The 72,089-nt window shown below is 41.7% G+C and overlaps 2 protein-coding genes and 3 long non-coding RNA genes across 6 annotated transcripts in view; 2 read left to right on the top strand and 3 right to left on the bottom strand.

The window, feature by feature from the left end:
• LOC124073962 (serine/threonine-protein kinase pim-1-like) overlaps window positions 1–3,959 on the top strand; it is a 4,003-nt gene extending 44 nt beyond the window's left edge. Inside the window, exons 1-8 of the mRNA XM_046416545.1 lie at window positions 1–699; window positions 1,109–1,264; window positions 1,687–1,781; window positions 1,909–1,953; window positions 2,080–2,298; window positions 2,910–3,090; window positions 3,203–3,376; window positions 3,486–3,959. The exon at window positions 1–699 is cut by the window's left edge and continues 44 nt beyond it. Of these exons, the coding sequence (XP_046272501.1) occupies window positions 522–699; window positions 1,109–1,264; window positions 1,687–1,781; window positions 1,909–1,953; window positions 2,080–2,298; window positions 2,910–3,090; window positions 3,203–3,376; window positions 3,486–3,577 (1,140 nt within the window). The 5' untranslated portion in view covers window positions 1–521 and the 3' untranslated portion in view covers window positions 3,578–3,959. The remainder of the gene's footprint in view (window positions 700–1,108; window positions 1,265–1,686; window positions 1,782–1,908; window positions 1,954–2,079; window positions 2,299–2,909; window positions 3,091–3,202; window positions 3,377–3,485) is intronic.
• Window positions 3,960–32,400: 28,441 nt separating this feature from the next.
• Window positions 32,401–36,690, top strand: LOC124073996 (serine/threonine-protein kinase pim-1-like). The gene is made up of 8 exons (XM_046416592.1): window positions 32,401–32,758; window positions 33,168–33,323; window positions 33,746–33,840; window positions 33,968–34,012; window positions 34,139–34,357; window positions 34,969–35,149; window positions 35,262–35,435; window positions 35,545–36,690. The coding sequence occupies exons 1-8, from the start codon at window positions 32,581–32,583 to the stop codon at window positions 35,634–35,636; spliced, it is 1,140 nt and encodes a 379-aa protein (XP_046272548.1). The 5' UTR covers window positions 32,401–32,580; the 3' UTR covers window positions 35,637–36,690.
• A 1,480-nt stretch (window positions 36,691–38,170) lies between these two features.
• Window positions 38,171–40,837, bottom strand: LOC124072573. Its single transcript, XR_006845543.1, has 3 exons — window positions 40,619–40,837; window positions 39,293–40,509; window positions 38,171–38,515 (listed from the first exon to the last, which is right to left on the bottom strand). It is a non-coding gene; the product is annotated as an uncharacterized LOC124072573 (long non-coding RNA).
• A 74-nt stretch (window positions 40,838–40,911) lies between these two features.
• On the bottom strand, window positions 40,912–53,758 carry LOC124073632. 2 transcript variants are annotated; one of them, XR_006845702.1, is made up of 4 exons: window positions 53,036–53,758; window positions 52,259–52,405; window positions 41,646–41,730; window positions 40,912–41,042 (listed from the first exon to the last, which is right to left on the bottom strand). It is a non-coding gene; the product is annotated as an uncharacterized LOC124073632 (long non-coding RNA). The 2 variants fall into 2 exon arrangements; XR_006845703.1 differs by lacking the exons at window positions 52,259–52,405; window positions 53,036–53,758 and adding an exon at window positions 42,594–42,654.
• Window positions 53,759–55,940: 2,182 nt separating this feature from the next.
• On the bottom strand, window positions 55,941–58,943 carry LOC124073934. The gene is made up of 3 exons (XR_006845745.1): window positions 58,768–58,943; window positions 56,374–56,444; window positions 55,941–56,014 (listed from the first exon to the last, which is right to left on the bottom strand). It is a non-coding gene; the product is annotated as an uncharacterized LOC124073934 (long non-coding RNA).
• Between the last annotated feature and the right edge of the window lie 13,146 nt (window positions 58,944–72,089).

Here is a 72,089-nt window from a genome sequence, read left to right as displayed (position 1 = left end):
ATCACAGAAGGCACCACAGGATATCATTGACCTTACAGATCAGTCGTTTTCACTATCATAACCCAAAAATTGCACAAAGAATGTGTGGTTTATTGGGCGTTAGCTAACTGGCCAGTTAAGAACGACTCAGCCCTCCACTCTACTCAGATGGCCCTTCTGTGCAGTTCAGATGATGTATGACACTTTGGATATGGAAAACCTTGGAGTTTTTGCACCTCTCGTGAGTGACCTAAAACTCATGGAAACTCATTGGCTACGTTTTTTGGGGGGGTAAAACTAAAGAAATATGAAAACAATAATAATGATAATTTACCTTGACATCTCTCATACAAGTTACTGTACACTCTAATTTGCATATTCTGGAACACCAGCCAGTTCATATCATCAAAGCACATTCCGGGTTCTGTTTGCTAGAACACGTTCCTTTGATCCCTGAGAGAGCTCACACACGCACACACGTGTTGGATCCACATTCACTTGTTACTGGAAGTTATCAGATTTGAAATTTCTGTAATATCATCATGTCAAATAACAACTCTGAACCCCTGAGCGACACTAAGAAGGAATCGCTCAAGAAGAACTTGAAGAGAAAAGTCAGAGAAGGTGAAGATGGACTCTCAAAGACAAAGAGGAGAAGACTGAACTACAACCAGGCTGAGAAGGAATCAGGATCGGCCTCGTCTGCGGACACTGGCAATGGTAAGCGAATCATGTGAAGTTAGCGTTCAACATCATTAGTTAAATGTCAAACCTGAACAAACAAAACCAAACCTACATTCACAGAGAAAGACCATGAGACCATAATGAAAAATGATTTTTAATGTCTCAGCTTTAGAGGGTTTTGATGCGGCTATTTTCAGTTTGGAAGGGAGCAGGCGAACTGTTTTCCCTTTGCCTCAGGAGTCTTTATGCTAACCTAATAACAGCTCGAGCATGCGTTGGGATGCGTATTTCCCGAAATGACGAAATATTTCTTTAACTAAGAGATGTTGGAAAAGAAAATTAGTTTGTTATTTTGGAAGTCACTGAATGACAAAGATGGACTTATTTTCTCCATTAGTGACTGGTCATTAACCTGGTGGTCCTCTTTTTCTCTTGTCCTTTGAAGGGAGCAGCAGCACACAGTCCAGTAGGTGCGGTACAACAGTGGAGGATGTGAGCAAGAGGACTGGAAAGAGGAAGGCTGCCGCTGATGAAGAAGAACCCTGCGCAAAGAGAAGGAAGGGCCGGCCAACCATGAAGGATTTGATAGATTCCCGAAGAGGTAAGTAGTAATTAACATAAGCTTTGACTTCATGTTAATGTGCAACACAAAACAGTCACATTAATGGTCACACTGATGCCCTGATTTGGAAACACAGTGTAATGTTATGTACAGGTGGTTTTGAGTTTTTGCCCCAGCCTTTTGTAGCCCCTATAGCAGCATGTTTGAACTGTGCTCCTGGCATCAAATTCATTATAAACATGTATGCACAAAAGTCACTGCTCATAAATATCTAGTTTTCAAACTGTTTTCAGTGGAGTATATGCCAGAAAGGATGAGCAAGTTGTCACATTTTGTTTCCTTTGTTCCACACGGCGGCCCATCTTTTTCAGAATCACTCTAGAAAGGATTAATTTTAGAGCTTTTTTAATGTGTAACTGATGCTCCTGGCAACTAAACAAAACATGTGTTTGTCTGTTTAGCTGAATTTGAGGCCAAATACCAGCAGGAGAATCATCTCGGTGAAGGAGGCTGTGGATGTGTGTTTGCTGGCTACCGCAAAGAAGATCATTTACCTGTGAGTATGATACACACATTGTGAAACATACATTTACACACATTCACTCATACACACACTCACTCATATGTACACACACACAGTCTGATCAGGAAGTGCTAACCAAAGTGCCATTTGTGTCTTGTAGGTTGCCATCAAACACATAGCAAAAGACAAAGTGTTGTGCAAAGAGGTAAGTGAGCAACACCAAACAGGACGCTGCACTCAGCCCAGTGAATGTGTGTTTGATGAATCACGCTTTTCTCTAAACCTGTGGAGCTTCTCCTTCTCTTACACTGTTTTTGCTTCAACGTTTCAGAGACGAAATGGGAAAGAACTCTCAGCTGAGGTGGCTGTGATGTTAAAACTCCAAGCTGGAAGAACTGGATTAATGGAGGAATCAGCACCCGTGTCACTCCTGGACTGGTATGATCTGGACCAGGAGCTCATCCTGGTGCTGGAAAGACCAATGCCATGTATGGACCTTTTAAATTACATCAGGACAAACAGAGGCCACTTACAGGAGGACAAGGCAAAGGTAAGCTGCTCGAGCGTGTATGTGTGTGTGTGTGTGTGTGTTTCAAACAAGAACTTAATGACTTGTGACTTACCTGTAACATACTGTAACATATAGCTATTGCCACAGGTTCTCCTTGTGTTTCTTATTAGCACCTCTTTGTGCCACAGCGGACTGTGCTGCCCATTTGTCTCGGTATCTAAAACCATGTCACCTTTTCCATCACGTCTGTGGAAAATATTCTGGTTTTCCACAGTGGAAACACAAGGAAGAACCTAAAACCAAAGTCCTACATGTTCTTACAGCTTTATGTTGTAGGAGGCTCCATGTCTCTGATGGAGTAAGAAGCAACCTGTGTAGGCTCTCAGACAGGTTGGGAGCAATCTGGTTTGGATGACAAAACAAACTGAAATTATGACCATCTCTGATGGACATTTTTTGGGTGTCTGTGGGTTTGAAATGTTGCTGATCAAAAGTTTTGTCCTGCTGTTGTTTGTTGTCAGCTTTGAATCACAGCAGTTAAGCCAAAGTTAACCCAAACCCCACAGCCATGACACAAACTGTTGAACCTCCTCACAGTCCGTCTCCCCACTCCGATCCCTCACTTTTCTATTTGTGTCCCTCTCTTCCAGATCATACTTAAACAGTTGGTTGATGCTGCAAATGAACTGGAGGATAAGCGCATCTTTCATCGGGATATCAAACCGGAAAACATCCTGATTGAGACCAGCTCAGATGTGCCGCGTGTTCGTGTCATTGACTTTGGACTGAGCTGTTTCTTCAAGAAAACATCAGTTTACCGTGTCTTCTGTGGTAAGCCATCTGGCTTTTTCTTCTGCCTCTCACTAATTTACCTGCCTGTGACTTTAATGTTTAAAGAAAGACGCTTTTCATCCTCAATTATTATCACTTGTGTGTATTGTAGGTACCCCCCAACACGTCCCTCCGGAGTGGTACAGTCATTATACCTACAGGCCCGGCCCCACCACAGTGTGGCAGATGGGAGTGGTCTTATATGAGCTGCTCCACAGAACAGTCCGATTTGATACCACAAGTTTCCTCAAACATGAGCTGCCAATCAGCGATGAGCTGTCCAGAGGTAAGAAAAACGTACTCATATGCAAACACAGAGCTGTTCATTTCCATTCACCTCCTGAGGAATCACTGTGGCTGTCAGCTCCAACTTTCTCATCTTTCTTTCCCTCCAGATTGCCAGGATTTCTTACAGAAGTGTTTAAACACATCCTACATGCTGCGACCTACCCTGAAGGAGCTCCAGCTTCACCCATGGCTCAGATAAACCAACACTACACTCACACACGAGTTCATGCCAATACAATACATTCACAATACAAGAACTAATTCTGTTCTAGTTTTTCTTCACCAGGACCGTCAGGTTTTCTCCGGGTGCTCCGGTTAGACCAACTACAGTTCCTTTAGGCCCCCCGGCCGTCCGCGGAGAGGAGGATCTCTCTTTGAATTGCCTTTCCCGAGGTTTCTTCCCATTTTTCATCTGGCCTCAAGGTTTTGGGGAGTTTTTCCTCGTCTTCTTAGAGAGCTTGGGCCGGGTCAGGAGCTGCTTATGATTTGTGCTTATGGCGAAAGCCATATCACATCATAAGGAAAAAAAAATGGATACTAATCTATCAACTGGTCATTTTGTGATAATATAAAATAATATAATATATATAATATAAGAATAAAAAAGAAACAACTTAGACTGTTGCAGTTTCTGAGACTGATTGCAGAACAATAATCCTATCAGATAAAACAGGCTTGTCTAAATGAATGGACAAGACCTAAAATGATGAAGTGTGCTCTCTGCTTATGACTTTACATTGCTTTATGCTTCACTCATGTTGGCATAATGAATAAAAGTTTTTAAAATGTTTTTTTAAAACCCATGGCATCATATATATATTACTTTCTTCCTATTTACACAAACAGCTCTTTTTTCCAAATTGCTATCACAGACCCTGCATACCAATGGTACCACCCTGAAACTGTTGAAAGTGAGCAGTCTGATGAAGTACAGTATATTTCGGTCTTCTATAAAATGTCCATATATATCAGAGAAATCCATGGGCCAACCACACTGCACCATTACATGCAAAATGCTGAAGGTAATACATGCAGACACTGCCGAGAACAGAACAGAACCGAGAACCTTCAATCCTGAGGTGTCTTTCTCTCATGACTTGGATGAGTTTCTGCCAATCCCTGTCTTGCACAAGTCGCAATATCCAACCAAAAGAAAATGACTTGTTGCAAAGGAAAGCAACTCTCATTTAATGATGCCTCCACAGCAAGGTCCCAGTCACTCATTCTTGAAAAGCAAAAGTGATTAGAGGCTTTTCGGGGCAGTAAAAAGGCTGTGTAGGGATTTTAAGTAATCATTAAGTAATTACAAATTTTAATAGTTATTTGTGACTATTTTTCTGCTGGTGCTCACTTTTTAACAAATATGGTCTCTGAATGAAAAGAAAGTTTTAGCATTTTTATATGCGTTCTCTTCCAAGACGGAAGTAATTTACTCCTTTTCCTGACCTGTTTCACTATAAAACCTAACAGTATATCTTGATAAAAGAAGTAACATAACTTCAGCTTGGAAAAACAGTTGGACTCATGAAAAAAACCTCACTCAGAAATGAATTGCTGTTGTAATAGCTCAGTTGTTTTGAGTGCCTTAATATTTTGGAGCAAGTATAAGTAATGATGGAATAATTCCAGCTCATTCCAGTGACCCATTTTCTTGGAGCTGACTTTATATCATTGCAAAAAAAAATGTTTATTTCAGTTTATAAACCATCATGAGGTGAATAAGTAAGCTAAAGAAAGCATGTAAACATTTGTTTTATGATCTAGCAAAGTATAACGATTTGTTGTTGACGATTAAACGATTAAAATTTGTTAACCATGATTAATAAATCACGGAAGCAGGCCGGTGGTGCAGTGGTTAGCACTGTCACCTCATAGTAAGAGGGTTCCAGGTTCGAATCCCGGTCTGGGCCCTTCTATGTGGAGTTTGCATGTTCTCCCTGTGCCTGCGTGGGTTTTCTCTGGGTACTCTGGCTTCCTCCCACAATACCAAAAACATGCACATTGGGTTAATTGGCTACTCTACCTGGACGAGTGTCTGTTAACTGACTGTTTTAGCATTTTAGCTCAATTTATGCTTCTCCATGCTCTGTTGCTAAAAAAAAAAAAAAAAAAAACAGACCTACAGGCTCACAGAGCATCACAGTCGTGACTTCCAGCCAAATTTTGCCAAATTTAAGACAATTTAAGGTCTCAAGTTCCCAATTTTTTATCAAAGACTTTTTAAGGATTTTTTTTTTTTATTAATTTAGACAGTGATTGCACATGTACAAACCCTAGTGTGATCTACATTGGAAATCTAGCACAAACAGAAGGGGGCCTAGTTTAGAGCCCTCGGCTGACTCCAGTTAACTAGGTGAAGTTTAAATTGAAAATGGAATTGTATTGTGACCGTAAAAAATAAAATTGAATCTGTTTGAGAATCATGTCAAGTCAAGTCAAGTCAACTTTATTTGTACAGCCCATTTTTACAAGCAGTTTGTCTCAAAGGGCTTAACATAACATCAGCAACATCCTCTGCCCTTCGACCCTCACATCGACTAAGGAAAAACTCCCAGAAAAACCTTTAACAGGAAAAAATGGAAGAAACCTCAGGGTGAGCAACAGAGGAGGGATCCCTCACCCAGGACGGGCAGACGTGCAATGGATGTTGTACAGGCAGGAAAGCAATTAACAACATGAGAAATGACATTACTAAAAAGATAAGCAAAACAAAATCTCAACTGTTTAGTTTCACTATTTGCTACCACCTCAATATGATTTTAACATTTCACAAGTTATAAGAAAATTATAGTAATGAAAATTATAATGAACTGCTGTAACATTCATGTATTCTTTTTTTTATGTGATGTTGAGAATCACTATCCTATCAGTTCGATTTCGGCCCGTAGGGAGAACCACCCCGCCCATAGTCGGTACATAGAGGAATGACAGGCAGATGTCAACAATACACATTGGGTTGGTCATAGAGCCGGCTACAGTTCAACTTGAAGATCTGGATGGAGAGATACCTGCAGAAAGATACAGAGAGAGAGAGAGAGAGAGAGAGGGAGGGAGGGAGAGACACAAGACTACGAGGAGCACTGGACACACAGTTAGTGACATAAAATAATGAACTGCATGTTAATCTGACGAGGGGAGAGGATAGAAGAGGAGAAGGAGGAGGGGAAACTGCTTGGTGGATCATGTTTGTGTCCCCCGGCAGCATAGGCCTATAGCAGCTTAGCTATGATAGAGATTTAAAGATTAACAGTTAGTCAGACCTATTCTACCTGTGGCTATATATCATGAGGTGAGTGAAACTATGCCTACCAGCCCTACACACTTTATTTGGTGCTAACTATATGCTTTACTAAACAGAAAGGTTTTAAGTTTAGTCTTAAAAGTGGAGGTGGTGTCTGCCTGTCGAACCCAGATTGGCAACTGGTTCCACAGTAGGGGTGCCTGATAGCTAAAGGCTCGTCCTCCCGTTCTACTTTTATAAATTCTGGGAACTGTAAGTAAACCTGCACTCTGTGATCTGAGTGATCTATTGGGAATATATGGGACTATTAGATCCTGCAGGTATGATGGGGCTAGTCCATTTAGGGCCTTATATGTAAGTAGGAGAATTTTAAAGTCTATTCTGAATTTTACCGGAAGCCAGTGAAGAGAAGCTAAGATGGGGGAGATATGATCCCTTTTACTGATTCCTGTTAAAACTCTAGCTGCTGCATTTTGGATCAGCTGCAGGTTATTAATAGAATAATTTGGACATCCTGACAATAGTGAGTTGCAGTAGTCCAGCCTAGAAGTAACAAAAGCATGAACAAGTTTTTCAGCATCACTCTGAGAGAGGACGCTCCTAATCTTAGCGATATTACGGAGGTGAAAGAAGGCGGTCTTAGAGGTCTGTTTAATGTGATGAATAAATGACACGTCTTGATCAAAGATAACGCCGAGGTTCCTTGCAGTCGTACTGGAGGCCAAAGTAATGCCGTCCAGAGAGAGAATATTATCAGCTATTCTATTTCTAAGGTGTTTGGGGCTTAGAATAATGATCTCAGTTTTGTCTGAGTTTAATAATAAAAAATTGGAGGTCATCCAGTCCTTTATGTCCTTAAGACATGCCTGGAGTCTGGCTAACGGCTCTGTTTCTTCAGGCTTTAAGGATAAGTACAGCTGAGTGTCATCAGCATAACAATGAAAGTTTATGTCATGTTTCTGAATAATATTTCCTAGAGGGAGCATGTATAAGGTGAACAGGATCGGCCCAAGCACTGAACCTTGTGGAACACCGAGGCTAACCCTTATATATGAAGAGGAAACATTATTAACTTGAGCAAAGTGAAATCTATCTGTTAAATATGATTTGAACCAGCATAGCGCAGTCCCTGTGATCCTAGTCTCATGTTCTAATCTGTGTAATAAAATGCTGTGATCTACAGTGTCGAAAGCAGCACTGAGATCTAGCAAAACAAGTATGGAGACAAGCCCCCGGTCTGATGCCATGAGGAGGTCATTTGTGACTTTAACCAGTGCTGTTTCTGTGCTGTGATGGGCTCTAAAACCAGACTGAAACATCTCAAAGAGACTGTACCTGTGTAGGTGATCAATCAACTGATTTGCAACCACTCTTTCGAGTATTTTAGATAAGAACGGGAGGTTGGATATCGGCCTATAGTTTGCTAAGATGTCTGGGTCAAGTGAAGGTTTTTTAAGTAAAGGTCTAATAACAGCGGTTTTGAACGCCTGTGGTACATAACCTGTTGTTAAGGATAAGTTTATCTGATCTAAGAGGGAAACGCTAATCAAGGGAAAGACGTCCTTGAGGAGCTTAGTTGGGATGGGGTCTAAGAGACATGTAGTTGGGTTAGATTTGTTAATGCTGGAGGTCAGCTCGGGGAGGTCTATGGGCAGGAACCTGTCCAGGGACCTGTCCAGGGATGGAGTAGGATTAAAAGAGATTACTGGAGATGGCACTATATTGGCTATTCTGGGAAGATCTTTATTGATTTTTTCTCTAATGTTATTGATTTTATTGGTGAAGAAACTCATGAAGTCTTCACTGCTAAGAGCTGCAGGAATACAAGGTTCAACAGAGCTGTGACTCTTGGTCAGCCTGGCTACAGTGTTAAAGAGAAAACGTGGGTTGTTCTTGTTTTTCTCTATTAATGTTGAATAATAGGCAGTTCTGGCTTCACGAAGGGCCTTTTTGTATGTCAATAGACTATCTTTCCAGGCTCTCTGGGATTCAGCTGATTTGGTGGAGTACCACTTCCTCTCCATCCGTCTTGATGTTTGTTTAAGTTTTCGTAAATTTGAATTATACCAAGGAGCTAGCCTCCTATGATTTCTAACCTTCTTTCTCAGTGGGGCAACCATATCTAAAACTGTGTGCAACGTGGCTGCAGTGTTGTTGACAAAGGAATCAATTACTGCAGGAGTAACGTTTAAATCAGTACGGTCTGTTGTACTGGTACATGGAGCTGAGGGGAGCTGTGATGGGATTGCATCCCTAAATCTGTCTACACTATCTTCAGAGAGGCATCTGGTGTAATAGACCTTTTTGTTGTGTGCTGTAAAGTCTTCTAGAGTTAGTTCAAAAACTACAAGCGAATGGTCTGAAAGGAGAGGGTTTTGAGGGGACAACTGACAGGGTTCTTAGTTTCTAGGACCAGTAGGTGAGAACCAGATCGAGTGTGTGATTGTGGCAGTGTGTTGGTTCATTCACTATCTGAAGGAAACCTATTGAATCTAAGAGTGAACTAAAGGCTGTCTTAAGACTGTCAGAGTCAACATCCATATGAATGTTGAAGTCACCTGCTATAATGACTTTATCTGTGCTGAGCACTAAACTAGATAAGAAGTCAGAAAACTCAGAATCATGACACCCCCAAATAAATATCTCAATGACCTTTAACAAAAAACACTCACACTGCCACTGCTTGATGAGTCTTTCAAACTGGGAAATGACTGAACCAAACCCAATGCCAGGGCCTTTTTGGTCTCTGTCGTAGGACTGTAAAACAGAAAAAAACACATCACACAGGTAAAAAGTGAAAACTAGATTTACATGGATGGTTTGGATTGTAGGACATAAAGATGTATGAAATACTTACATTTAATATTAGCAATGCGAAGGGATTACTTTATAACCCAAAACTCTCGTGTTCAAAACTTTGAACCTGAGAGTTTTTGGTTATGATTCATATCAAGTAGTTCCTGTGAGTTGGCTGGAACAAATAAATTAAAAAAACATTACTCCACAAAACTAATTGTGGTTGTAATGTTGATTTATTTCTTTTATAAAACAGCTGTGTCCATCAACTGGGCACTATTTTCTGTATTTGCTGTGCAACTTTTATCAATGCGATGTACATGCAAAAGCTTGCATAAGGACAGGTTGTGCTGCGGTCACCCACAGGCAGGCAACAGTAGAGGCACATTGATAAGTTGCATAGCAAAAACATAAAAGTATGCCTATTGACAGCATTTTTAAGAAAAAATAAGTCAACAATACAAATCCAATGAGTTTTGTGGAGTAAATGTAAACCAGCCAAATCAAACCTTTGAACAAAGGACTCAGGTTATTAATTAATACCTTCGCATCAACTATATTGACAGTGAGAATTTCATACATCTTTCTTTATGTCCTGAAATTCAAACTACCCCTTTAAAATAATGCTGAAACATGTCATATCCCAAGAAAATAGCTGTAGCAGTTGGAAAAGTCGCCAAGGTGTTGGTTCTTCCTAGCAAATCTAGGTCAATGTCAGACCTCAAAAACTACATGTTATTATTTTATTTTGAGAATGTTGCCATATTTAACAGGAACCCTATTCAACATAAAACAATAAATTAAAAAAAATATATGTTTAAGTACTTCTCTCCAAACTTCTCAATGAGGTGCGACACCAGGATACGGACGAGGAGACATCTCTGGCTAGTTGTGATGACATCATCATCATCAAGGCTCTCAACAATTTGCTTGCCATCAGGTAAGCCTGTAAGAATCTGCCGAACATCCTGAGAAAATTGCAAGAAGAGACAACATTGAAGATTTTATTTATTTATTTATGGAAGGATGATATGAATTCAAATCAATATCACCAGTATTTCAAAATACTGCCTCCATTACAATTAATGAATGAATATTAGCTCATAGTGCACCACAATGTGTTGTGAGCTTGTAGAGAGTTTTCACTCATACATAGGGCTTAAGAAATTAGAAATTAGCTGATCTAAAAGCTCAAAGAATTGAAATGCAATGCATTGTGAATTAACATCAGCTATTTTCAGTGAAGATATGGACTCCTGCAAAACAAGCAGGGGACTTAAAAGGCTAATCAAATAAATTTATTTGATAAGAAAATTACTATTTCTTATCCAGGTGGACTTGCTGATTAAAGAAAAAAAAACTTGATCAATCAACATACACAAGATAAATTCAGTTTAGTTTCTAGATTTTGGTTTGATTAATTACCCAGCCTAGTGTTGATTAAATAAAGTGACACCCAAGTCTTAAATGTGGAACTTACAAACTGTGGAATGATGTGTATCGTCTGTATCAGCTGATTCACTGGTACCACAGCTGCTGCTTGTTCCTCCATGGGGGTTGGAGGCGTGGAAGTTGATGTGGCATCAGAGCTTGTAGCTGGGATAGCAGGTACAACAGTAGGTTCAACCTACACAGAAAATCCAGGTTAATATCATAAATAGTAGCGGCCACCTGGAATAGTTGGCTGTGCATCAGTATGTAAACTCCTGGATGGATAGTGAACAAGGTGACAGATGGGGTGGAGGTCAATATATGAATCTGTGCATGTTTTTGCCATACTAGACTAGTGGACTCAGAGGACTGCATACAGTATGCATGGTGTGACAGATGTGTACTGGCTGGTATTCTCACTGCCAAAGGATTTATAGTGTAGCTAACACGGGGCAGTATAAGAGGATAAATAACAACTCCGCCAAGCTGAGCTGCCCCTATTGGTGTTGCGGTTAGGAAGCCGGCTTGGGGACCCCGGTTCGAGACCAGTAGGGTGCACTCTCTGCCGTTCGTTACAATACATTTGTAAACCTATGTGGACAGTGGTGCAGCACACTTTTAGAGGGTGCACATGGTTTCAGACACAAAACCGCTCAGAAATTCTTAACCCAAGTGTCCTGTTTTTAGGTGTAAAAGGTGACAAGTTTGCTTTCTTGGACCATGCAGGTGTCTTTAAAAAATGTGACTTCTAAAACATAACAGTGGCAGTGACGAAGACTGTATATAGAGCATATAGACATTATGTGATTAAACCAAAAATACTTACAGTACAACTTCTCACATCCCAGTAGTCATTTAATTAACATCCCAGTAGTCCCATAACATCATCTCATCCCAGAAGTCCAGTAGTTCTTGCCATCCCGGTAGTCAAATACTGATCATCCTCAAGCAATGGCAACGCAGCATGTATGGCTAATAACTAAACTAATATGAGGGACAATGTTAAGCAAGGCCTTTTCAACATATAAAAACCTGTCAAAATACTATTTGCAAGTGTCATACATACATACATATACACACACAAACACACCTGGTGGCAGTCAGCTGATTATCTAAAAAAGTCTACAGCGCAGGGAAATGTATAAACAGTCATCATTCTCTCTGTATGACTTGGCTGCATGGAGGGGATGGTGATCAAGCAGCTCTCTCACATCTACAGCTGCCAAAACTTGAGTGGGAATCACACTGTATGCAAATAAATGCCTGTCAAACCACTGTGTTTCCCACTTCTTTACAACAAGTTTATTGTTGGTATATGTGACGTTTGCTCCAGTAGTAAAACTGATTGTATGAGACCAAACTGAGGCTCTCCATATGGATCATAGGACAGGAATACAGTCATGCCTGCTCTATATTCAGTTCCCTTAAATGTAACCCAGGCTGGCACATACAGCTCACTAAAAAGAGGAATACCTTCTAGACCACTTTGGATCTCTTTAAATCCCTCAATGTTGGCCAGAAATGTACTGTGCCCTGGACCAACTTCTGTATTGTGTTTTCCACACATGAAATGGTAGCACTGCATCATCTGATGGCGAAATGCCATGGTTTTACAAATGTTTCTGAAGTTGCAAGTTACATGGCTAACCTGTTTGAAAAATGCATGTCGAGCTTCAAATCTCATTGCCCAGAACTGCCTCAACGGTCCGAGTTTTTGAATGACTCCTGGGTAATGGAGCATGAAGTGATGCTTTGGCCGTAAATGTAGGTGAGGATAGAGTTCCAGGAAGAGAGAGTGATGCTCTTCAATGATTTTGCTTAAGTACAGTGTTGCTGCTACAGTAAGCGAAGGAGAAAAGATGAACTCCATGCACAAGAGTAGGAGGAGTAGGAGTTCCCAATGCTTGTTATCCATAGGTATAAGGTCACCAATCATTGTCGGCAGCAACCTCAGTAGGCACCACATTTGAGATGCTGACTGCCGCATGGAGCCCTCAGGGTTTCTGAGATCACTCTTGCTTATGACAGAAGGTTTGTTACTCTTATCACAAAATCCATAGTCAAAGCTTGTTATTCTGTAATTGAGCTTTTCTAATGTGAGATGCTTTTGCTCGATTAGCGAATTCAACACAAGTTGGACTTCATAGGGCCCCACCCCTTCCAGTACATCATGCATGATGTCAACTGCCACATTGTCTGATACATGATAAAAAGACAAGTTGTTGAAGACACTGCCTCTTTTCAGGCCTGTCTGGGAGGAGTCAGCTGTACGCAAATCTGCCTCATAACTATTGCGATCACGCAATAGTGCAGGATCTTCCAGTGTCAGAGACCGCACCACCCCTTTGTCTGCTTTGCAGAACCGACACACATAATTTCCACTGAAGCTTTCAATATAGCCAAGAACGCTATGCAAGCCCAAATTATCTCCAACTACCTGGACCACTGTGAACTTGACAACACCTTGATAGTTGGGGATATTAACAAGGATGCCATCGCTCTCTAGACACCTGATCTCTTCCACAATAGGGTGCAGGATTGCATCAAGGCCATAGGTCGCTGCGTCATCGGATTTGTACACTGCCAAAAGGAAATGTGACTGCAAACTTGACAGCAGGTCTGGTGGCAAGCTCATCAAGATGAAATAAATAAGTCCTAACTTGTGAATCCCAGTCTTAGAACCAAGCGGATTTACTATCTCACAATCATCTTGGTAAATCACAAGTGGGATTGAAACCTCGTTCTGGAACAATGGATGTGTTTTGCAAAACTCCCCATCAAAAACATCCTGAATTGCACCCTCTCAGCGCTGCCATTCCAGCATGGCCTGTAAAATCCCGGGAATTTCAAGAATCTTGGTCAAAAGGCTCTTCAACGGAATACGGTGATATGAATCAGGAATTCCAACTTGCCGGACAATGCCAGTGGCAGAGGCTCTTGGCTGAACATAAGAAACCCATGACAAAAGCTCCTCAACTGGCTGAATGAAGTGACCAGATTTGGCAAAATACTGCATCTGCTTATAATCTGTCTCCATTCCTTTGAAAGGCTCAGCTGCTTCTGAGAACTCCACCCCAAGCTCTTCTACCTCTTGGCTTTGATCACGACCAAACTGACGAAATAAAGACATAGTCTTTGACTGCAGTCTGCTGACAATATCGGTAATTAAACTGGAGGTATGCTGGACCACAAAGTTTAAGTTTGAGTAGGTCATAGAATATTTGGATCTAAGGTGGGCTAAAAAGAGGGCCACCCGATTGGTAATGCCCTCTGGCTCTAGTTCATCCCAATCCTCAACTTCCTCATCTCCCTGTGCTGGCTCCATTTCAGCATTCAACATTTCAACATTCAGTACATCAACAGGTGGGGCTGGACCTTCCAAGGGGTCATCAAGAGTATGAGTAAGAGAGTAAGAGTTCAACTTCATGCTCCTTTTCCAAGTGTCTTTTAAAAGACCACATGTAAGAAAATGTCCTACCGCAACCACTTTCACTACACTGGAAATGTGTTGATGCTGAGTTTATACAGTGTACTGCACGTAAATGCATAAAAAGACTCTTGACACCCCCTGAAATTTGCCTTTTACACTTAAAGCAAGTATACGCCATCTTGCAAAAGAAACAATTAAACAGTAAATAGAAATAATAATAGTGTGTGGAAAACTGAAGAATTGAGCCTCTCACGTCCCCATTGATCTTAACTACGTACAAGTCCTCTAAATTGTTTGAGGAACTTGAGCCTAGGGCCAGCTCTTGGGATCAACTGGTTGATGGTAGCCTCATCTAAAAGACGAAAACTCTCCTCATCAATCTCCTCCTCTGAAAGATAAAAATAGAAAACACAAAGACATCTTTGTTTTTACAACATAGGAGAAGAAAACAAAAATGTATGGCTAATTACACGGAAGCTATAGGAAGCTATAGTAATAAACATGCATATTCCATCATGTATTATTACAAAATAGAATGAAGCACTGAAAGCCTACAAAAGACATGTGCCCTATTCATTTATTAGAGTCACTTTGACACATTACATGGAAGCTATTGAAAAATAGAGGAAATTATATTAGTATACAAAAAAAAGAATGTAGTCAACTCCATGACTATCCAAATTATCACTATGAGTAGCAATGCAGAATTGATATGCTGTGGGTGGGGAAAAAATATATATTTCTTACCTTTAAATCTTTCTATAAAGTCTGTCAGCTGCCACTCTGTCAAAGTGTCAATGACAAAGCTGTCCATTAGTCTGAAACAAACACAAAAAGAGCTTAAGCAAAAATAAAATTGCTACTGTATTAACTATTCAGGTATCACCATACCAAAAGTGATGCAGACAAGCAGTACAATGTAATCCAATGTGAAGATAACAAGCTTGTTAGTGGGTGAACAGTGAACAGAGTCATTTTATTTAGCATCACAAACCAATTCCTCTCTCTCCCTATACAATTTAAGTGACAAATTGCATACATGTAAATTGGATTAACTTTATATTAGGAAACCATATGCCCAGGTTGAATTTGCCTGTTGGCACATGGCATCACGTCACTGCGTTGTGATTTTTTACACAGGAAAGCACTATCATAAACTCTAAAAATGCAGATGGTTTGCGTTGTTTATGGTTGCTCAAAATCAATCAAACTAAGAAACCACAAAGAGCTTTAATCAAGTACTGAAAGTTGTTGTTTGTAAGGGGGAAAAAAAGCAAGAAATTGATCGAAAAACACCGGCAAAATGGCTTGTGAACCTTCGTCTGCAGTCGGGAGGAGTGGAGTAAGATAATGCTTGTGTGTCCAGTGACCACTTTGTCAAAGGTAACCTAACTTATGTGGCTATGTTTATGTCATTTTGACGGACAGGGTCGTAAAAATTCCGTCATAATCTGTTATACCTGCTATTTTAATTCTATTTTTTTAATGATAAGACACATTTAATTTCCATTCATTCATTTTCATTTTTTAACAATTAATATACAGAATAAGCTTATAGATTCGCATAAGGCATGGAGAGAAAAGACTGTGCAGTCATTTTTCTTCTCAAATTTAGCATATCACATGACATGGTTAAGCTACTTTGAGTTAAAAAAAAAAAAAAAAAAAGGTTATATGGAGTGCAGGAACAATACTTTCCACTCATATCTTAGGATTTTGATCTCTTTCCCAGGCGAGAATAATGGAGGCTGCAGTGAAAATTATAAATGAAACTTTTGACAGCAGCCGCCCTACACTAAAGTGATGTAACAGCCTACATATTTTGCCTACAAGACGTGTTTTATTGCTGCTGTTCATCGTTTGTGATGTGAAAACGTCAGAGAAATAAAACGTTTGCGTCCTGGTAGTTCAGTTTTCTTCCATCTCCTCCCTTTCGCTTTTCACTTCTTTCCCTCCATCTGGCCCTAGCGCGTCATCAGAATCACGCCCGAAACACATTACGGTGCTAATACAAGGACGCGAATTCAGCACGCTAGCGACTCGCTTGCCCGCTTTGGGCAGGCGGGGAATAGGCGTGTCGAGAAACGTTACCATCGAAATCAAGTTTTGTTTGTCCAGTTTAATAGTTATCGAAAAGGGCTGAATGAATCCTCGTGTATTTCCTCCCGACGTTTACATGTTCTCATTCACGGTTTTATGCACACACATGGCTCTGCTGTCAAATGTTTACCTACCAGTACAATGTTGTAACTTGACACCACGAGGTAACCGTCATTTGAAAGCTCTCCCATTGGCTACCACTTCGCGAACAACGCGTCTGATTAGCCTGTTGAAAGTTCTTCTCTGGCCTGTTTTACATGCAAGCGAACTACGCGGGGGAGGCGAGGCGTTCCATTGCTTTCAGTTGGGAAGCGACCAGGAAGAGGTAGCCAATGACGTAGACAAGCGAGGCTAGCGCGCGGCGGGCGGGAAAGTAGAGCTCGGCTCAAAGATATGCTAATCAGACGCAGGCAAGCGAGTCGCTAGCGTGCTGAATTCGCGTCCTTGTATTAGCACCGTTACAGGCGTCTCAGAAGCGTGGCGTGAGTGTCGCTGAACTGCTGTGGCTCACAAGCGTGTGTCGGACACACAACCCGTTAACATGGACGCCGAAATGAAAAGCAAGACGTGACGCTCACGCCACGCTTCTTAGACGCCTGTAATGTGTTTCGGGCGTCAGTGACTGCAAACAACCTGATAGCTAGCAAACTAACTAGCTGGCATATTAGCCTGCTAGCTAACGTTAGCGAACCAGCTGGCTAGCTGGCGAACTCAAAATAAACATGACCATACGCCCATGGACATTATGAACTAGTTTCATTAATTCATTCGGTAAATGGCCGAAACCAAACAGAAAAGGTAACTTATATCCGTGTGTGCTTCCATGATAACGGCTAAATGGCTAGCTACGTAAAGTATCTTTGCTACGTTGTTAGCCAAACCAACCAACTAGCCTGGACAATATAAAGATAACGTACTACTTTAATTAGTAACGCAACACAGACAATGTGAATTAGATATGTAGTGTGCACAAACCTTTTATTATGAATTTGCCTCGCCAGTAGGATGATCAGTCAGGTTCTCTGGTGCTAATATGCGTGGCCGTGACCGCTCGGTGATGTAGCCCGGCGCGATGTGTGGATTCCGATTCGTGGTGGAGCGCGTTTGTCCACGTGATGACGTCGGAGGCGCAAACAACCCAGGTGCACAGTCAAACTGATGTACAACCCCTGGCAAAAAATATGGAATCACCAGTCTTTGATGAGCACTCAGTCAAACATTTTATTCTGTAGATCAAACTCACATCAAAAATATGAAGCAATAATGAGATCATTCAAAAGTGCAGCTCCTTGCCATTCAGAAACACTAAAAGAAATGAACAAAAATCACTGTGGTAGTCAGTAAATGTTACTTTTATAGAGCAAGTGCTTGGAAAGAAATATGGAATCACTCAATTCTGAGGAAATAAATTTGGAATCACTTAATGTTGAGGTTTTGAATGATCTCATTATTGCTTCATATTTTTGATGTGAGTTTGATCTACAGAATAAAATGTTTGACTGAGTGCTCATCAAAGACTGGTGATTCCATATTTTTTGCCAGGGGTTGTATGTTTGGTTGATGGATTTTGACCCAGCGCATGAGGTGAACAAAAATAACCCAAAGTAACCCAAATCTCATATAAATAACCCATAATGGGTTAAACATTTCATAACCCAGCGGTTGAGTAGATTAAAAGCGTGTGCATACGTCCATCAAGTGAGACGATGCAAGAAGGAGAGGCGCATGGTAAGGTCGCAGTGAATCACAGTGTTCATTCCTTTTCTGACCATTCATGTTGTATGATTCATGAAAGGACAAGTTAATACATTGTTTAGGGCTGTATTTTGCATTGGGTTGTGTAATGTAGAGCAACCTCATCGATTTAGTAATGTGGCAGCTTCGAATATTCTAGAAGATGAACCAGGCTCTACTACCATTTTATAGTAGCCCTGACTTAACCTTAAGTTAGTTGACTTAATTCATAAAGCAGGCGGAGTAGGCAAACCTTTTCTAAATCGCCATAACACGATAATCTGCACGCATGACAGTTGAATGAACCCGATTCCAAATTGTTCTGTTCCATTACGCACGCCCTTGTCTTTGTCACGAACATAGGATCACGTGAAACTGCGACACCAGCTTATCAACAGAGCTAGTTGGAACTTGGCTATGACAAGGCTAAAAAGTGGTTCTGAAAAATCACTAAGATACAATGCCCTGCTACTATACAGTCTATAGCTATCACCAGCTATTAGTAATACCCTGATTCATCTTGCACTGACAACAGGTTTAGCTCTTCTCATTCTTCTTCCAAGTGCATGGATATGAACATCCATAAAATATTCACCAGTAGCCCACATACAACTATTTTGCAAACAGTCAAAAAGCCCTATCCTGTCATCGTTATTTAAATAGCATAATACATATTACTAAATTTCTAAAAAAAAAAAAAAAAAAAAAAAAAAGTCTAGCCCAAGATGTCTAGCTAATAAAGGAGAATTTCAAGTTAGTTTATAGTGTGTCTAGGTTTCTTATACATTATATGTTGACCTATAAAACACATTGAATTCTGCAGTGGAAAGATGCCTCGTAAAGAGAGGAATAAAAAGCAGAGGGAGAAGGAGTTGCGGGAGGCAGCAAAAGGCAGTGGATCTTTGACCAGCTGGGTTACAAAGACAACCACAGGTTAGAAAACTCTTCACTTCAGAATGAACAAGAACCATCTGACATGTCTTGTTTCTAAAATCATATTATTGCATCAACAGATTATTGCAATATTATATTTATATTATTGCAACAGATGCAGTATAACATGTTAGCAGTACGCATTTATTAAAGTCAGATGCACCTTGTCAGTTCTGAACTAATAATGTACCAGTTTCTTAAGTAGCAGTGATTGATGAATGGGCTACTAAATAGTAAATAACAACATTCTTGTTTTCAGGGGTGGAAAGGGCAGATGGAAAGGTTGAGGCAGAAGCAGGAGTTACTGAAGGAGGCACAGGAAGTGTGCAGGATATGGAGGAGGTGGAGAGTGCAGAAAGTGAGGAAGAGAGTGCAGAAAGTGTGTATGTAGAAAATCCAAAAACAGAAAAGGAAGAGGGAAGTTGTGAAGCACAGCGAGGAGAAGCTGTATGCGAGGCGTCATTCCAAAATATACTCCACTTACAGCACCCAACTGACCCTGCCCATGTCCTAAAATTCAATCTAAAGTATGATGAAGCTTTTATCAATTGAACACAGTGTTGTCATAGACATTTACAAGAACATGGCAAGCCGAAAACTGCTGCTTTGAGGACCAATATTCAGCATCAAAAGAAGTTGTTATTGAAATTCAGTTTTAAATAAAGTTCAATTGCTTGAAATGTTTTGTGCCCTTTTTTATAAACTGAGCCCCTGCCCCACCAGAGGTCTCTGCACGTCCCTGGTGCAAGGTACTTACTAAGGTTATTAAGCTTACTCTGATGTTCCATGGGAGACCATTTAAAATTGATGGATATCCAAAGATATTAGAACTTAAGACGATATGAGAAATCCACATGACAAAAAAACTGAGAACGTTTGCTCAACTTTACATACATTTCTTTATACTGCATACTACATTTCTGTATATAATGAGAGTATTTGACTAATCTTTTTTGACACTACAACCATGATAAAGGCACTTTCTATAATATGATAATGGTTTGTGCTAAAGTACATCCCTTTTGGGAAAATGTTACAGAAATCCTGGGAAAAGTCATTGACTCTGCTGTTCATTGTGGTCCAGCAATGTGCCTTTTGAATTGCACTGTTGAAGGAACCTGGTCCAAAACAACAAACAAATAACTACTGGAAACATGACAGCTAAAAGACTTAGCAAAGAACTGGAAGGCTGCAGATCAATTGAAAGAGGGACTGCGGGAGAGACATTTCTACAGAGGGAGTTGCATCTGATCTAATCTTTAAATTTATAGTGAATGTTGGGATCTCATGCCATATGCTGAGATTCATGATAGAGAGATCCCCACAAGATTGAAGATAGGGTTTTACAACCCTTTGTTTGAATGAGTGCCAAAACCTCACTCTCCATACCTAGGTGTGAGGTTTAGTTTAAGTTGGGTGAGAGCCACTGGGGGTCCCCATTCCCTTTTAGTCATGTCATCCAGGTAATAAAAGCATCCTTGCTGCACACCTCCAGGCTTTTTCCCTGTGCACCGTCGCTACAGTGACAGCTACTCCAGGCTCTTGTTGGTGTCCTGGTCACCAAAGGGAGTATATAACAAAGCTTAATTATTTTACTCTCTTTTATCTCAAGATTTAGGCCACAAGTCTTTAACTTTAACCCCATCTACACTGACCATTCCCCATCTATCCCATATCTCATGTTGTTAACTGCTTGCCTGCACAACATCCATTGCACATCTGCCCGCCCTGGGTGAGGGATCCCTCCTCTATTGCTCATCCTGAGGTTTCTTCCATTTTTCCTTGTTAAAGGTTTATCTGGGAGTTTTTCCTTCGTTGATGTGAGGGTCAAAGGGCAGAGGATGTTGCTATGATGTTATGTAAAGCTCTTTGAGACAAACTGCTTGTAAAAATGGGCTATATGTAGCGGGTACCACCGAGACGGCACCATAAGAACAGATAAATATCCTGAAAATCAGGAGAATAAAGATGAGGAAGGGCAACAGCGTATTTGCGCTCTCTGCAGTTATTTTATTAAACATTTCCCTGAATAGGTACATTTTCCCTTTAAGAATCATCTTTACATGCAGTGTATACTTTATGTCTAATGTCATGTAACATCCATCCATCCATCTTCTTCCGCTTTATCCGGGACCGGGTCGCGGGGGCAGCAGCTTGAGCAGGGATACCCAGACTTCCCTCTCCCCAGACACTTCCTCCAGCTCTTCCGGGTGGACCCCAAGGCGTTCCCAGGCCCTCCAGCGTGAAGTATTCCTTCCACCTTCCGACAATATCCCCAGTCGAAGTCAGCAGCTCCCCACTTCCACTGTAAACAGTATTAGCAGGGCACTGCTTCCCCCTCCTGAGGCACCGGATGGTTTGCCAGAATTTCCTCGAGGCCGACCAATAGTCCTCCTCCATGGCCTCCCCAAACTCTTCCCAGACCCGAGTTTTTGCTTCCGCAACCGCTCGGGCTGCCGCACACTTGGCCCTCCGATACCCGTCAGCTGCCTCGGGAGTCCCACAAGCCAACCATGCTCGATAGGACTCCTTCTTCAGCCTGACGGCATCCCTTACTTCCGGTGTCCACCACCGGGTTCGGGGATTGCCGCCACGACAGGCACCAGAGACCTTACGGCCACAGCTCCGAACAGCAGCTTCCACAATGGAGGTGGAAAACATGGTCCACTCGGACTCAATGTCCCCAGCCTCCCTCGGAATCTGGTCAAAGTTCTCCCGGAGGTGTGAGTTGAAAACCCCTCTGACGGAGGGTTCCGCCAGACGTTCCCAGCAGACCCTCACAACACGTTTGGGTCTGCCAAGTCTGTCCGGCTTCCTCCTCCACCAGCGGATCCAGCTCACCACCAGGTGGTGATCGGTGGACAGCTCAGCCCCTCTCTTCACCCGAGTGTCCAAAACATATGGCCGAAGGCCAGATGACACAACCACAAAGTCAATCATTGACCTCCGGCCCAGGGTGTCCTGGTGCCATGTGCACCGATGGACATCATTATGCTTGAACATGGTGTTCGTTATGGACACACTGTGGCTAGCACAGAAGTCCAACAACAGAACACCACTCGGATTCAGATCAGGGAGGCCGTTCCTCCCAATCACGCCCCTCCAGGTATCACTGTCGTCGCCCACGTGGGCATTGAAAGAGCCCGAGCTTGTGCAGGAAATTGAGCGGCACCGGCTAGAGATAGTCGGGCTCACTTCCACGCACAGCCTGGGCTCTGGAACCCAACTCCTGGAGAGAGGCTGGACTCTCTTCTACTCTGGAGTTGCCCATGGTGTGAGGCGGCAAGCTGGTGTGGGCTTGCTCACACCCGCGAGAGGGTTCAGAAGGGGCCGGTGCAATGTGGTTTGGGCGGCAGCTGTGGACCGGGATCCCGGCGACCCAAACCCCGGACAAAAACTCTAGCTATGGGGTCATGTAACATATGTATTTCAATTTCCATGTCAAACAAATACCCATTAGAAACTAAATCTCCATATACAGAATACATGTTTACATCAATACTAAATACAAAATCCATGCTAAATAATTATCCATTTAAATTGATTTGAATGCATTTCCAAACTTTCATTACCGGCAACAGTTTAGCACTTACTGTGCATAGAGTCTGGAGGCTGCCACAAGACTGGACTGGTTGTAGTGGTTGTTACTGGAGCGTTACTGACCGCTGTTCTTGTCTTGGATCCCTCCAGTGGGTCTTTTTGAATCACCTTTGCCACAGTCTGAACACTACCTGGGGCTGTCTTTCTTGGTATAGTGACTGAATGTTTTGCGCTATTCTTTACTCTGATAGTAACATAGGGTCTCTTTGAACTCTGCACTTTCAGTAGGCCCTCTCCTACCATTAACTCTGACAAGTGCGCATCATCTTCATTAGGTTCAAATAAAAGAAGATCTGGTCGATCGATAGCAGATGGAACCTGGCATTTTATCCAAGCTACTTGTCCAGCTGGAATAATCGTATCATGAGTGCCAGTCCGCAGCCGTCCATGATGCGCAGATGTTTTGCCAGCTTGAATAAAGGTCTCTAGTGACTCAGCTTTCTCAGTAGGCATTGACATTGCATCAGCAAGGAGAGCGATAAAAGCTGAGACGAGTTCTGCTGGTCGACTTCGGACCACTTCCTCCAGCACATTGAATCCAAGTAGTGGCTGGCCAAGTGGAACACTGCAGACAAGGAAAGGTACTGTTATGGATTCACTGAAGCTGCCATTTCCACTCAAGCTGACTGTGATGAGGACCCAGCCATCAAAAGGAGGAATGTCTCCATTCACGGCATGGACCTCTAGCTCTTCCTTGTCAGGCAGGGAAAGAGGGGATTGGGCAAATGTTTGCTCATAGGTGTCTTTCTGCTTTTGTTTCATTACAGCTCACTGAGTCTTTTTGATGTTAGAGTCACACATGTCACACTCAGCAGTGTGGGGTGGGCTCAGTTGGGACTGTGAGGGAGGCCCAGTCACTGCCTGGCCCGTGGCAGGGACTGGTTCCACATCAACTTTGGTTCTCTTGTCTTGTGCTGCGGCGGCTTCAAGTTGTGTGCTATGTATATTTACATATTTCTGACGCACAACTGTCCCCAGACGTCTTTGTCTCTTGTTCTCAGTGTTTGTTATCTTCATCATTTGTTTTAGGATTGTCTCATCAGACGCGTTGCTGTCTGAGAGCAGGGGTTTCAGCTCTCGACGTATGTCATCATGCTTGTGGCCAAGACCCTGATATATTGTGTGGAGAAAAATGTCTTGAACTGTGCTTGTATTGTATTTCACATCTTTGTCAGTGTATTTGGAAGCGAACAAAATCTTTTGTTTGAGGCCGATAACTCGCTACAAGAACTGTTGTGGTGTCTCATTGTCATTCTGTTTTGTGCACATGAGCTCTTGGAGTTCTGTGTTACTGCACCCACCTAGATGAGACTGTAGAAATCCTTTGAGTTCATCTTTTCATGTTATGGTGAATAGGGTGGGTTGTCCAGATGATCAAAATAATTTGATTCAGAACCTTGCAGTTTCTTTTGCTGATTAGCAGGGAAAAAAAGGAGTGATTTTAGAGCAAGTTTCTTCCTCTTGGGTGCAGAGAATAGAAACCCTGAGAGTAGAGAGAAGGTAATGTATAGGAGCCATAGAGCCACATGGCTGGAGAGTTTCTTTTTGCTCAACTCAAAAAGAATATTTAATGAACGACCATTAATCTACTACCTAAATCTTTAAACACTAAATGAATATCTGTCTCCAAGGTTCAGGTATTGCTTGGGGTCAGTATGATTGTTGTCTGCACTCATTCCTGTTCCCAGTAGAACTGCACAAGTTCTTCCCTTTAGTTAAAGAGACTGAATATTTTGACATGCTCAGCTTGTTTTCCTTTTTGACATGTGTTGAATAAATCCTTGGCTAGACTCATTTACTTTGCATAAATTTGAAGTCCTTTGTGAAATGCCCATGTAGTTGGCCAGTGCTGATAATGTATTACACTAAACCAAATAATGGTTGGTGTATGAGGTTCTCTGCCTTTTCCTTCACAATCAGAGGCTGAACACAAAACACAGGAAAAGATTCAAATCCATACTTTGAGTATTTACACAAAATTCATTAAACAGGGGGCTTACATAATTGTCACTATAAATGACCAGACACCAATGTTTCTATGAATTGTGAACAGTTGAACCATGAGTCAGATAATGAAGGATAAGCACAGCACTCGTAACAATCTAAATATACAAATATACATACAAATATAAAAGTGCTTCGAGAGGCTTGTTATGAGTCACATCAAGACCCTGTTGCCGGCCTCACTGGACCGGCTGCAGTTTGCATATCGTCCCAACTGCTCTACAGACGACGGCTTTGCCACCACCCTCCATCTGCCCGTCACCCACCTGGACAATAAGGACATATGTGCTAATGCTGTTCATAGACTTCAGTTCAGAATTCATCACAGTGCGTTTATTGTCTTGTTGTCTATACTTTTATTGTACTGTTGTATTTCGGACTCATGCTGTTTTTTTTTTATCTCTGTTACGTGCCATTGTATATTTTGCTGTCCCTTGTATGTGTGTCTGTCTGTGTTCTAGGTGCAGTTTCCTGAGAGAAGATGCAGGGCACCTGCATCAAGCTGTGGGTGTGGCCTATATAAGTGGCTCTTTTCTCCGCCCTTTCTCTCTCTCATCTCCCTGGCACAGGATCCCAGCCTTTGTTTGTGTTAACCATCTTTTGTTGTAAATAAATATGCTTTTCTTGCATCAGATCTAGTATCATTTTACCTTAATGTGTTGTGACTTTGAGCCGGTCATAACATAATGGGGGCTCGTCTAAAGTTTAGTTTGAAGTAGGTGAGTTTGTTTTTGTTCCTCCAGACTCACGTTTTCCATTTTGTTGGTCAGTTAGGAGGTCCATGCTTGTGTTGCCACATGAGGTAGGTTTTTTTTTGGAGAGCTTGCCTGGTTAAGTCAGCCGGCGGGTGTTGGAGTGACCATCGCCACTTTATTGTTTTGGAGCGGTAACCCTGGGGTGGCCCCCGGCGTGCCCAGGAAAGCCGACGAAGACTAGTTGAGTCTTAGTAAGTCAGATTAACAGTCTTAGTTAGAGAGGGAACCAGGTAAGCTCTAGAGTAGGTTAGTTAGGAACACCAACTTCCAAATAGTGATAGCATGTGGTGGCATGTGCTGGCCTTTGTTTTCACACACACCGTGTGCTGGGTGTAGTGTGGGGAGTTAGAGCAATTTTTTTTGATTTGCGCAGTAGATTTTGTCAACTGCTAGGCTGTAGTTGTGGTCTTTTGGAGAATTTGTGACCCTGATACTCATACATGCATGTGTGGGCTTTGTTTAGTCACATGGTTTTTGCAGGGATGACTCCATTTTCTTCTCAGTGGAGAAGAACAGTAGACTTTAGTGCTTGAGTGGTGCTGGCTCATGTAAGGGTGGCAGTAATACTATTTCTATACTGTGTGGCAAGAAATAGTTGTTGAGTAACTGCTACAATTCAGCCTAGTGTGTTTTTTGTCAGTTTTTTTGCTTATTTGTGGCCTGGTGTAGTCCGACGGTGACATTAACTGTGCTTTCTGTTATTTAATACTTTGATTCTTTGTGGAAATGTAAAATTGTGTTATGCTGGGATGTTTGTAGTTGTTTAGTGTGCTTGGTGTTTGTAGCACTTGCTCTGTGTGGTAGTGTTAGTTGGGGTGCACTAAGTTGGGCCTCTCAGTGGTAATTTGTCTTTGCGTAAAGTTAGTGTGGCATTTCATTATGGAGTTCGATCTAGAGAAGTTTAAAGAAGCTCCTACACCAGAGCAGCTTTCTTACTGCAGTAAGGCACAGCTCATGTCCATTGCGGAGCATTACTGCATTGAAACTGCATCAGATTCTCTTAAGAAGGATGAGCTCAGAGCTAGAGTTGTCACTGCTCTTGCTAAACAGGGAGTGCTTTCGAGTGAGTCTGAAGATTCAGACTTAAGTCACCCTTTTGAGGTTTCTACTAGTAAGACAGAGGCTGTGCAGTTGCAAACGCAGTCTGTACGTTTACATGAGTTGGAGTTACAGTTCAAAATTAAACAACTAGAAATTGAGGCAAAAGATAGAGAAGAGGGGAGGAAAATGGAAATGGAGAGGTTGCGGCTGGTACATGAGGAGAAAATGAAGGAACTGGAGCTGAGGTCAAGTGAGACGCAGTCTCAGAGTGCCAGTTCTCATGCGTCTACTGCTTCTCCTCGGTTTGATGTTGGGAGGAACATTAGTTTAGTTCCTCATTTTTCTGAAAAAGAAGTGGAAAAATACTTTTCCCATTTTGAACGTGTAGCCACCACATTTGAATGGCCTAAAGATGTATGGACGCTGTTGCTGCAGTGTGTTTTATCAGGTAAAGCACAGGAGGTCTATTCTTCGTTAACACTCACCCAAAGCGCTGATTATGAAATTGTTAAAGCAGCCATTTTGCGGGCTTACGAGCTGGTCCCAGAGGCCTATAGGCAGCGATTTAGAGGTTTTCGTAAGATTGACAAGCAGACTTTTGTAGAATTTGCCAGAGAGAAGGAAATTCTGTTCGATAGGTGGTGCACATCTCAAAAAGCTGAAACTAGAGAGCGACTTCGCGAGTTGGTACTCCTGGAAGAATTTAAAAACTGTGTTCCTGAGGCAGTTGCAACCTATTTGAGTGAGCAGCGTGTGTCCAAAGTTGGGGACGCCGCTGTACTTGCTGACGAATATGTTCTGGCTCACAAAGGGGTCTTTAATGATAAACATCTTGAGGCTAAGAACCATGCTTTTACTCGTCCTCTTCGCTTTAAGGCTAGCAGCAATGGTCCTGGTTCTTCTGTTTTTGCTTCAAGGCCTGCTAGTTCTGGCTCTGGAAACTCTGAGAGGATTTGTTTTTTTTGTAAATGGGATGAAGGTATACCATTCCTGCTTTTTGCTGTTCGAGAGACGGTTCAGGAGTCACTGGGTTTCAGTCCTGCAGAATTGGTATTTGGCCACACAGTTCGTGGACCGTTGAAGTTGTTGCGTGAGCAGCTGACGGGGGTTACTTCTCCTGTCCAAAACGTGCTGGACTATGTCAGTTCTTTCAGAGAACGTCTTCATCATGCCTGTGAGGTAGCGAAAGAATCACTGTCTGGCTCCCAATCTAAAATGAAGGCTCACTTTGATAAGAGTGCTGTTAGACGCAGTTTTAAAACTGAAGATCCTGTGCTGGTTTTTCTTCCTATTCCTGGTTCAGTGCTTCAGGCCAAGTTTACTGGCCCTTATGTAATTGAAAAGAAACTGAGTGAAACAGATTATGTTATCCGTACTCCTGATAGGAGACGAAAAACTCGTGTATGTCATGTGAACATGCTCAAGCCCTACTGTGCCCGGCTCAATGAACCTACCCATTCCCCTCCAGCTAAGGTGTTGCCTGTAGCTTTAACAGCAGTACTGCCATGTTATTCTCCTCAGGATGATGATCTAGTGATGCAAGATGATCCTGTTCTGTGTGCTCGGCTGTCAAACTCCCAAGTGTTGAGTGATTTGGAGAATTACTTGTGTCATCTTTCTGGGACAGATAAGAGTGACATCCTCAAGTTAATTGAAAGTAATCACATGCTGTTCTCAGATGTACCGACCCAAACCACAGTGTTACAGCATGACATTGACGTTGGTGACTGCCCTCCTATTAAGCAGCATGCCTACCGTGTGAATCCCACCAAAAGAGCTCAAATGCAAAAAGAGGTTGAGTACTTGCAACAGCATGACCTGGCTGTTCCCAGCTCCAGTGCCTGGAGCTCTCCATGTTTATTAGTGCCAAAGTCTGATGGAACATCACGCTTTTGTACTGATTTCCGGAAACCTAATGCTGTAACTAAACCAGACTCTTTTCCTCTTCCTCGCATAGAAGATTGCATCGATAGAGTTGGAGCTGCTCGCTACGTCACCAAGCTGGACCTGTTAAAGGGCTACTGGCAGGTACCTTTAACGCCACGTGCATCTGAGATTTCTGCATTTGTGACACCAGATAGTTTCATGCAGTACACGGTCATGGCATTTGGTATGCGCAATGTCCCTGCCACCTTTCAGCGCCTTATGCAAATAGTGCTGTCTGGTGTGGCAAACTGTGAAGCCTATCTTGATGATGTGGTGGTCTATTCTGCTGACTGGCAATCCCACGTGGAAACCTTGTCTGTTGTGTTTCAGTGCCTGCAGGATGCATCCCTCACCCTGAATCTAGCAAAATGTGAGTTTGCCAAGGCCACCATCACTTATCTTGGCAACAAGGTTGGTCAGGGACAAGTGCGGCCAGTAGATGCCAAAATAACAGCTATTGCTGAGTTCCCTGTTCCCACCACTAAGCGGGAACTGCGTCGCTTCCTTGGGCTAGCTGGTTATTATAGAGGGTTCTGCCGTAATTTTGCTGCCATTGTGTCTCCTTTGACTGATCTCCTTAGCCCCACCAAGGATCTATTGTGGGACACCAATTGTGAGCTGGCTTTTCAGTCCGTGAAAGCTTTTCTCAGCTCTTCTCCAGTGTTGTCGGCTCCTAATTTTGCAGTTCCATTTAAGTTGGAGGTTGATGCAAGCGGAACTGGTGCTGGTGCTGTACTGCTGCAGGAGGATTCCTCGGGTATCGATCACCCTGTTTGTTATTTTTCTAAGAAGTTCTCTGCAGCCCAACGTAGGTATAGCACTATTGAAAAAGAGGCTTTAGCCATGCTTTGGGCCCTCCAACATTTTGAGGCTTACGTTGGCTCAACACCACAGCCGGTGTTGGTCTTTACTGATCACAACCCTCTAGTCTTTCTAAGCCGTATGTACAACCACAACCAACGGCTCATGCGGTGGGCTCTTATGGCCCAGAACTTTAATATAGAGATTCGGCACAAGAAGGGGTGCGATAGTGTTGTTGCTGATGCCCTCTCTCGTGTAACCTAGGAGGTTGATGCTGACAGCAGGGCTGTCATCTTAAGGGAGGGGGTGTTACGTGCCATTGTATATTTTGCTGTCCCTTGTATGTGTGTCTGTCTGTGTTCTAGGTGCAGTTTCCTGAGAGAAGATGCAGGGCACCTGCATCAAGCTGTGGGTGTGGCCTATATAAGTGGCTCTTTTCTCCGCCCTCTCTCTCTCTCATCTCCCTGGCACAGGATCCCAGCCTTTGTTTGTGTTAACCATCTTTTGTTGTAAATAAATATGCTTTTCTTGCATCAGATCTAGTATCATTTTACCTTAATGTGTTGTGACTTTGAGCCGGTCATAACAATCTCTATACTCAATATTTGTACTCCTTTTTTAAGCACCATGTAGTATCCTGGAGGAACGTTGTGTCATGGCTGTATGCACTACACACACGGTTGTAATGACAATAAAAAAAAATCTCCTTGACCTTGACCTTGAACAACTCTTGCTCAAAAAGTTTCTGGAGGCCATTCTTTGCTCCCCTCAGCCAGCAGAGTTCAAAATTACCTGCACAAATTCATCCACCCCACACAAATGAACTGAAATGAACAAATACGAAATCAAAGCTGCATATAAGATGTGATATGTAGCACAAGCCTATCTACTAGAAAGAGCCCACATAACCACAAAGTAGCCACACATACAGTACAGCCCAGTGCATCTCCTCCTGAGAACTGAAGAAAAAAAAGTGTCTTACAGTTTCTTTTTTTGTGTGATTTCCTATCTATTTGGACCTAAAAAAAAAACATCATACAATTTAGATTTTTTTGAATATATTTAGCATTTTAATTTCACATCATGTCCACTGTGGAGTACAACAGGACGATTTCCGTGTGAAAATAGAAGTGAATTCAGAATATAAAAAATGAACAGATTATGTCTTTAGAGTGATATTAACCAAAGAACACATTTACTTTGATCAAAAACAGTAAAATTCTGTATCACTTTTCTGTTGCTTGTTGCTTGTAGCTTGCAAGGACAAAAAACCAATTGTATTTAATTCAACAGTGAACTATAGAATAAGACATAAGAACATAAGCAGTTCTGCATTTCTTTTTCCTCTGCATATTTTAGCAGTCATGTTGAAAGGCAGGAAACCCAGGTAGCACAGGTGTGAATCTATTATGATGGATGAAGAAAAAAAAACACAAATAAATTCAAGTTAATAAAAGGAGTACCAGTTAATTTTTTACACATCAATTTGGATTAATGCAGTAATTTCATTGTCATGGATGTGATATTACTCCCTATTGACCAAAATCATGAGCATATAGAAAACTTACATATATTTAACAGCAGTTACACATAGTACAAATATTACAAAACTCTAAAAATGACAATAAGATTGAATACAATAGGCTGAAACCAATTAAAACATACAAGTTAGTCCTGGCCCACAGAGCACGATGACTTTCCTGGTCTCTCTCTGACTCTGACTCCTGCATTTTCTTCCTCTCCCTCTTCATCCCCATCTTCCCCTATCACAGGCTGATACTCATCCTCATCCTTTTCCTCATCTGGCAGCTCCAAATCTGAATCTCACTCTATTTTCCCGTATAGAATCCTCTCTGCTTCACTTTTTTCTCAACAATGTGCAGTCATTAAATACATTAAAATGATCCTGGTGTCCACTACAATTGACATTCATTAAATTACTGTTATTTCAAAACAGAAACAATAAAACTGTTTTCAGATGTAAAAATATTGTTACTGATATGTCAATAAACAAGAATATATATAATTATCATGGAAAAAATATCAACAGATAAAGAATATTTGACTTACCTCTCCTCTTTCCATAAAATGTGGTTGTTGGTATGGCGGCCATCTTGATAAAGAAAAAAAGTAAAGTTCCCTTCATGCAAACCCATCACATGACATATCACTGGAAAGCCCAGGATGTCCTCTACAGACAACCTTCTGTCACTTTTCCACTGTCCATTCTTTCTGTAAGCTGTGGGCCTTGGCAGATACGACACAACTTTTTTTTGGCCCTCCTCACCAGTTTGTCCACCCTTTTTTTGTCCCGGGCAGAGATGCTGCCTGCTCAGCAGACCACACCATAAAAAATGGCTGATGCCACCACAGAGTCGTTGAAGCTCGTGAGGAGTGGACCCTGTATTCCAAAGGCTCTCAGCCTCCTGAGAAGGAAGAGTCTGTTTTGGCTCTTTTGGTTGAGGTGAACACCCTTGTAGGAGGTGACTCTCCCGATGTCTGTTCCCTGGATGTTCACCAGTGCGGGTGGGGTGTGTTGGCGTCTGCTGAACTCCACCACCAGCTCCTTGGTTTTACCAACGTTGATGTGGAGGTCGTTACCCTGGTGGCAGGTTGGAGTGTTGTACCCAAAGTATAGAGAGTGAACAGAAAATGAGCCAAAACTGTTTCCTGTGGTGCACCTGTGCTACAGAGAAGCATGTCACTGCTCTGCGTCCTCACATACAGTGACCAAGTAGTGCAAAACGACTTAGACATGATGACTTCGAACTTGATTCAGTGCGGCTTTCAGAAAAAGTGAAACTGTCTCAGTAACGCTGAAGGATTAACAGAGCGGTTACGACACAATCTGGCTGCAGTCTATTTGAAAATGCAAACTATTCTCCGTGCATCACAGAAGGCACCACAGGATATCATTGACCTTACAGATCAGTCGTTTTCACTATCATAACCCAAAAATTGCACAAAGAATGTGTGGTTTATTGGGTGTTAGCTAACTGGCCAGTTAAGAACGACTCAGCCCTCCACTCTACTCAGATGGCCCTTCTGTGCAGTTCAGATGATGTATGACACTTTGGATATGGAAAACCTTGGAGTTTTTGCACCTCTCGTGAGTGACCTAAAACTCATGGAAACTCATTGGCTACGTTTTTTGGGGGGGTAAAACTAAAGAAATATGAAAACAATAATAAAGATAATTTACCTTGACATCTCTCATACAAGTTACTGTACACTCTAATTTGCATATTCTGGAACACCAGCCAGTTCATATCATCAAAGCACATTCCGGGTTCTGTTTGCTAGAACACGTTCCTTTGATCCCTGAGAGAGCTCACACACGCACACACGTGTTGGATCCACATTCACTTGTTACTGGAAGTTATCAGATTTGAAATTTCTGTAATATCATCATGTCAAATAACAACTCTGAACCCCTGAGCGACACTAAGAAGGAATCGCTCAAGAAGAACTTGAAGAGAAAAGTCAGAGAAGGTGAAGATGGACTCTCAAAGACAAAGAGGAGAAGACTGAACTACAACCAGGCTGAGAAGGAATCAGGATCGGCCTCGTCTGCGGACACTGGCAATGGTAAGCGAATCATGTGAAGTTAGCGTTCAACATCATTAGTTAAATGTCAAACCTGAACAAACAAAACCAAACCTACATTCACAGAGAAAGACCATGAGACCATAATGAAAAATGATTTTTAATGTCTCAGCTTTAGAGGGTTTTGATGCGGCTATTTTCAGTTTGGAAGGGAGCAGGCGAACTGTTTTCCCTTTGCCTCAGGAGTCTTTATGCTAACCTAATAACAGCTCAAGCATGTGTTGGGATGCGTATTTCCTGAAATGACAAAATATTTCTTTAACTAAGAGATGTTGGAAAAGAAAATTAGTTTGTTATTTTGGAAGTCACTGAATGACAAAGATGGACTTATTTTCTCCATTAGTGACTGGTCATTAACCTGGTGGTCCTCTTTTTCTCTTGTCCTTTGAAGGGAGCAGCAGCACACAGTCCAGTAGGTGCGGTACAACAGTGGAGGATGTGAGCAAGAGGACTGGAAAGAGGAAGGCTGCCGCTGATGAAGAAGAACCCTGCGCAAAGAGAAGGAAGGGCCGGCCAACCATGAAGGATTTGATAGATTCCCGAAGAGGTAAGTAGTAATTAACATAAGCTTTGACTTCATGTTAATGTGCAACACAAAACAGTCACATTAATGGTCACACTGATGCCCTGATTTGGAAACACAGTGTAATGTTATGTACAGGTGGTTTTGAGTTTTTGCCCCAGCCTTTTGTAGCCCCTATAGCAGCATGTTTGAACTGTGCTCCTGGCATCAAATTCATTATAAACATGTATGCACAAAAGTCACTGCTCATAAATATATAGTTTTCAAACTGTTTTCAGTGGAGTATATGCCAGAAAGGATGAGCAAGTTGTCACATTTTGTTTCCTTTGTTCCACACGGCGGCCCATCTTTTTCAGAATCACTCTAGAAAGGATTCATTTTAGAGCTTTTTTAATGTGTAACTGATGCTCCTGGCAACTAAACAAAACATGTGTTTGTCTGTTTAGCTGAATTTGAGGCCAAATACCAGCAGGAGAATCATCTCGGTGAAGGAGGCTGTGGATGTGTGTTTGCTGGCTACCGCAAAGAAGATCATTTACCTGTGAGTATGATACACACATTGTGAAACATACATTTACACACATTCACTCATACACACACTCACTCATATGTACACACACACAGTCTGATCAGGAAGTGCTAACCAAAGTGCCATTTGTGTCTTGTAGGTTGCCATCAAACACATAGCAAAAGACAAAGTGTTGTGCAAAGAGGTAAGTGAGCAACACCAAACAGGACGCTGCACTCAGCCCAGTGAATGTGTGTTTGATGAATCACGCTTTTCTCTAAACCTGTGGAGCTTCTCCTTCTCTTACACCATTTTTGCTTCAACGTTTCAGAGACGAAATGGGAAAGAACTCTCAGCTGAGGTGGCTGTGATGTTAAAACTCCAAGCTGGAAGAACTGGATTAATGGAGGAATCAGCACCCGTGTCACTCCTGGACTGGTATGATCTGGACCAGGAGCTCATCCTGGTGCTGGAAAGACCAATGCCATGTATGGACCTTTTAAATTACATCAGGACAAACAGAGGCCACTTACAGGAGGACAAGGCAAAGGTAAGCTGCTCGAGCGTGTGTGTGTGTGTGTGTGTGTGTGTTTCAAACAAGAACTTAATGACTTGTGACTTACCTGTAACATACTGTAACATATAGCTATTGCCACAGGTTCTCCTTGTGTTTCTTATTAGCACCTCTTTGTGCCACAGCGGACTGTGCTGCCCATTTGTCTCGGTATCTAAAACCATGTCACCTTTTCCATCATGTCTGTGGAAAATATTCTGGTTTTCCACAGTGGAAACACAAGGAAGAACCTAAAACCAAAGTCCTACATGTTCTTACAGCTTTATGTTGTAGGAGGCTCCATGTCTCTGATGGAGTAAGAAGCAACCTGTGTAGGCTCTCAGACAGGTTGGAAGCAATCTGGTTTGGATGACAAAACAAACTGAAATTATGACCATCTCTGATGGACATTTTTTGGGTGTCTGTGGGTTTGAAATGTTGCTGATCAAAAGTTTTGTCCTGCTGTTGTTTGTTGTCAGCTTTGAATCACAGCAGTTAAGCCAAAGTTAACCCAAACCCCACAGCCATGACACAAACTGTTGAACCTCCTCACAGTCCGTCTCCCCACTCCGATCCCTCACTTTTCTATTTGTGTCCCTCTCTTCCAGATCATACTTAAACAGTTGGTTGATGCTGCAAATGAACTGGAGGATAAGCGCATCTTTCATCGGGATATCAAACCGGAAAACATCCTGATTGAGACCAGCTCAGATGTGCCGCGTGTTCGTGTCATTGACTTTGGACTGAGCTGTTTCTTCAAGAAAACATCAGTTTACCGTGTCTTCTGTGGTAAGCCATCTGGCTTTTTCTTCTGCCTCTCACTAATTTACCTGCCTGTGACTTTAATGTTTAAAGAAAGACGCTTTTCATCCTCAATTATTATCACTTGTGTGTATTGTAGGTACCCCCCAACACGTCCCTCCGGAGTGGTACAGTCATTATACCTACAGGCCCGGCCCCACCACAGTGTGGCAGATGGGAGTGGTCTTATATGAGCTGCTCCACAGAACAGTCCGATTTGATACCACAGGTTTCCTCAGACATGAGCTGCCAATCAGCGATGAGCTGTCCAGAGGTAAGAAAAACGTACTCATATGCAAACACAGAGCTGTTCATTTCCATTCACCTCCTGAGGAATCACTGTGGCTGTCAGCTCCAACTTTCTCATCTTTCTTTCCCTCCAGATTGCCAGGATTTCTTACAGAAGTGTTTAAACACATCCTACATGCTGCGACCTACCCTGAAGGAGCTCCAGCTTCACCCATGGCTCAGATAAACCAACACTACACTCACACACGAGTTCATGCCAATACAATACATTCACAATACAAGAACTAATTCTGTTCTAGTTTTTCTTCACCAGGACCGTCAGGTTTTCTCCGGGTGCTCCGGTTAGACCAACTACAGTTCCTTTAGGCCCCCCGGCCGTCCGCGGAGAGGAGGATCTCTCTTTGAATTGCCTTTCCCGAGGTTTCTTCCCATTTTTCATCTGGCCTCAAGGTTTTGGGGAGTTTTTCCTCGTCTTCTTAGAGAGCTTGGGCCGGGTCAGGAGCTGCTTATGATTTGTGCTTATGGCGAAAGCCATATCACATCATAAGGAAAAAAAAATGGATACTAATCTATCAACCGGTCATTTTGTGATAATATAAAATAATATAATATATATAATATAATAATAAAAAAGAAACAACTTAGACTGTTGCAGTTTCTGAGACTGATTGCAGAACAATAATCCTATCAGATAAAACAGGCTTGTCTAAATGAATGGACAAGACCTAAAATGATGAAGTGTGCTCTCTGCTTATGACTTTACATTGCTTTATGCTTCACTCATGTTGGCATAATGAATAAAAGTTTTTAAAATGTTTTTTTAAAACCCATGGCATCATATTTACTTACTTTCTTCCTATTTACACAAACAGCTTTTTTTTCCAAATTGCTATCACAGACCCTGCATACCAATGGTACCACCCTGAAACTGTTGAAAGTGAGCAGTCTGATGAAGTACAGTATATTTCGGTCTTCTATAAAATGTCCATATATATCAGAGAAATCCATGGGCCAACCACACTGCACCATTACATGCAAAATGCTGAAGGTAATACATGCAGACACTGCCGAGAACAGAACAGAACCGAGAACCTTCAATCCTGAGGTGTCTTTCTCCCAAGACTTGGATGAGTTTCTGCCAATCCCTGTCTTGCACAAGTCGCAATATCCAACCAAAAGAAAATGACTTGTTGCAAAGGAAAGCAACTCTCATTTAATGATGCCTCCACAGCAAGGTCCCAGTCACTCATTCTTGAAAAGCAAAAGTGATTAGAGGCTTTTCGGGGCAGTAAAAAGGCTGTGTAGGGATTTTAAGTAATCATTAAGTAATTACAAATTTTAATAGTTATTTGTGACTATTTTTCTGCTGGTGCTCACTTTTTAACAAATATGGTCTCTGAATGAAAAGAAAGTTTTAGCATTTTTATATGCGTTCTCTTCCAAGACGGAAGTAATTTACTCCTTTTCCTGACCTGTTTCACTATAAAACCTAACAGTATATCTTGATAAAAGAAGTAACATAACTTCAGCTTGGAAAAACAGTTGGACTCATGAAAACAACCTCACTCAGAAATGAATTGCTGTTGTAATAGCTCAGTTGTTTTGAGTGCCTTAATATTTTGGAGCAAGTATAAGTAATGATGGAATAATTCCAGCTCATTCCAGTGACCCATTTTCTTGGAGCTGACTTCATTGCAAAAAAAAAATGGTTATTTCAGTTTATAAACCATCATGAGGTGAATAAGTAAGCTAAAAAAAGCATGTAAACATTTGTTTTATGATCTAGCAAAGTATAACGATTTGTTGTTGATTACATAAAATAAATATTAAAATTTGTTAACCATGATTAATAAATCACGGAAGCAGGCCTATATTTGCAAGCAAAAATGACCGTTTTTGTGTACAGGGCGGGACGGTGGTGCAGTGGTTAGCACTGTCACCTCATAGCAAGAGGGTTCCAGGTTCGAATCCCGGTCTGGGCCCTTCTAGGTGGAGTTTGCATGTTCTCCCTGTGCCTGCGTGGGTTTTCTGCGGGTTCTCCGGCTTCCTCCCACAATACCAAAAACATGCACATTAGGTTAACTGGCTACTCTACACACTAAAAACTGGTGGGTTAAAAATAACCCAATTTGGGCTGTTCTATAACTCAACTGCTGGGTCAATATAGCACCAGCCCAGCAGTAGTTAATTTGACCCAGCAAGATGGGTTGGTCCATTTTAACCCAACAGATGAGTTAAATATTCTACCCAAATGCTGGGTCAAATTAACTGCAAATCTGGGTAAATTCAACCACACATATTTGTTAAATATTCTACCCAAATGCTGGGTCAAATTAACTGTAAATCTGGGTAAATTCAACCACACATATTTGTTATATATTCTACCCAAATGCTGGGTCAAATTAACTGCAAATCTGGGTAAATTCAACCACACGTATTTGTTATATATTCTACCCAAATGCTGGGTCAAATTAATTACAATTCTGTGTTGTTTCAACTACATATATTTGTTCAGTAATCTATCCAAATAAATTGCAATACACTACCCATATCTATAAAAATGTTCAACTACAAACCTACAACAAAATACATGCTAGATTTGGTCATGCAAAGCATATATTATGCAATAAACACTTAAACAATCCTGGAATCTTCGTAAAAATGTATTACAAAATAACAATATAAAATGTTCAAGAACAGGAACAGTTCAAATCAGTGTCAGTAAAACAACTGACAACAGTTAACAGTGTCCATTTTTCAAACACCTGTTTGCTTGGCAGAAACAAGCTGCCCTTGAGGGCAAGCAAGTATTCTACTTTGGAGAAACCGTACTAGTTTGGACTCCCCTCCGGGAATTTCATAAATGACACTTTGTAGGAATTCCCACACATGTTCACACTCTTTTGGGTATTTAATGTCCAAGATGAAGAATGCCTTGAAGCAGACATCGATAGCCTGAAGCAGTGCGTCTTGCTCCAAAGCCTGTCCAGCGATGATGACAAAGGCTTGAGATGGATGGTGATTGTTATTTCCCAGTGTCAAGACATGAGGGTATGGCCTGGATGCCTTGGCCTCATGGAGGTACTCCACCATGTTAGTTCCAGGCTAAAAAAGAAACAAAGAAAGAATGCAAGAGAGCAAGTGAGAGAGTATAAGTGAGCAAGGACCAAATGTCTACCAACTATCGTAGAATTAAAAAATAGACATTGTGAGAACCATTTTTCTGGTCCTCACGAGAAAAATGATTGTTTTAAGATAAAGACTAGTTAGGTTTACAATTTGGAAAAGATTCAGTGCATCTCTAATTCAAAAAAGTTGAACTTAAATAGTCTACCTTTCATTGCACATAACAAAATATTCCAAACCTTTTTTTGTTTGTCTTGATAGTTATGGCATATAGCTCACATTACAGAAAAAAAGGATTCAAACCTTAAATGACCTAAGAAGCCACAAATCAATTGATGGTTTATCATTACAATAAACATGCTCTGAAAATGCGTGCGGCCCACCTATCTGACCATCCTATCTGGCTGATAGGCAGCCAGGTTAGGTGGTCAGATCGGTGCCCGTTTAGAACAAATAACTGCGTCAGTGTGGTGTGGTACAGGGGTGATCAGCCTGTGGCACTGCTGAGGTGTTCTAGAAGCCCAGGATGGTTAGATAGTGACCAACACGTTGTAAGCTTGTAGATAAGCTGTTTTCCAATTGTTGTCAAGCTATTTTTGATGCCTATCCCCACAAGTATAGTAAAACAAACCTGGATATGCGTGTGTGTGTCTGTGTGTGTGTGTGCATGCGCGCACACATTAATGAGCCCAGGAATAACAGGTATATGTTAATAAAATGAATAAAGTTCCCCTTTAGATGTGCTGGAGAACTTACAGGCTTATGGTCGATGAAGGCCAAGCTGCATTCATCCAAGGTGTGGCGAACCATTTTTGCACCACGGCCACGGCCAACTTTGTAAACAGTTGGTGGAAGCAATGCTGGCAGCTGCCTCAGGGCCAGTTCCCCAACTGCATCTGTAGGAAGACATTATAGGTACAATGTGGAATGGCAAAGCTGTGATTTTGTCGTGTCCAACTAAAATAAAACCTATGCTAATTGTTACGTGCAGCCAATTCCCGCCCTGCAGCTGGTTAGTTTGTAGTTTAGTTAATCCCACTATTACTGGGCCGGAAGCTGGCAGAGATCTCAAGGTGGGGCTCTCAGAGGAAGGGGTGTGCCCACTGGTTTTTTAAGGGGACTGAAAAGAAGAGAAAGAACCCGGAAGCACCTGGGAGTGTGTGGTGCGCTTGCCAAAGCCCCAGACAGACTGTGTGGGCTCTTGCCCCGAGTGGGACAATCAACTGACAGCCTTTGAGAAAGAACTATTTTAACCTCAAACCTGACCAGAGTAGGAGAAGAGACAGGGAACGGCGTGGAACAAGACCTGGCCAGACTGCGGGAGGCTGCTACAAACATCGGAAACCAGGTGAGGTAACCCCATCTGTCCTAAATCAAATCAAACCATTTATATAGCACTTTTCATACATAAAAAATGCAAACCAAAGCGATTCACAAAAAATAAAAACATACAACAAATAATTGAATAATTAAGGCTCTTTTATTAGTTTTTAAATGTCTTAGCAGTCTTGGGCCATCTTATTTATCTGACCTGCTTTTATCATATCAACCCTCGCGGACCCTGAGGTCCTCTGGCACCGGCCTTTTAATTGTCCCAAAAGAAAGAACAAAAACCCACGGGGAGGCTGCATTCAGCCATTATCGCCCTCAGTTGTGGAACAGCCTGTCAGAGAACTAGGTAGAACTAGTTAGGCTAGCGGTCTTGTTGTGAGCTTTCTACCCTTGTTGGTCAAACGTAGCCTAGTGAGCAACACCGGCCTCGCTGGGGAAACCTTACACTGACAAAAACCAACATTGACATTCGCAAGGTTTGCAAACAAGAATATATTACCTGGTGTTAATCCATCCAGGGGCGATGTCAGCTTCCCCTCCCGTCTTGCCAGGTGCAGGATCTTCTCAGCATAAATGGGTAGCCAAGTTTCAAACAACTTTGATGAAGCGTCCCCATGCAGGACAAGAAAGTCCTGTGCAATCTATAAAATGGAAAACACATTTTTAAAACAAATTCAATGTGGCACACCAATAAAACCTTATAAACAATGCATCCTCATCGTATGTGAGACCATATTTCCCTAAACTTACCATGCCTTTGGTCATTAGGCGAGGGAACTCTTCGAGGATCTGATTGATGGTCCAATTGTTGTCCCTAATGCACTTGGCCCTGTAGACTGCTGTGTCCTTCATGTAGGTCTCTACCTGGCTGAGGGGCTGTGAATTGTTTCTCAACCATTCCTTAAGCTGTGACGCACGTTCATCTGATAAGTTACATTCTGTAAAAAAGAACACAAGAATGTTGTCAGTCACTAAAATATAGATGTTTTGCTTCATCAAATAATTTTTAAGTTTAAGTTTTCGCAAGAGCGCTACCTCCTGGCATTTGGGGCGGTGTCTGTGCCGCGCTCCGCGATCTGCTGGGTAATCTCAGCCTTTTCCTGATGTTCCGCAGCCTTTCCTCCAGGAATCCTGTGGCTGGCCGGTGGTTCCGTCCTGGGGTGTACCATATTTCCTGCCAAGAAATCAAAATCTTTGTGGGCTTTGTGGGCAGTGTGGGCTACAATGAGAACAGGGTTTGTCTGTACATCTGTCTGGCCTCAGAGAGGTAGACAAATTATTCTTCCTGCTGCTTAGTGCATAAAACCAGGCATCAAACAGCACGGAAGCATTTCTGAGAGGAGTGTCTGTTAACTGACTGTTTTAGCATTTTAGCTCAATTTATGCTTCTCCATGCTCTGTTGCTAAAAAAAAACAAAAAAAAAACAGACCTACAGGCTCACAGAGCATCACAGTCGTGACTTCCAGCCAAATTTTGCCAAATTTAAGACAATTTAAGGTCTCAAGTTCCCAATTTTTTATCAAAGACTTTTTAAGGATTTTTTTTTTTTATTAATTTAGACAGTGATTGCACATGTACAAACCCTAGTGTGATCTACATTGGAAATCTAGCACAAACAGAAGGGGGCCTAGTTTAGAGCCCTCGGCTGACTCCAGTTAACTAGGTGAAGTTTAAATTGAAAATCGAATTGTATTGTGACCGTAAAAAATAAAATTGAATCTGTTTGAGAATCATGACACCCCCAAATAAATATCTCAATGACCTTTAACAAAAAACACTGCCACTGCTTGATGAGTCTTTCAAACTGGGAAATGACTGAACCAAACCCAATGCCAGGGCCTTTTTGGTCTCTGTCGTAGGACTGTAAAACAGAAAAAACACATCACACAGGTAAAAAGTGAAAACTAGATTTACATGGATGGTTTGGATTGTAGGACATAAAGATGTATGAAATACTTACATTTAATATTAGCAATGCGAAGGGATTACTTTATAACCCAAAACTCTCGTGTTCAAAACTTTGAACCTGAGAGTTTTTGGTTATGATTCATATCAAGTAGTTCCTGTGAGTTGGCTGGAACAAATAAATTAAAAAAACATTACTCCACAAAACTAATTGTGGTTGTAATGTTGATTTATTTCTTTTATAAAACAGCTGTGTCCATCAACTGGGCACTATTTTCTGTATTTGCTGTGCAACTTTTATCAATGCGATGTACATGCAAAAGCTTGCATAAGGACAGGTTGTGCTGCGGTCACCCACAGGCAGGCAACAGTAGAGGCACATTGATAAGTTGCATAGCAAAAACATAAAAGTATGCCTATTGACAGCATTTTTAAGAAAAAATAAATCAACAATACAAATCCAGTGAGTTTTGTGGAGTAAATGTAAACCAGCCAAATCAAACCTTTGAACAAAGGACTCAGGTTATTAATTAATACCTTCGCATCAACTATATTGACAGTGAGAATTTCATACATCTTTCTTTATGTCCTGAAATTCAAACTACCCCTTTAAAATAATGCTGAAACATGTCATATCCCAAGAAAATAGCTGTAGCAGTTGGAAAAGTCGCCAAGGTGTTGGTTCTTCCTAGCCAATCTAGGTCAATGTCAGACCTCAAAAACTACATGTTATTATTTTATTTTGAGAATGTTGCCATATTTAACAGGAACCCTATTCAACATAAAACAATAAATTAAAAAAAATATATGTTTAAGTACTTCTCTCCAAACTTCTCAATGAGGTGCGACACCAGGATACGGACGAGGAGACATCTCTGGCTAGTCAAGTCAAGTCAAGTCAAGTCAACTTTATTTGTATAGCCCATTTTTACAAGCAGTTTGTCTCAAAGGGCTTAACATAACATCAGCAACATCCTCTGCCCTTCAACCCTCACATCGACTAAGGAAAAACTCCCAGAAAAACCTTTAACAGGAAAAAATGGAAGAAACCTCAGGGTGAGCAACAGAGGAGGGATCCCTCACCCAGGACGGGCAGACGTGCAATGGATGTTGTACAGGCAGGAAATCAATTAACAACATGAGAAATGACATTACTAAAAAGATAAGCAAAACAAAATCTCAACTGTTTAGTTTCACTTTTGCTACCACCTCAATATGATTTTAACATTTCACAAGTTATAAGAAAATTATAGTAATGAAAATTATAATGAACTGCTGTAACATTCATGTATTCTTTTTTTATGTGATGTTGAGAATCACTATCATATCAGTTCGATTTCGGCCCGTAGGGAGAACCACCCCGCCCATAGTCGGTACATAGAGGAATGACAGGCAGATGTCAACAATACACATTGGGTTGGTCATAGAGCCGGCTACAGTTCAACTTGAAGATCTGGATGGAGAGATACCTGCAGAAAGATACAGAGAGAGAGAGAGAGAAAGGGAGAGAGAGACACAAGACTACGAGGAGCACTGGACACACAGTTAGTGACATAAAATAATGAACTGCATGTTAATCTGACGAGGGGAGAGGATAGAAGAGGAGAAGGAGGAGGGGAAACTGCTTGGTGGATCATGTTTGTGTCCCCCGGCAGCGTAGGCCTATAGCAGCTTAGCTATGATAGAGATTTAAAGATTAACAGTTAGTCAGACCTATTCTACCTGTGGCTATTTATCATGAGGTGAGTGAAACTATGCCTACCAGCCCTACACACTTTATTTGGTGCTAACTATATGCTTTACTAAACAGAAAGGTTTTAAGTTTAGTCTTAAAAGTGGAGGTGGTGTCTGCCTGTCGAACCCAGATTGGCAACTGGTTCCACAGCAGGGGTGCCTGATAGCTAAAGGCTCGTCCTCCCGTTCTACTTTTATGAATTCTGGGAACTGTAAGTAAACCTGCACTCTGTGATCTGAGTGATCTATTGGGAGTATATGGGACTATTAGATCCTGCAGGTATGATGGGGCGAGTCCATTTAGGGCCTTATATGTAAGTAGGAGAATTTTAAAGTCTATTCTGAATTTTACCGGAAGCCAGTGAAGAGAAGCTAAGATGGGGGAGATATGATCCCTTTTACTGATTCCTGTTAAAAACTAGTTGTGATGACATCATCATCATCAAGGCTCTCAACAATTTGCTTGCCATCAGGTAAGCCTGTAAGAATCTGCCGAACATCCTGAGAAAATTGCAAGAAGAGACAACATTGAAGATTTTATTTATTTATTTATGGAAGGATGATATGAATTCAAATCAATATCACCAGTATTTCAAAATACTGCCTCCATTACAATTAATGAATGAATATTAGCTCATAGTGCATGTAGCTGCTCCCAACTTTTCTTCACTGGTGTGGATTAAGTGCAACGCTCCGACTGATGGTTCAGACATTTATTACAGCAATTTTCTGTTCACAAACGCCCAAGACCACCGTGAACACTGCAATAGAAATAACACGGTGGCAAACATACATCAATGAAACTGTCACGTCTCTACGAATTTCTTTGTTTAAACTTATTACACAAATATTAAAGCAAAAACATATTTTACACACATACAAATATTTAAATCAAATGTCCATACCGTGTGCCCCTCCAACCAGAAGGTTAGGAGTTGCTAAAAGTCCAATTTTCCTTATTTCAGTCCTTTTCGTTTTTACATGCACCGCTTGCACATGCACACGCCGACAGTCCAAAAAACGAAACTTAACTCACCGAACGTACGAGACCAAGTGATAACGCGATGACTGATGACGTGGTCAAGTGATGTTAAATTAACTATTTTCCACTATATTCCAAGTAAGCAGAAAACAATCAAATATGTTCACATCAAAATATTTCCACAAAATATGAAATAAATATTAAAGATAAAATAAATACACACAAAAAATGTTTATGTTTCACAGTTCGCTACACTGCCACCAAAATTACAAACGGTTTACTTTCACCATATTCAAAGAAATAAACTTGTAATTTTCCAATAACTTGAAACTCAATTTTACCCATACATTCTAATGAATAGATTGCTAAATTAGAAGCCTGATTATTCTCATTCTTATTTTAATGCTAAGCTATTTTGACCTATTTTCAACTAACATAACCAATTTCTGGACTGGGCGCTCAAGAAATGAGGGTTGTGTTAAGCGCTCACCTTTGGGTCCTAACTTACTTTGACCTACTTGTACTTTCACCTTTCGCACGAGACCATCATCATCTTCCTGTGCCTCAACAACCTTAGCTAGTGGCCACTCATTTCTAGGAGTGTTTTCATCCCTAACAATGACTACATCTCCAACCTGCACATTTCGTCTGGTTGTATGCCACTGCTGTCTAAGGCTGATGTTGGTTAAGTATTCTCTGCGCCACCTGCTCCAGAATAGTTCTGAAAGATACTGCACTCTGCGCCATCTTTTTCTTGCATACAGATCTTCTTGAACAAACTTCCCTGGAGGTGGAAGAGGTACCGTAGGTTTCAAGGTAAGCAAGTGGTTGGGTGTCAAGGGTTCCACACTTTTGGGATCAGAGAGGGTGTTAGTTGTCAGTGGGCGACTGTTCACTATGGACATAGCCTCGTAGAAGAAAGTTCTTAATGCGGAGTCATCCAGTCGACCTTTTGCCTGAGCAAGGACAGAGCTCAACACACTCCTGGTTGTGCGTATCTGACGCTCCCATATGCCTCCCATATGACTGGCTTCGGGAACATTCATAAGGAAGTCACATTCCTTTCTTGCGAGATAAGTCGCGATCCTTTCCTTGTCAAGTTCTAACAAGCACTTTCTCATCTCATTTTTCGCTCCTAAGAAATTCGTACCTTGGTCCGATCTGATTTGTTTGACTGTTCCTCTTATTGCAAGGAAACATCTTAATGCATTTAGAAATGCATCGGTTGTTAGGTCCTCGAGCATCTCGATATGCATGGCTCGTGAGCTTAAGCATGTTAATAACAGCCCATACCTTTTGAACTCCTTTCTCCCTTGTTTTGTGTAAAAAGGGCCAAAACAGTCGATGCCTGTGTATGTGAAAGGCGGAGACGGTTCTAGTCGATCAACAGGCAAGTCAGCCATGCGCTGTTCTTCAGTTCGACCCCGCACCCGTCTACATGTCACACAACTCTTGATGTGCCTGGCCACAACCTTACTGGCACCCATTATCCAGTAGCCACTAGCTCTGAGTTTGTTCAGTGTTTGGCCTCGGCCTTGGTGTTGCGTTTCTTTATGGCAATGGTCAAGTATTAATTGTGTTACGATGCCTTCTTTTGGGAGTATTACGGGATGTTTGAACTCCAGCGAAGCTGATGACCTTCTTAACCTGCCACCAACTCTGAGTACTCCGTCCTCAAGAATTGGGTCAAGCTCATACATGTTATGAGTTTTCCTGACCTTTTGTGATTGGCTCAGCAATTTGAGCTCTTCTTCAAATGCTTCCTTTTGTGCTACTTTGATCAGCGCGAGAGCTGCTTTCTTTCGCTCTTCTACAGTAACAAGCCCAGATATGTCCCTATGAGCCAGCCTCTGGATGCGAGCAATGACATTAAGGCATGTGACCCAGTCTGAAAATCTAGCCAACCTTTCCAGGAGGTCATCTTCCTTCACAACATCCGTTTTCAAGACTTTGACCTCTGGGTCACCTACGAGAAGCTCTGGGGATATTGGGTTAGTCACAATTTCCTGTTCCCACATGAACTTGGGACCTTTCAACCAATTTGATTCCAATAGATCTGCCACCTTGAGTCCTCTAGATGCATGATCTGCCGGGTTTTGACTTGTGTCGATGTAAAACCATCGATTGGGGCCAGTAGCGTCTCTAATTTTTTGGATTCGATTCGCTACGAAAACATGAAAACGACGCGCTTCGTTCTTGATGTAACCCAATACGACTTGCGAATCCGTCCAAAAGTACTCTTCATCTATCCTCAGGTCAAGCTCTTCTCTGAGAAGCTTGCTTACGGCTGCAGAGATTGTGGCAGCTGTGAGCTCCAGACGTGGGATACTCACAATCTTCATGGGTGCTACCCTAGCCTTGGCCATAACTAAAGAGCAATGTACTTGTTGTTCAGCAACGATCCTGATATACGAGCACTGCCCATAGCCAACATTACTGGCATCAGAAAAGTGATGCAGCTCAATCTTCTGGATCACGCCAATGTAGCTGGGTACAAAGCACCTTGGTATTTGGATATTTTGAAGATTGCAGAGGTCGTCGAGCCATGTCTCCCACTTTGGTCTTAGCTCTGGCGGTACAGGCTCATCCCAGCCGACACCTCGCTTGCACATTTCTTGCAGGATTCTTTTTCCAGTCAGGATGTAAGGGGCCAGAAATCCTAGCGGATCATATAAGGTAGCGACTGTGGATAAGATGCCTCGGCGAGTGGCTGTTCTTTCTTGTTGGACCACATTGAATGAAAAGACATCCCTTTCTATGTTCCACTTCACTCCAAGCACTCTCTGAGCTGGTAGTTCTGTGTAGTTCAAATCCACATCCTTGACTTCCACAGCACGCTCACTTTCTGGAATGGTCTCCAGGACAGCTCTGTTATTGCAAACAAACTTGTGCAGTCGCAGATGTCCCTTCTGACAGACTTCTCTTGCTTCATGAACAAGTTGCTTGGCTCTTTCAACTGTATCCAGACTGGCAAGTCCATCATCCACATAAAAGTTCCTTCGGATGAAGCTTGCTGCCATGGGGTACTCATGCTCATACTTGGTGGCGAGATATTTCATGCCGTAATTCGCACATCCTGGGGATGATGCCGCTCCAAATATGTGCACCCTCATGCGGTATTCCTTCGGCTCATTCATTGTGTTCCCATCCTCCCACCACAGGAACCTCATGAAATCCCGATCTTCTGGAGTAACATGAAAGCGATGGAACATTTTCTCCACATCGCAGTTGATCGCAATTGGATATTGTCGGAACCGACACAGTACTCCAGTCAAGGCGTTCGTTAAATCGGGTCCCGTGAGGAGGTGGTCATTCAATGAAGTGCCTTCGTATTTGGCAGAACAGTCAAAGACTACTCTTATCTTCTCTGGTTTTCGCGGGTGGTACACACCATGGTGTGGGATGTACCAGGCGTTCCCGACTTTAGGTGTTACATGGATTTCCTCTGCATCACCATCTTTGAAAACATTCACCATGAACTGTACATAGTCCGACTTGTATTTGGGATTTTTATCCATCTTCCCTTTCAGATGTTTCAGCCTAACAGTGGTTAAATGTTTGTTGTTAGGTAGCTGAGGTCGCTCTCTAAAGGGTAGAGGCATCTCCAAATGACCAATGTCATTCTGATGAATTCCCTCATTCAGTATTTGCAGGAACTGAATATCTTCTTGAGAGATTGTTCCATCTGTAGGATTTGTATCCTGAAAATCTTTCTCAAGTGCCTTAATTGCACATGCAGGCGTAATAGGTGGAATTTCTTTCACAGAGATGCGATAGCAGAATCCAGCATTTGTTATTGCACCAGTAGTAGGCGTTTTGGCACCAACCACACTCCACCCGAGTTGCGTTTTCACTGCATATGGCTCATGCTCAGCTCCGGACACAACTTCTTTTGGCTTTAGAGCTTTGACACAGTCGTAGCCTATTAGCAGTCCAGCAGGACAGCCTAGTAAGTCTGGCATCTCGTCAGCTATGCTAAGCAAGTGTGTCCAAGCTTTGGCTGTTTCCCGAGTTGGAATGCTGGTATTCTCCAACGGGATATCTTCTCGAGTGTATGCTGGTGGTAATTCAATGCATTCTTCGGAGTTGTATCCTCTGACCTTTAATCCACTAACTCTGTGACAATTCACTATTGACTTGCCAGTCATGGTTGACAACTTGAGTTTAACTGGTTCAGTGTGTGCTTCAAGTTTTTCACACACGTCTTCCGAAACGAATGTATTGCTACTTTGTGTGTCTTGCAACGCATACACCAAGATTTCTGGGCTATTCCTGACATCACTAGACAGCCACACTGGGACTATCATTGACGTGCGGTCAGAATTGGTCATAGTCACACTACACAAAGCAGTAGAGCAACTGTCTTGCTGTTGACTTGCTTCAAGCTTTTCTTCTTGAGCCGGTTCATCATGCAGCGGCGTTGGATGGTTTCTTCTACATACATTGCAAGTAGCCTTTTTCCGACACTCTTTTGCAACATGGCCAACTCTCAAGCAAGCGAAGCACATATTGTTTGTTTTGATGAACGCTTTCTTCTCATCAAGAGTCAGAGCAGCAAACCTTTCACATTTGTAAATGAAGTGGTTCTGCTGACAACATATGCATTTTATTTGCTTCTTAGTTTGAGCTGCAGGTGGTGTAATTGTCGAGCCTGCTGATTCACCTGAATCCTTAGCTGGGTGACCTTTCCCTTGAGCAACCTTTGTTGTTGTTACTAGGGTTCTAGCCTTTATTCGTTTCACTTCTGTGCCTGCTTTTTCCTCTGTCCCTTTCAAAGCGTGAAGTGAGGACACCGGGTTGCAAGCAATGCGTGCCTCCTTGGCCAAGAAGTTTGAAAAATCTGCAAAGCTTGGATATGGCTTGCCATCATCCAATTCCTTGGTGACAATTCGATTCCATCGAGCTGTTGCCCAGTCGGGAAGTTTCTGGAGCAATCTTTGGTTCTCCTCACAATCGTCCAGAACTTTCAGACCTGATATGTGAGGCATTGCATTTTTGCATGACACAAGGAAATCACTAAACTCTCTTAATTTTAGTGGCTCTTTTGGTCCTATCTTGGGCCAGCTACTAAGTTTACCTCTGAAGGCTCTTTGCACTATGAATGGGTGGCCATAGCGCTTGTTCAGTGCATCCCATGCTTGCGTGTATGCTTCTTCATCACTTCTGTAAAAAGTTCCTTCTAGCACAGACAATGCATCTCCGCTTATGTATTTTCTGAGATAAAACAGTCTATGTGCTGAGTTTGTACAGGGGGTCTCAATCAATGCTTTAAAACTGGTCCGCCATTCAGTGAATTTGAGCGGATCGCCAGTAAACACGGACGGCTCAGGTGCCGGAAGTCTTGTCATTATCAGAGACTCTTTGAAGGCTTGCACTAGTGAAGTTTCACTTAAATTTTGCTCCGATTGTTTTTCAGACTGAGGAGTGTTTGATGTGCCCTGGGGAATCTGAGCATATGAAGCTGTATTATGCGAAGTTCGGAACTTATTTAGAGGCAGATTTACTTCTTTCTTTTCTCCTTGTGGCTGACTTGGAGGCAGAGTTACTTCTTTCTTTTCTCCTATTTCAGCCTTTATTTTTGTTTCCTCCTCTGCATAAACATCATATTCAGCTTGCATAGCTTCCAGATCCCTTTGATTTTCCAGCATTTTCAATTTTTCTTGCTGTTCAAACACTTCCTTTCTTTGTGCAGCTATTTCACTCTCTCTGATTATTTCGGCACGTTTTGACGCTAAGCGTGCTGCTGCTTCTGCTTTCTTTACTGAAACTTGACTTCCTGCTACGCTATTCGCACCAGCTCTTGAGACAGTGGATCCATATATTGATCTCGCTTCTTCTCTCTGAAGTAGTTTAGAGAGTGATTCCTTCACTGCAGGGGCATCAAACTCTTTGCCTACTTCTGAGTAGCGCATTTTCAGCAGATCAATTAATTCTTTGGTTACTGAAGTACAGCTATCCATTCGCCGTCTTATGTCTTGACTTGGTGTTGTCAATGAACGTAAGCTTTCATACACCTGCTTTAAGTGTGACTCATATTCTTCTAAAGTAGCGATCATACTTTCAAGCTTCTCTTTGTCACATTCTTCTTTAAGTTTGCTCCTAGTGTACTGAACCTGACCTTTGAAGGTAACATAGGTTAACATGAATTTTCTCTCCTTTTTATCACTCTCATCTTTAACATAGGCTTTTCAGTTGGTTTTCGTTCTCTGTCTGATCGCCTTGATTGCTCAGGTTGAGTACTTACTTCTTCAGGTTGCAAAGTTGATTCCTGACTCTCTACACTTTGAGCTTGCAGACTACTATCAATTTCAGTCAGGCGTTTTGTTATTTCCTCTATTACTTCTGCATCTGTTTCAGTTTCTAACCAGGTTTGTAATTCTATTTTTTCTTCTTCAAGAGCATGAATTACTCCCTCAAGTACAAGAGTGTTTTCTTTGCTTGCAGCCATTTTATGAATGTAAAATTACCCATTAACAAAGGCCTGAAATATTCACACAAATATGCTCACTACAGCCTTTCACAATTATTTAAATATGTACAAGTTATAATGTTCGTTTCTTATTCACTGTGAACCCTGAAAGCCAAGGGCTTGCTTAGTCCACTCACGACCACGGCACGCTGTTGCTCTCTTGTAGCGACTCGATGTTTTCATGCTGCCGACGAGCTGTCATCTTCAGGCTGCGACGGTCTTCCCTTCCTCTCTCTCTCGTCCATCTCGGAGATCCTCGAAGTTCACAGCTTGCATTCAGCGCGTGTTGTCCCTCGATGTTCTCAGGCCTCAGGCTGAGCTGCACACGCGTGGTGTACGTGTTCACTGTAGCTGCTCCCAACTTTTCTTCACTGGTGTGGATTAAGTGCAACGCTCCGACTGATGGTTCAGACATTTATTACAGCAATTTTCTGTTCACAAACGCCCAAGACCACCGTGAACACTGCAATAGAAATAACACGGTGGCAAACATACATCAATGAAACTGTCACGTCTCTACGAATTTCTTTGTTTAAACTTATTACACAAATATTAAAGCAAAAACATATTTTACACACATACAAATATTTAAATCAAATGTCCATACCGTGTGCCCCTCCAACCAGAAGGTTAGGAGTTGCTAAAAGTCCAATTTTCCTTATTTCAGTCCTTTTCGTTTTTACATGCACCGCTTGCACATGCACACGCCGACAGTCCAAAAAACGAAACTTAACTCACCGAACGTACGAGACCAAGTGATAACGCGATGACTGATGACGTGGTCAAGTGATGTTAAATTAACTATTTTCCACTATATTCCAAGTAAGCAGAAAACAATCAAATATGTTCACATCAAAATATGAAATAAATATTAAAGATAAAATAAATACACACAAAAAATGTTTATGTTTCACAGTTCGCTACAGTGCACCACAATGTGTTGTGAGCTTGTAGAGAGTTTTCACTCATACATAGGGCTTAAGAAATTAGAAATTAGCTGATCTAAAAGCTCAAAGAATTGAAATGCAATGCATTGTGAATTAACATCAGCTATTTTCAGTGAAGATATGGACTCCTGCAAAACAAGCAGGGGACTTAAAAGGCTAATCAAATAAATTTATTTGATAAGAAAATTACTATTTCTTATCCAGGTGGACTTGCTGATTAAAGAAAAAAAAACTTGATCAATCAACATACACAAGATAAATTCAGTTTAGTTTCTAGATTTTGGTTTGATTAATTACCCAGCCTAGTGTTGATTAAATAAAGTGACACCCAAGTCTTAAATGTGGAACTTACAAACTGTGGAATGATGTGTATCGTCTGTATCAGCTGATTCACTGGTACCACAGCTGCTGCTTGTTCCTCCATGGGGGTTGGAGGCGTGGAAGTTGATGTGGCATCAGAGCTTGTAGCTGGGATAGCAGGTACAACAGTAGGTTCAACCTACACAGAAAATCCAGGTTAATATCATAAATAGTAGCGGCCACCTGGAATAGTTGGCTGTGCATCAGTATGTAAACTCCTGGATGGATAGTGAACAAGGTGACAGATGGGGTGGAGGTCAATATATGAATCTGTGCATGTTTTTGCCATACTAGACTAGTGGACTCAGAGGACTGCATACAGTATGCATGGTGTGACAGATGTGTACTGGCTGGTATTCTCACTGCCAAAGGATTTATAGTGTAGCTAACACGGGGCAGTATAAGAGGATAAATAACAACTCCGCCAAGCTGAGCTGCCCCTATTGGTGTTGCGGTTAGGAAGCCGGCTTGGGGACCCCGGTTTGAGACCAGTAGGGTGCACTCTCTGCCGTTCGTTACAATACATTTGTAAACCTATGTGGACAGTGGTGCAGCACACTTTTAGAGGGTGCACATGGTTTCAGACACAAAACCGCTCAGAAATTCTTAACCCAAGTGTCCTGTTTTTAGGTGTAAAAGGTGACAAGTTTGCTTTCTTGGACCATGCAGGTGTCTTTAAAAAATGTGACTTCTAAAACATAACAGTGGCAGTGACGAAGACTGTATATAGAGCATATAGACATTATGTGATTAAACCAAAAATACTTACAGTACAACTTATCACATCCCAGTAGTCATTTAATTAACATCCCAGTAGTCCCATAACATCATCTCATCCCAGAAGTCCAGTAGTTCTTGCCATCCCGGTAGTCAAATACTGATCATCCTCAAGCAATGGCAACGCAGCATGTATGGCTAATAACTAAACTAATATGAGGGACAATGTTAAGCAAGGCCTTTTCAACATATAAAAACCTGTCAAAATACTATTTGCAAGTGTCATACATACATACATATACACACACAAACACACCTGGTGGCAGTCAGCTGATTATCTAAAAAAGTCTACAGCGCAGGGAAATGTATAAACAGTCATCATCCTCTCTGTATGACTTGGCTGCATGGAGGGGATGGTGATCAAGCAGCTCTCTCACATCTACAGCTGCCAAAACTTGAGTGGGAATCACACTGTATGCAAATAAATGCCTGTCAAACCACTGTGTTTCCCACTCCTTTACAACAAGTTTATTGTTGGTGTATGTGACGTTTGCTCCAGTAGTAAAACTGATTGTATGAGACCAAACTGAGGCTCTCCATATGGATCATAGGACAGGAATACAGTCATGCCTGCTCTATATTCAGTTCCCTTAAATGTAACCCAGGCTGGCACATACAGCTCACTAAAAAGAGGAATACCTTCTAGACCACTTTGGATCTCTTTAAATCCCTCAATGTTGGCCAGAAATGTACTGTGCCCTGGACCAACTTCTGTATTGTGTTTTCCACACATGAAATGGTAGCACTGCATCATCTGATGGCGAAATGCCATGGTTTTACAAATGTTTCTGAAGTTGCAAGTTACATGGCTAACCTGTTTGAAAAATGCATGTCGAGCTTCAAATCTCATTGCCCAGAACTGCCTCAACGGTCCGAGTTTTTGAATGACTCCTGGGTAATGGAGCATGAAGTGATGCTTTGGCCGTAAATGTAGGTGAGGATAGAGTTCCAGGAAGAGAGAGTGATGCTCTTCAATGATTTTGCTTAAGTACAGTGTTGCTGCTACAGTAAGCGAAGGAGAAAAGATGAACTCCATGCACAAGAGTAGGAGGAGTAGGAGTTCCCAATGCTTGTTATCCATAGGTATAAGGTCACCAATCATTGTCGGCAGCAACCTCAGTAGGCACCACATTTGAGATGCTGACTGCCGCATGGAGCCCTCAGGGTTTCTGAGAACACTCTTGCTTATGACAGAAGGTTTGTTACTCTTATCACAAAATCCATAGTCAAAGCTTGTTATTCTGTAATTGAGCTTTTCTAATGTGAGATGCTTTTGCTCGATTAGCGAATTCAACACAAGTTTGACTTCATAGGGCCCCACCCCTTCCAGTACATCATGCATGATGTCAACTGCCACATTGTCTGATACATGATAAAAAGACAAGTTGTTGAAGACACTGCCTCTTTTCAGGCCTGTCTGGGAGGAGTCAGCTGTACGCAAATCTGCCTCATAACTATTGCGATCACGCAATAGTGCAGGATCTTCCAGTGTCAGAGACCGCACCACCCCTTTGTCTGCTTTGCAGAACCGACACACATAATTTCCACTGAAGCTTTCAATATAGCCAAGAACGCTATGCAAGCCCAAATTATCTCCAACTACCTGGACCACTGTGAACTTGACAACACCTTGATAGTTGGGGATATTAACAAGGATGCCATCGCTCTCTAGACACCTGATCTCTTCCACAATAGGGTGCAGGATTGCATCAAGGACATAGGTCGCTGCGTCATCGGATTTGTACACTGCCAAAAGGAAATGTGACTGCAAACTTGACAGCAGGTCTGGTGGCAAGCTCATCAAGATGAAATAAATAAGTCCTAACTTGTGAATCCCAGTCTTAGAACCAAGCGGATTTACTATCTCACAATCATCTTGGTAAATCACAAGTGGGATTGAAACCTCGTTCTGGAACAATGGATGTGTTTTGCAAAACTCCCCATCAAAAACATCCTGAATTGCATCACCCTCTCCGCGCTGCCATTCCAGCATGGCCTGTAAAATCCCGGGAATTTCAAGAATCTTGGTCAAAAGGCTCTTCAACGGAATACGGTGATATGAATCAGGAATTCCAACTTGCCGGACAATGCCAGTGGCAGAGGCTCTTGGCTGAACATAAGAAACCCCTGACAAAAGCTCCTCAACTGGCTGAATGAAGTGACCAGATTTGGCAAAATACTGCATCTGCTTATAATCTGTCTCCATTCCTTTGAAAGGCTCAGCTGCTTCTGAGAACTCCACCCCAAGCTCTTCTACCTCTTGGCTTTGATCACGACCAAACTGACGAAATAAAGACATAGTCTTTGACTGCAGTCTGCTGACAATATCGGTAATTAAACTGGAGGTATGCTGGACCACAAAGTTTAAGTTTGAGTAGGTCATAGAATATTTGGATCTAAGGTGGGCTAAAAAGAGGGCCACCCGATTGGTAATGCCCTCTGGCTCTAGTTCATCCCAATCCTCAACTTCCTCATCTCCCTGTGCTGGCTCCATTTCAGCATTCAACATTTCAACATTCAGTACATCAACAGGTGGGGCTGGACCTTCCAAGGGGTCATCAAGAGTATTTTCAACTTCATGCTCCTTTTCCAAGTGTCTTTTAAAAGACCACATGTAAGAGAATGTCCTACCGCAACCACTTTCACTACACTGGAAATGTGTTGATGCTGAGTTTATACAGTGTACTGCACGTAAATGCATAAAAAGACTCTTGACACCCCCTGAAATTTGCCTTTTACACTTAAAGCAAGTATACGCCGTCTTGCAAAAGAAACAATTAAACAGTAAATAGAAATAATAATAGTGTGTGGAAAACTGAAGAATTGAGCCTCTCACGTCCCCATTGATCTTAACTACGTACAAGTCCTCTAAATTGTTTGAGGAACTTGAGCATAGGGCCAGCTCTTGGGATCAACTGGTTGATGGTAGCCTCATCTAAAAGACGAAAACTCTCCTCATCAATCTCCTCCTCTGAAAGATAAAAATAGAAAACACAAAGACATCTTTGTTTTTACAACATAGGAGAAGAAAACAAAAATGTATGGCTAATTACACGGAAGCTATAGGAAGCTATAGTAATAAACATGCATATTCCATCATGTATTATTACAAAATAGAATGAAGCACTGAAAGCCTACAAAAGACATGTGCCCTATTCATTTATTAGAGTCACTTTGACACATTACATGGAAGCTATTGAAAAATAGAGGAAATTATATTAGTATACAAAAAAAAGAATGTAGTCAACTCCATGACTATCCAAATTATCACTATGAGTAGCAATGCAGAATTGATATGCTGTGGGTGGGGAAAAAATATATATTTCTTACCTTTAAATCTTTCTATAAAGTCTGTCAGCTGCCACTCTGTCAAAGTGTCAATGACAAAGCTGTCCATTAGTCTGAAACAAACACAAAAAGAGCTTAAGCAAAAATAAAATTGCTACTGTATTAACTATTCAGGTATCACCATACCAAAAGTGATGCAGACAAGCAGTACAATGTAATCCAATGTGAAGATAACAAGCTTGTTAGTGGGTGAACAGTGAACAGAGTCATTTTATTTAGCATCACAAACCAATTCCTCTCTCTCCCTATACAATTTAAGTGACAAATTGCATACATGTAAATTGGATTAACTTTATATTAGGAAACCATATGCCCAGGTTGAATTTGCCTGTTGGCACATGGCATCACGTCACTGCGTTGTGATTTTTTACACAGGAAAGCACTATCATAAACTCTAAAAATGCAGATGGTTTGCGTTGTTTATGGTTGCTCAAAATCAATCAAACTAAGAAACCACAAAGAGCTTTAATCAAGTACTGAAAGTTGTTGTTTGTAAGGGGGAAAAAAGCAAGAAATTGATCGAAAAACACCGGCAAAATGGCTTGTGAACCTTCGTCTGCAGTCGGGAGGAGTGGAGTAAGATAATGCTTGTGTGTCCAGTGACCACTTTGTCAAAGGTAACCTAACTTATGTGGCTATGTTTATGTCATTTTGACGGACAGGGTCGTAAAAATTCCGTCATAATCTGTTATACCTGCTATTTTAATTCTATTTTTTTAATGATAAGACACATTTAATTTCCATTCATTCATTTTCATTTTTTAACAATTAATATACAGAATAAGCTTATAGATTCGCATAAGGCATGGAGAGAAAAGACTGTGCAGTCATTTTTCTTCTCAAATTTAGCATATCACATGACATGGTTAAGCTACTTTGAGTTAAAAAAAAAAAAAAAAAAAAAAGGTTATATGGAGTGCAGGAACAATACTTTCCACTCATATCTTAGGATTTTGATCTCTTTCCCAGGCGAGAATAATGGAGGCTGCAGTGAAAATTATAAATGAAACTTTTGACAGCAGCCGCCCTACACTAAAGTGATATAACAGCCTACATATTTTGCCTACAAGACGTGTTTTATTGCTGCTGTTCATCGTTTGTGATGTGAAAACGTCAGAGAAATAAAACGTTTGCGTCCTGGTAGTTCAGTTTTCTTCCATCTCCTCCCTTTCGCTTTTCACTTCTTTCCCTCCATCTGGCCCTAGCGCGTCATCAGAATCACGCCCGAAACACATTACGGTGCTAATACAAGGACGCGAATTCAGCACGCTAGCGACTCGCTTGCCCGCTTTGGGCAGGCGGGGAATAGGCGTGTCGAGAAACGTTACCATCGAAATCAAGTTTTGTTTGTCCAGTTTAATAGTTATCGAAAAGGGCTGAATGAATCCTCGTGTATTTCCTCCCGACGTTTACATGTTCTCATTCACGGTTTTATGCACACACATGGCTCTGCTGTCAAATGTTTACCTACCAGTACAATGTTGTAACTTGACACCACGAGGTAACCGTCATTTGAAAGCTCTCCCATTGGCTACCACTTCGCGAACAACGCGTCTGATTAGCCTGTTGAAAGTTCTTCTCTGGCCTGTTTTACATGCAAGCGAACTACGCGGGGGAGGCGAGGCGTTCCATTGCTTTCAGTTGGGAAGCGACCAGGAAGAGGTAGCCAATGACGTAGACAAGCGAGGCTAGCGCGCGGCGGGCGGGAAAGTAGAGCTCGGCTCAAAGATATGCTAATCAGACGCAGGCAAGCGAGTCGCTAGCGTGCTGAATTCGCGTCCTTATTATAGTATTATTATAGTAATAATAATAATCAGCTCCAAGCCGTATTATTATAGTATTATTTAGTATTAGCACCGTTACAGGCGTCTCAGAAGCGTGGCGTGAGTGTCGCTGAACTGCTGTGGCTCACAAGCGTGTGTCGGACACACAACCCGTTAACATGGACGCCGAAATGAAAAGCAAGACGTGACGCTCACGCCACGCTTCTTAGACGCCTGTAATGTGTTTCGGGCGTCAGTGACTGCAAACAACCTGATAGCTAGCAAACTAACTAGCTGGCATATTAGCCTGCTAGCTAACGTTAGCGAACCAGCTGGCTAGCTGGCGAACTCAAAATAAACATGACCATACGCCCATGGACATTATGAACTAGTTTCATTAATTCATTCGGTAAATGGCCGAAACCAAACAGAAAAGGTAACTTATATCCGTGTGTGCTTCCATGATAACGGCTAAATGGCTAGCTACGTAAAGTATCTTTGCTACGTTGTTAGCCAAACCAACCAACTAGCCTGGACAATATAAAGATAACGTACTACTTTAATTAGTAACGCAACACAGACAATGTGAATTAGATATGTAGTGTGCACAAACCTTTTATTATGGATTTGCCTCGCCAGTAGGATGATCAGTCAGGTTCTCTGGTGCTAATATGCGTGGCCGTGACCGCTCGGTGATGTAGCCCGGCGCGATGTGTGGATTCCGATTCGTGGTGGAGCGCGTTTGTCCACGTGATGACGTCGGAGGCGCAAACAACCCAGGTGCACAGTCAAACTGATGTACAACCCCTGGCAAAAAATATGGAATCACCAGTCTTTGATGAGCACTCAGTCAAACATTTTATTCTGTAGATCAAACTCACATCAAAAATATGAAGCAATAATGAGATCATTCAAAAGTGCAGCTCCTTGCCATTCAGAAACACTAAAAGAAATGAACAAAAATCACTGTGGTAGTCAGTAAATGTTACTTTTATAGAGCAAGTGCTTGGAAAGAAATATGGAATCACTCAATTCTGAGGAAAAAAATATGGAATCACTCAATAAAAATACAAAAAGAAAAAGCTTAACACCTAACTAGTATTTCGTTGCACCACCTCTGGCTTGTATTACAGCTTTAAGTCTCTGAGGCATGGATTTGATGAGTGACAAACAGTACTCTTCATCAATCTGGTTCCAACTCTCCTTGATTGCTGTTGCCAGTTCAGCTTTGCAGGTTGGAGCCTTGTTGTTGACAATTTTTTTCAATTTCCACCACAGATTTTCAATTGGGTTGAGATCAGGGCTATTAGAGGGCCATGTTATTGTCTGGATGTGTCTTTCTGCAAGGAATGCCTTCACAGTTTTCGCTCTATGGCACGATGCATTGTCATCTTGGAATATGATTTCACCATCCCCATACATCTTTTCAATGGAAGGGATAAGAAAGCTGTCCAAAATGTCAATGTATACCTGTGCATTTATTGAAGATTTAACTACAGCCATCTCTCCAGCACCTTTACCTGACATGCAGCCCCAGATCATCAAGGACTGTGGAAACTTGGAGGTCTTCTTTAGGCAGTCCTCTTTGTAAATCTCACTGGAACGGCACCAAACAAAAGTTCCAGCATCATCACCTTGTCCAATGCAGATTCTTGATTCATCACTGAAGATAACCTTCATCCAGTCATCTACAGTCCATGCTTGCCTCTCCTTAGCCCATTGCAGTCTTGTTCTTTTCTGTTTAGGCGTCAATGATGGTTTTCTTTTAGCTTTTCTGTATGAAAATCCCATTTCCTTAAGACGATTTCGCACGGTTCGCTCACATACATTGACATTGATACAGCTTCCTCCCACTTCTTCTTCATTTGTCTTGAGGTGCGTTTTCGGTCTTCAAGACATAAGGCCTTTAGGTTTTTGTCTTGACGCTTGGATGTCTTCCTTGGTCTACCAGAGCGCTTGGCTTTAAGAACCTTCCCATGCTGTTTGTACTTGGTCCATATCTTCGAAATAGCTGACTGTGAACAGCCCACATCTTTGGCTACCATGCGAGAAGAAACCCCTTCTTCAAGAAGCGTGATGATCCTCTCTCTGGTTTCAAGAGACATCTCTTTTGTTGGAGCCATGATCCTTGCCACTCCACTTGCTCCTGCAGCCCTCCAAATTGTGATAATTGCAGTGTTTTTAACTCTAGACTATCGAGCAGAACTAATCTGAGGCAGGTGCCCAATTAAAAGACTGTAATTGACTGATTGAGCCCTTACTCTCTACCTCAACATTAAGTGATTCCAAATTTATTTCCTCAGAATTGAGTGATTCCATATTTCTTTCCAAGCACTTGCTCTATAAAAGTAACATTTACTGACTACCACAGTGATTTTTGTTCATTTCTTTTAGTGTTTCTGAATGGCAAGGAGCTGCACTTTTGAATGATCTCATTATTGCTTCATATTTTTGATGTGAGTTTGATCTACAGAATAAAATGTTTGACTGAGTGCTCATCAAAGACTGGTGATTCCATATTTTTTGCCAGGGGTTGTATGTTTGGTTGATGGATTTTGACCCAGCGCATGAGGTGAACAAAAATAACCCAAAGTAACCCAAATCTCATATAAATAACCCATAATGGGTTAAACATTTCATAACCCAGCGGTTGAGTAGATTAAAAGCGTGTGCATACGTCCATCAAGTGAGACGATGCAAGAAGGAGAGGCGCATGGTAAGGTCGCAGTGAATCACAGTGTTCATTCCTTTTCTGACCATTCATGTTGTATGATTCATGAAAGGACAAGTTAATACATTGTTTAGGGCTGTATTTTGCATTGGGTTGTGTAATGTAGAGCAACCTCATCGATTTAGTAATGTGGCAGCTTCGAATATTCTAGAAGATGAACCAGGCTCTACTACCATTTTATAGTAGCCCTGACTTAACCTTAAGTTAGTTGACTTAATTCATAAAGCAGGCGGAGTAGGCAAACCTTTTCTAAATCGCCATAACACGATAATCTGCACGCATGACAGTTGAATGAACCCGATTCCAAATTGTTCTGTTCCATTACGCACGCCCTTGTCTTTGTCACGAACATAGGATCACGTGAAACTGCGACACCAGCTTATCAACAGAGCTAGTTGGAACTTGGCTATGACAAGGCTAAAAAGTGGTTCTGAAAAATCACTAAGATACAATGCCCTGCTACTATACAGTCTATAGCTATCACCAGCTATTAGTAATACCCTGATTCATCTTGCACTGACAACAGGTTTAGCTCTTCTCATTCTTCTTCCAAGTGCATGGATATGAACATCCATAAAATATTCACCAGTAGCCCACATACAACTATTTTGCAAACAGTCAAAAAGCCCTATCCTGTCATCGTTATTTAAATAGCATAATACATATTACTAAATTTCTAAAAAAAAAAAAAAAAAAAAAAAAAAAGTCTAGCCCAAGATGTCTAGCTAATAAAGGAGAATTTCAAGTTAGTTTATAGTGTGTCTAGGTTTCTTATGCATTATATGTTGACCTATAAAACACATTGAATTCTGCAGTGGAAAGATGCCTCGTAAAGAGAGGAATAAAAAGCAGAGGGAGAAGGAGTTGCGGGAGGCAGCAAAAGGCAGTGGATCTTTGACCAGCTGGGTTACAAAGACAACCACAGGTTAGAAAACTCTTCACTTCAGAATGAACAAGAACCATCTGACATGTCTTGTTTCTAAAATCATATTATTGCATCAACAGATTATTGCAATATTATATTTATATTATTGCAACAGATGCAGTATAACATGTTAGCAGTACGCATTTATTAAAGTCAGATGCACCTTGTCAGTTCTGAACTAATAATGTACCAGTTTCTTAAGTAGCAGTGATTGATGAATGGGCTACTAAATAGTAAATAACAACATTCTTGTTTTCAGGGGTGGAAAGGGCAGATGGAAAGGTTGAGGCAGAAGCAGGAGTTACTGAAGGAGGCACAGGAAGTGTGCAGGATATGGAGGAGGTGGAGAGTGCAGAAAGTGAGGAAGAGAGTGCAGAAAGTGTGTATGTAGAAAATCCAAAAACAGAAAAGGAAGAGGGAAGTTGTGAAGCACAGCGAGGAGAAGCTGTATGCGAGGCGTCATTCCAAAATATACTCCACTTACAGCACCCAACTGACCCTGCCCATGTCCTAAAATTCAATCTAAAGTATGATGAAGCTTTTATCAATTGAACACAGTGTTGTCATAGACATTTACAAGAACATGGCAAGCCGAAAACTGCTGCTTTGAGGACCAATATTCAGCATCAAAAGAAGTTGTTATTGAAATTCAGTTTTAAATAAAGTTCAATTGCTTGAAATGTTTTGTGCCCTTTTTTATAAACTGAGCCCCTGCCCCACCAGAGGTCTCTGCACGTCCCTGGTGCAAGGTACTTACTAAGGTTATTAAGCTTACTCTGATGTTCCATGGGAGACCATTTAAAATTGATGGATATCCAAAGATATTAGAACTTAAGACGATATGAGAAATCCACATGACAAAAAAACTGAGAACGTTTGCTCAACTTTACATACATTTCTTTATACTGCATACTACATTTCTGTATATAATGAGAGTATTTGACTAATCTTTTTTGACACTACAACCATGATAAAGGCACTTTCTATAATATGATAATGGTTTGTGCTAAAGTACATCCCTTTTGGGAAAATGTTACAAAAATCCTGGGAAAAGTCATTGGCTCTGCTGTTCATTGTGGTCCAGCAGTGTGCCTTTTGAATTGCACTGTTGAAGGAACCTGGTCCAAAACAACAAATAAATAACTACTGGAAACATGACAGCTAAAAGACTTAGCAAAGAACTGGAAGGCTGCGGATCAATTGAAAGAGGGACTGCGGGAGAGACATTTCTACAGAGGGAGTTGCATCTGATCTAATCTTTAAATTTATAGTGAATGTTGGGATCTCATGCCATGTGCTGAGATTCATGATAGAGAGACCCCCACAAGATTGAAGATAGGGTTTTACAACCCTTTGTTTGAATGAGTGCCAAAACCTCACTCTCCATACCTAGGTGTGAGGTTTAGTTTAAGTTGGGTGAGAGCCACTGGGGGTCCCCATTCCCTTTTAGTCATGTCATCCAGGTAATAAAAGCATCCTTGCTGCACACCTCCAGGCTTTTTCCCTGTGCGCCGTCGCTACAGTGACAGCTACTCCAGGCTCTTGTTGGTGTCCTGGTTACCAAAGGGAGCACATAACAAAGCTTAATTATTTTACTCTCTTTTATCTCAATATTTAGGCCACAAGTCTTTAACTTTAACCCCATCTACACTGACCATTCCCCATCTATCCCATGTCTCATGTTGTTAACTGCTTGCCTGCACAAAATCCATTGCACATCTGCCCGCCCTGGGTGAGGGATCCCTCCTCTATTGCTCATCCTGAGGTTTCTTCCATTTTTCCTTGTTAAAGGTTTATCTGGGAGTTTTTCCTTCGTTGATGTGAGGGTCGAAGGGCAGAGGATGTTGCCATGATGTTATGTAAAGCTCTTTGAGACAAACTGCTTGTAAAAATGGGCTATATGTAGCGGGTACCACCGAGACGGCACCATAAGAACAGATAAATATCCTGAAATAAAGATGAGGAAGGGCAACAGCGTATTTGCACTCTCTGCAGTTATTTTATTAAACATTTCCCTGAATAGGTACATTTTCCCTTTAAGAATCATCTTTACATGCAATGTATACTTTATGTCTAATGTCATGTAACATATGTATTTCAATTTCCATGTCAAACAAATACCCATTAGAAACTAAATCTCCATATACAGAATACATGTTTACATCAATACTAAATACAAAATCCATGCTAAATAATTATTCATTTAAATTGATTTGAATGCATTTCCAAACTTTCATTACCGGTAACAGTTTAGCACTTACTGTGCATAGAGTCTGGAGGCTGCCACAAGACTGGACTGGTTGTAGTGGTTGTTACTGGAGCGTTACTGACCGCTGTTCTTGTCTTGGATCCCTCCAGTGGGTCTTTTTGAATCACCTTTGCCACAGTCTGAACACTACCTGGGGCTGTCTTTCTTGGTATAGTGACTGAATGTTTTGCGCTATTCTTTACTGGGATAGTAACATAGGGTCTCTTTGAACTCTGCACTTTCAGTAGGCCCTCTCCTACCATTAACTCTGACAAGTGCGCATCATCTTCATTAGGTTCAAATAAAAGAAGATCTGGTTGATCGATAGCAGATGGAACCTGGCATTTTATCCAAGCTACTTGTCCAGCTGGAATAATCGTATCATGAGTGCCAGTCCGCAGCCGTCCATGATGCGCAGATGTTTTGCCAGCTTGAATAAAGGTCTCTAGTGACTCAGCTTTCTCAGTAGGCATTGACATTGCATCAGCAAGGAGAGCGATAAAAGCTGAGACGAGTTCTGCTGGTCGACTTCGGACCACTTCCTCCAGCACATTGAATCCAAGTAGTGGCTGGCCAAGTGGAACACTGCAGACAAGGAAAGGTACTGTTATGGGTTCACTGAAGCTGCCATTTCCACTCAAGCTGACTGTGATGAGGACCCAGCCATCAAAAGGAAGAATGTCTCCATTCACAGCCTGGACCTCTAGCTCTTCCTTGTCATCAAATATTTCACTGAGCGGTCTGACTGGTGTGTCTGGTAGTATTACTCTTTCCAGCTTCACTCAATCATGCTCACTTGAACTCCCGTGTCCAGCAATGCTTTGACTATCAAGCTGTTTAAGTTACACTGTACAAGGGCTTTGGCTCCTATGAACTTGGCCAGACGCCTACTCATTTGTGTGGGCAGGGAAAGAGGGGATTGGGCAAATGTTTGCTCATAGGTGTCTTTCTGCTTTTGTTTCATTACAGCTCACTGAGTCTTTTTGATGTTAGAGTCACACATGTCACACTCAGCAGTGTGGGGTGGGCTCAGTTGGGACTGTGAGGGAGGCCCAGTCAATTCAATTCAATTCAATTCAGTTTATTTATATAGCGCCAATTCACAACAAAAGTTATCTCATGACACTTTCCAATTAGAGCAGGTCTAGACCAAACTCTTTAATTAAATTGTAAAATAGAGAGAGCCCAACATTCCCCCTTGAGCAAGCACTTGGCGACAGTGGCGAGGAAAAACTGCCTTTTAGAAGGCAGAAACCTCGGAGCAGACCCCGGCTCAAGATGGGCGGCCATCTGCCTTGACCGGTTGGGTTGAGAGAGAGAGAGAGAGAGAGAGAGAGAGAGAGAGAGAGAGCAGGAGAGCGACAGAGAGAGCAAGGGAGAGAGGCAGAGGGGGTGGGGTGTGAGAGAAGGAGCACACAAGCAGAGATGCATAGCAGCAGTAATAATACCAGAAGTATCGAAATGTAGATAATGATAATGACAATGAAGTATACAGAAGGTATTATGGTGATTTTGATAACAATGGTAGTGACAATAATGGTAGTAGCTGTACTGAGTCTTAACAGATTTAAATCAGATTATGACTAAACAGTAGTAATTGCAGTAGGTTTTGAGCAGGACGACAGCAGGACCGCAGCAGGAGGTCCAGTCATGATCACTAGGAATCTGCGGGACAAGAAAGCACAGGGACTCCAGGGAAGAAGTTGAGTTAGTAATATGCATTAATGGGACATGAATGTGTGCAGAAGGAGAGGGAGAGGAAGAAAGAGCTCAGTGCGTCATGGGAGGGCCCCCGGCAGTCTAAGCCTATAGCAGCATAACTAGGGGCCGGCCTAGGCCAGCCCTAACTATAAGCTTTATCAAAGAGGAAAGTTTTTAGTCTACTCTTAAATATAGAGATGGTGTCCGCCTCCCGGACCGAAACCTTAAGATGGTTCCATAGCAGAGGAGCTTGATAACTAAAGGCTCTGGTTCCCAGTCTACTTTTGAGGACTCTAGGAACCACAAGTAGCCCTGCATTTTGGGAACGCAAAGTTCTGGTGGGATAATAGGGTACTATTAACTCTTTAAGATAGGATGGTGCCTGACCGTTCAGGGCTTTATAAGTGAGGAGGAGAATTTTAAAATCTATCCTGAATTTTACAGGTAGCCAATGTAGAGAAGCCAGAACAGGAGAAATATGGTCTCTCACGCTGGTTCTTGTCAGTAGTCGTGCTGCAGCGTTCTGGATTAGCTGGAGAGTCTTTATGGATTTACTGGGGCAGCCTGATAGAAGGGAGTTACAGTAATCCAGTCTAGATGTAATGAATGCATGGACTAATTTTTCTGCATCTTTCTGACTCAGGATGTGCCTAATCTTTGCGATATTTCGGAGGTGAAAGAATGCAGTCTTTGAAATATTTGCAATGTGCGAGTTAAAGGACATGTCCTGGTCAAAGATAACTCCTAGATTTCTTACAGTGGAGCTTGAGGCCACGGCTAAGCCATCTATCAATGCAATATCACTGCATAATTTGTTTCTAAGGTGTTCGGGGCCCAGAACAATAACTTTGGTTTTGTCTGAATTGAGAAGTAGGAAGTTGCTGGTCATCCAGGTTTTTATGTCTTTAAGACATGCCTGAAGCTTGACTAGCTGATTTGTTTCATCTGGTTTCATTGATAAGTACAATTGCGTGTCATCCGCATAACAATGAGCGCTTGTCCCGTGGCAGGGACTGGTTCCACATCAACTTTGGTTCTCTTGTCTTGTGCTGCGGCGGCTTCAAGTTGTGTGCTATGTATATTTCCATATTTCTGACGCACAACTGTCCCCAGACGTCTTTGTCTCTTGTTCTCAGTGTTTGTTATCTTCATCTTTTGTTTTAGGATTGTCTCATCAGACGCGTTGCTGTCTGAGAGCAGGGGTTTCAGCTCTCGACATATGTCATCATGCTTGTGGCCAAGACCCTGATATATTGTGTGGAGAAAAATGTCTTGAACTGTGCTTGTATTGTATTTCACATCTTTGTCAGTGTATTTGGAAGCGAACAAAATCTTTTGTTTGAGGCCGATAACTCGCTACAAGAACTGTTGTGGTGTCTCATTGTCATTCTGTTTTGTGCACATGAGCTCTTGGAGTTCTGTGTTACTGCACCCACCTAGATGAGACTGTAGAAATCCTTTGAGTTCATCTTTTCATGTTATGGTGAATAGGGTGGGTTGTCCAGATGATCAAAATAATTTGATTCAGAACCTTGCAGTTTCTTTAGCAGGGAAAAAAAGGAGTGATTTTAGAGCAAGTTTCTTCCTCTTGGGTGCAGAGAATAGAAACCCTGAGAGTAGAGAGAAGGTAATGTATAGGAGCCATAGAGCCACATGGCTGGAGAGTTTCTTTTTGCTCAACTCAAAAAGAATATTTAATGAACGACCATTAATCTACTACCTAAATCTTTAAACACTAAATGAATATCTGTCTCCAAGGTTCAGGTATTGCTTGGAGTCAGTATGATTGTTGTCTGCACTCATTCCTGTTCCCAGTAGAACTGCACAAGTTCTTCCCTTTAGTTAAAGAGACTGAATATTTTGACATGCTCAGCTTGTTTTCCTTTTTGACATGTGTTGAATAAATCCTTGGCTAGACTCATTTACTTTGCATAAATTTGAAGTCCTTTGTGAAATGCCCATGTAGTTGGCCAGTGCTGATAATGTATTACACTAAACCAAATAATGGTTGGTGTATGAGGTTCTCTGCCTTTTCCTTCACAATCAGAGGCTGAACACAAAACACAGGAAAAGATTCAAATCCATACTTTGAGTATTTGCACAAAATTCATTGAACAGGGGGCTTACATAATTGTCACTATTTGACCAGACACCAATGTTTCTATGAATTGTGAACAGTTGAACCATGAGTCAAATAATGACGGATAAGCACAGCACTCGTAACAATCTAAATATATGTAACCAAGTGGATAGGGATTACTATGTTTTTTTTTATTAGTGTCCTGTTGTAACGCGTGACGTCGCTGTGGGGCCAGCCGGACTGAGAATCTCGCGAGGGCACGGAGATCACATGAGACCTATGTACGTGCAAACAGTCGTCTTCCGAGCACGATTGTGGCAGGACGCAAAGAATTCCCTGGGTGAAACTGCCAGGGTGGCGTTGTCTGGGAACTGGTGTCGATTTCCATAGCCCCTTTTCTCTAGCACGCGGAGGTCTCGCCCTCGCGCCGCCACACAAGCAATGGCGAATGTGTGTGTTTATCGCATGTGTGCAAGGAGAACCAGATAGCCGTGTTCCGCTGGGAGTGTGTTTGGTGGCGTTGGACGATAGGAGTGCGGTGAGCCAACTGAGCACATATGTGACTTTGCTCCTGTTTCACGTCGGTCGAGGTGTGTATTTAGTCTACGTTGCGCTGGGAGCAGACCCCGATTGTCCCGCGTCAGCGTAAGTCCCTATAGATAGTTTAATGAAATCGTCATTAAGATATTTACAGTGTTAAATAATAATAAATTGTTTATCATATCGTGTGTTGTTACCCATGTAGAGGGGAGATAGGGAGCTGTGTGTGTGCTACGTCCGAGAGAGGGACAGGGCTCTCAAGCTACAGGTTAGGAGTAAGTGCACACATTTACTGTGTTCTGGTTACAGTATGAGTGGATTTGGGTTTAAAAATTATATGTTTTGCATATGCATGTTAAAACCTGACGTGTATGACAAAAAATGTCAGTGACAATGTGAAAAGTGGCTAGAAATGTGTTCATGTATGTTTATTTCCTGTTCATATAGGAGAGGATTTGGCCACTACTGTTGTCTGTTTTGTTTTGTCTACTTTGGTTTGTTTTATCATGTTCTGACAGCCATGTACCCCAAAATTTAACTACCGGTAAGTTAATGCTGTTCTTGTTCGAAGACAGTCGGGGTATTAAAGAACCACAACTAAATAATTTTTCGTGTCCTGTCATTCTATGAACTGGTCACATATACAAATATACATACAAATATAAAAGTGCTTCGAGAGGCTTGTTATGAGTCACATCAAGACCCTGTTGCCGGCCTCACTGGACCCGCTGCAGTTTGCATATCCTCCCAACTGCTCTACAGACGATGGCTTTGCCACCACCCTCCATCTGCCCATCACCCACCTGCACAATAAGGACATATGTGCTAATGCTGTTCATAGACTTCAGTTCAGAATTCATCACAGTGCGTTTATTGTCTTGTTGTCTATACTTTTATTGTACTGTTGTATTTCGGACTCATGCTTTTTTTTTATCTCTATACTCAATATTTGTACTCCTTTTTTAAGCACCATGTAGTATCCTGGAGGAACGTTGTGTCATGGCTGTATGCACTACACACACGGTTGTAATGACAATAAAAAAAAATCTCCTTGACCTTGACCTTGAACAACTCTTGCTCAAAAAGTTTCTGGAGGCCATTCTTTGCTCCCCTCAGCCAGCAGAGTTCAAAATTACCTGCACAAATTCATCCACCCCACACAAATGAACTGAAATGAACAAATACGAAATCAAATCTGCATATAAGATGTGATATGTAGCACAAGCCTATCTACTAGAAAGAGCCCACATAACCACAAAGTAGCCACACATACAGTACAGCCCAGTGCATCTCCTCCTGAGAACTGAAGAAAAAAAAGTGTCTTACAGTTTCTTTTTTTGTGTGATTTCCTATCTATTTGGACCTAAAAAAAAAAAAATCATACAATTTTGATTTTTTTGAATATATTTATCATTTTAATTTCACATCATGTCCACTGTGGAGTACAACAGGACGATTTCCGTGTGAAAATAGAAGTGAATTCAGAATATAAAAAATGAACAGATTATGTCTTTAGAGTGATATTAACCAAAGAACACATTTACTTTGATCAAAAACAGTAAAATTCTGTATCACTTTTCTGTTGCTTGTTGCTTGTAGCTCGCAAGGACAAAAAACCAATTGTATTTAACTCAACAGTGAACTATAGAATAAGACATAAGAACATAAGCAGTTCTGCATTTCTTTTTCCTCTGCATATTTTAGCAGTCATGTTGAAAGGCAGGAAACCCAGGTAGCACAGGTGTGAATCTATTATGATGGATGAAGAAAAAAAAACACAAATAAATTCAAGTTAATAAAAGGAGTACCAGTTAAATTTTTTACACATCAATTTGGATTAATGCAGTAATTTCATTGTCATGGATGTGATATTACTCCCTATTGACCAAAATCATGAGCATATAGAAAACTTACATATATTTAACAGCAGTTACACATAGTACAAATATTACAAAACTCTAAAAATGACAATAAGATTGAATACAATCGGCTGAAACCAATTAAAACATACAAGTTAGTCCTGGCCCACAGAGCACGATGACTTTCCTGGTCTCTCTCTGACTCTGTCTCCTGCATTTTCTTCCTCTCCCTCTTCATCCCCATCTTCCCCTATCACAGGCTGATACTCATCCTCATCCTTTTCCTCATCTGGCAGCTCCAAATCTGAATCTCACTCTATTTTCCCGTATAGAATCCTCTCTGCTTCACTTTTTTCTCAACAATGTGCAGTCATTAAATACATTAAAATGATCCTGGTGTCCACTACAATTGACATTCATTAAATTACTGTTATTTCAAAACAGAAACAATAAAACTGTTTTCAGATGTAAAAATATTGTTACTGATATGTCAATAAACAAGAATATATATAATTATCATGGAAAAAATATCAACAGATAAAGAATATTTGACTTACCTCTCCTCTTTCCATAAAATGTGGTTGTTGGTATGGCGGCCATCTTGATAAAGAAAAAAAGTAAAGTTCCCTGCATGCAAACCCATCACATGACATATCACTGGAAAGCCCAGGATGTCCTCTACAGACAACCTTCTGTCACTTTTCCACTGTCCATTCTTTCTGTAAGCTGTGGGCCTTGGCAGATACGACACAACTTTTTTTTGGCCCTCCTCACCAGTTTGTCCACCCTTTTTTTGTCCCGGGCAGAGATGCTGCCTGCTCAGCAGACCACACCATAAAAAATGGCTGATGCCACCACAGAGTCGTTGAAGCTCGTGAGGAGTGGACCCTGTATTCCAAAGGCTCTCAGCCTCCTGAGAAGGAAGAGTCTGTTTTGGCTCTTTTTGTTGAGGTGAACACCCTTGTAGGAGGTGACTCTCCCGATGTCTGTTCCCTGGATGTTCACCAGTGCGGGTGGGGTGTGTTGGCGTCTGCTGAACTCCACCACCAGCTCCTTGGTTTTACCAACGTTGATGTGGAGGTCGTTACCCTGGTGGCAGGTTGGAGTGTTGTACCCAAAGTATAGAGAGTGAACAGAAAATGAGCCAAAACTGTTTCCTGTGGTGCACCTGTGCTACAGAGAAGCATGTCACTGCTCTGCGTCCTCACATACAGTGACCAAGTAGTGCAAAACGACTTAGACATGATGACTTCGAACTTGATTCAGTGCAGCTTTCAGAAAAAGTGAAACTGTCTCAGTAACGCTGAAGGATTAACAGAGCGGTTACAACACAATCTGGCTGCAGTCTATTTGAAAATGCAAACTATTCTCCGTGCATCACAGAAGGCACCACAGGATATCATTGACCTTACAGATCAGTCGTTTTCACTATCATAACCCAAAAATTGCACAAAGAATGTGTGGTTTATTGGGCGTTAGCTACCTGGCCAGTTAAGAACGACTCAGTCGTCCACTCTACTCAGATGGCCCTTCTGTGCAGTTCAGATGATGTATGACACTTTGGATATGGAAAACCTTGGAGTTTTTGCACCTCTCGTGAGTGACCTAAAACTCATGGAAACTCATTGGCTACGTTTTTTGGGGGGGTAAAACTAAAGAAATATGAAAACAATAATAAAGATAATTTACCTTGACATCTCTCATACAAGTTACTGTACACTCTAATTTGCATATTCTGGAACACCAGCCAGTTCATATCATCAAAGCACATTCCGGGTTCTGTTTGCTAGAACACGTTCCTTTGATCCCTGAGAGAGCTCACACACGCACACACGTGTTGGATCCACATTC

The sequence above is a fragment of the Scatophagus argus genome, chromosome 16 (assembly GCF_020382885.2).
Source record: "Scatophagus argus isolate fScaArg1 chromosome 16, fScaArg1.pri, whole genome shotgun sequence".
Lineage (NCBI taxonomy): Eukaryota > Metazoa > Chordata > Actinopteri > Scatophagidae > Scatophagus > Scatophagus argus.
Note: the sequence above shows the minus strand (reverse complement) of the source record. Positions and strands in the feature narration are given on the sequence as shown.

Bases quoted from the DNA above. Each gene is read 5' to 3' on its own strand.
- LOC124073996 (XM_046416592.1), top strand. From the start codon at position 32,581: ATGTCAAATAACAACTCTGAACCCCTGAGCGACACTAAGAAGGAATCG. The intron at 33,841-33,967 runs GTGAGTATGATA...TGTGTCTTGTAG, and splicing joins GCAAAGAAGATCATTTACCT to GTTGCCATCAAACACATAGC. The intron at 34,358-34,968 runs GTAAGCTGCTCG...CCTCTCTTCCAG, and splicing joins TACAGGAGGACAAGGCAAAG to ATCATACTTAAACAGTTGGT.